The following is a 62264-nucleotide window of genomic DNA, read 5'->3' as shown; positions in this document are numbered from 1 at the left end:
AACGGGGATCCCCGTCGGGTAATCGGGGAAAACCGTGGGGAAACGGGTATCCCCGTTTAGCACAAACGATTATTTAAACGGGTATTGGGCCAGGTATTGGGTCGGGTATTGGGTCGGTATTGGGCTGGGAATCGGGTCGGGTATATATATATATATTTAAATTAAATACATATTTTTTATTTAAATTAAATTTATTAATATTATATATATATATATATATATATATATAAATAATTATTTTTAATATTTATCGGGTCGGGTATCGGGGCGGGTAATCGGGTAATCGGGGCGGGGATTACCAAACCCGTCCCCGTCCCCGTCCCCATTTAAAATAAATGGGTTTTCCTCGTCCCCGTTCCCGTTTATCATCCCCGAACCCGACCCGTTTAATTCGGTTTTAGGTTTTCCCCGTCGGTTTCGGGTTTTTTTGCCATCCCTATATAGTTATCACAAATAGATGCCTACAATATTTTTTTGAATCATCTGGGTGTTAGGGTTGTTAATCAACAGAGCATTTGGTGAACTGTTCGTGAACTGTTCTGTCGACATCGTTTTTCGTCCGGGTGGGGAAATACTGATACTGACTCGGGGGGTTTCTCTTTGAAAAGTGTTTCGAAATGTGAAGAGTCGCCACCAATCATTTAAGGTGCGATTGAGACACCATAAAAATAGGGTGTTTTAATAAAACATTTTATTTTTATCGAAATACCAAATTTTAAGGTTTGCGAAAATCTAGAAATTAGGTTCGGGAGTCAATTTCGCGTGGTGAAGTATTAGCACCCCCACAAGCGCTCAAAAATTGGTACCTAGTTGATTACCCTATATTTAAAATCGGAAATTTCGAGTTCGATCTTTATTTAATTTGAAAATCATTACGGATGCAAAGTTGAAAAGGGTATTCGTTTATCGAAACTGATAACATTCACTCACAAGCGTAAATGCGGGAGATCAGCTATTGTGTCTAATAACCGAATATTGCCTCATTTTTAGAAAATCATGATACAGTCTTTAAAAAGGATGTCGACTTATTTCATGAATCACCAGTAGTCACCCCCTGAACATGATTGCGGGAGATATACTATTAATTCCCTAATAAATGAACATTACCTTAGATTTAAAAATAAAATGCAATCAAACAAATTTTTATTCAATCTTAATTAAGCTAAGGTAAATTAAAGGCTTTTTCTAGCTTAAGGTGTCAAATAATGAAATTAAAGGAACCTAGAAGCTCAAACCTAAAAATTTAGGATCTAATATTAACCTTATTTGATTTTAAACCGAGTATTGAATCGAACAATCGAGATGGTCACTCGAGCATATATGCGAGGGCCGACTCAAACTATTCCCTAAATTAAAAGACTAGTTTGAAATCTAACTAAAAGTGGAGGCTCTATTTAACCTATTTAATGATGTCAAAATTAAAATATTAATCGAAGTTCGGGGACTAAAAGGTCAAGATCTAAAAATACCGGGCTCTAAGAGACTAAAAGTTTAAGGACCTAAATCAATAATTTCTAAAGTTGGGGGCTAATTAAAAAACCTAATTATTATCTAAATTATTAAACTTAAAGTTTTTTTAGAAAATATTAATTATTAATAAAATTTAAAAGTCGAGCAATCGATTCGAGTAATCGGACATCTTATGAGAAAGCTCAACTCGAATTGCTCCGTAATTAAACTAGAGTGTAATCCTAAATTTTAAGCTCGATTAGACTGTTAATCTAATTTAAAATTAAATCTAATAAATTAATCTATATAAAAAAAGAAACATTTAATAAGCTTAACTTTAAAAAAATAAAACAATAAATAAAAAAGAAAAAAAACAACATAAAAAATAAACATAAACATAAAATAAGAACCTAATTGCATGAATTTCTAATTGCAAGTTCAAAAAACAAATAAATGAAACATATAATAAATGACTAAATTAAAATAAAACAAACTTCGAAGGCTAAATCGAAACAAAATAAAAATTAATGAATTATGGACAAAAATACAAAACACACTAGAAATTAAAAGGACCTAAAGGAAGTTATACCACTTATTTAAGCCTAAAAAATATGTTAAAATAAAAAGGCAAAATTACAAAATCAATCCACAAAAAATTTAAAAAAATTAAAAGGTCACTATACATGACTAAACTATAAAAACACGCTAAAAGTGGGGGACTAAACTGAAATTATACCAAAAATTTCAAAGCACAAATAGAAAATGAAAAATTATAAAAACGGTCACCCTTCTAGTGACTATTTTGTAAAAACACGAGAATTGTTGGGGACCTAAAACGTGATTTCTCCCGAAATTATTTTATAAATATAAACTTTTTTTTAACATTTCTTTTTTCTATTTTTTTAATTTCTTAGAGAGAGAGGGTCTCCTCCCTCTCTAGAATTTCGGTCGCTCACCGGCCGTCGTCTTTGGTGGTCGTTAGCCGCCAAAATTTACCGAGAGACTCATCTCGACGCGGTGATCACGGATCTGGGCTCAGTTTTGTGAAAAACAGCCCCCAACGCCTTGAAATAAGTCGAGAACCCTCGGCTTCCACTGCTCGGATCTCTGACGTCCGTCATTGGATAGGGCCCAAATTTTAGTATATTACTTCCCTCAGTGAGATGCTCTTCCTCACCATTAAGATCTGCAAATCGACTCTCCGAACACCGCCGAGGCTCCGGCCGAATGGTAACGCTCTCCACTCTTCCTTTTTTGCCTCTATTACAAATAAAAGTACATCAAAAAAGTTACTGGAAAAATGGAATGAATCGTTGCAAATTTTTTCAGAGAAAAAAAGAACAAAGACCCGGGAGAGAACCCCCTTTACAATATATTTTGGGGGTATTTATAAGTCGTTCTAATTACATTTCTTTTTTTTTATTTTTTATTTATTGCGTGTGATTTGCTGATGGGGTCATTGGTTGTGTTGTTGTGGCGTTGGTAGTGGCAGCGGAACGGCTTGAGCATAGGGCTACTAGGATTTGGTGAGTTGGTTAACAACAACATGGGGCTATTGTACTGGTCAGATGGTAGGGCAAAAATGGTGCTTACAACTGCCCATCTTTGCTCGTTGCTGTGGAATAGAAATAGAGCAAAGAATTAAAGCATTATTTTTTGCTTGAACTACTTAAATTCCTTAGCTACAAGTTATTCTCATCGGGCGAGTTCTTCTCGTTATGAACTCCTCGCTGGGGATGTCAATCCACTCTCTTCTGCGATGATTAACCTGATTGAACAAGTTTCCATTGTGAACTTCTTCTCTCTCGTCAGATGAGTTCTTCTCATTATGAACTCTCCCATTGGAAATGTTGATCCACTTCCTTTTGTGATGAAATCGAACAAAGTGATGATGCTGATCTAACTCCATATGCGATGGATGAGCCAAATATTGGTGTTGTTCCAACTTCATATGTGATGGAAACTAGCTAAGGTTGAACAAGTTCTTCTCATTATGAACTTCTTCTCCCTCATTGGATGAGTTCTTCTCATTATGAACTCTCCATAAAAAATGTTGATCCCTCGAGTGAGGTGTTGATGATTCAACTCCATATGTGATGAATCGAGCTTAAGATTGAACAAGCTCTTCTCATTATGAACTTCTTCTCCCTCTGTTTGATGAGTTCTTTTCATTATGAACTCTCCATTTGAAATATTAATCCCTCAAGCGAGGCATCACTGATTCAAAATGTCGTGAATCGAGTGATAGGTCGAATAAGCTCTTCTCATTATGAAATTCTTCTCCCTCTATCGGATGAGTTCTTCTCATTATGAACTCTCAATTTAAAATGTTATTCCCTCAAGCGAGGCGTCACTGATTCGAAATACTATGAATCGAGTGATAGGTCGAACAAGCTCTTCTCATTATGAACTTCTTCTCCCTCTGTCGGATGAGTTCTTCTCATTATGAACTCTCCATTTGAAATGTTAATCCCTCAAGCGAGGTGTCACTGATTCGAAATACCATGAATCGAGTGATAGGTCGAACAAGCTCTTCTCATTATGAACTTATTCTCCATCTGTCGGATGAGTTCTTCTCATTATGATCTCTCCATTTGAAATGTTAATCCCTCAAGCGAGGCTTCACTGATTCGAAATGTTGTGAATCAAGTGATAGGTTGAACAAGCTCTTCTCATTATGAACTTCTTCTCCCTCTGTCGGATGAGTTCTTCTCATTATGCTCTCCATTTGAAATGTTGATCAGTTCATATTCTCTTTGAAAATTTAAACCTGCGAAAGATTATCTTTGTTGACTCTTTGAATTCCTTAATGTTGCAAATTGCTGAGTTTTTTTCTTTGTTGGGTCCATCCTGGAAACGACACTACTCATTCTCATTGAAGTGACATAAAAAAGTCAAGTTTGAATAAAGGCATTATTGAAAATGCTTCTAGGGAAAAATCTTAAGAAAGACTCATGCGACATCCAAGAAAAACGGTCCTAAGAAGGATTCAAACAATTCTCTAAAAAATAATCCTAAGAAGGACAAAATAGTTTTTCAAAATAGACTTTACATGCATCTTCATGAGAGGGAAATCAAAATTTATCATGTGTATGAAATGATAAAATGTATGATACAAAGATGCAAATTCTTGTATGAATGATGGTTTTCTTGATCTGTTGGAAATGGTTGCAAGAGAAATCTTCATTGCTAGAGCAGTCTTCATTCTTTACTGGTTTGATTGTTTTCTTTATCTGTCGCACCTGAGTGTATTCTTATGAATCTTGACTTGTGAATGGGCGCACATTGCCACAGTAAAAAAAATGCCCTTGATAAATTTAGCTTCTTCAAAAAGATTCATTTACAGTTATCAAGAAACCTTTAAAATTAAGCTTAGCTTCTTTCAAAATTTCATTTAAAAACATCAAGAAACCCCTGAAAATTAGGCTTAGCTCATTTCCAAATTCATTTGAAGACATCAAGAAACCCCTTAAAAACATCATATTATTTGGGTAACGTGCCCCACATCAACGTAATGATTCTTCTCGATTGGGCTCCTTGATCCTTGAGGCTTAGCCACGTTGAACAAAATCCTCTCCATTTAAGACTTGAATTATGATCTCTTCTTTTCATTAAACAATTCGTAAAAATATGCCTTGATGCATGAAATGTGGATACAATGGATATGTATCTAAATGTAATACATGAGGTTCTTGTATGTAGAAATATTGATAATCAATTCTTTTTCTGGATCAAAGTGAAGACCTCGGTCTTCCTTCACTTGATCATTCTTGAATGAATTATGCCTCAATGGCAACTTATCAGCTTAAGCTTGCATCTTCTGAGGAGTAATATGTTATCCTATGCAATCATGTCTTTTCTGTCTTCTATCTTTGGTTTCTTCGTTGCAGTCTTAGAAGAAGTGCTCTCATACAGTTAGGCATATGGTTTCGGTGCCCATTTTTTGCTCTAATTCAATGGTTTTATCAGAAATAGTGAGGTAAACTCTGCTTGTCCTCTTTTTTCCCTTGGCACTCCCAAACGACGAGGCTTATTCAACATGTCTGTTTGATTTGAATCTTGCTATCTCAGTGAGATCTAGTTTTGGTAATGCCCTGATGTGGGTACTCATGGCTCTCTTCGTGCCAAGATCTTAATCTTGAATGGTCTCACTCTGGTGTCACCAAACAATAGTGTTATCGAATAAATTGAGGGATGATGCAACAATCAGATGGACATTTAAGAAGTGGTCAATTCTTCTAACAGAAATGTCTTGAATCTTTGCTATAAATTGAGATATGTGCCCCTTTTTGATTAAGGCGATCATCCATTTCCTGACGAGTTATTGACGACATCACAAGGAAATGTTATAAATTCTTTCCTCTAATCCTTTTGATCTTTCAAACTAAATGCTTTCAAGATTTTGAAATGCTTCATTATTCTGGCATCATTTGTTCTTCTCTAACTGAGGCAGAATGAGCATCACCAGCTTCCAGGACCTTTTCCACTTTAGATTGTCTGGTTTGAAAATATTTATCTTCTTTCTTTTAGTTTACAAATGTGAAAATTTTTGTTGAATAAATTTCAAAAGTGCTGTCATTTTGTTCCGGCTCACAATTAAAATAAATTGTAAAACAAGAGTTCACTGAATATCAAATAAGTCAAATTTTCTTTTAATCCTTCAAAAATTATATACATTTGCAAAGTGTAAAGATTAATGTTGATATAAATCTTAGGCTCACTTGGGAAGTTAGTGTGTTTCAGGTTAATTTTGGGAGGTAATGTGTTTCAGGTTGGCTTCTTGTGTCATTGATTCTGGTGTTCATTGATCTGATAAAGCAACCGTCATGCTTCTATTCAGGAAATGTTCACTAGTTCTCAGCCCTCGTGAGCACCTTTGAACTGTGCAATGTTTTATCAAGAGATGTATAATATTGTCCTTCTGTGCAGTTATTAACAATCTTCGTATTTGAGCCACCTTTTCAGGTTTTCAACTCGAAATCTCCTTTGGCTTCAAGACGTCATCTAAAATTTTACGTCTTAAACCCTTATTTTATTATTTTTCCCTATCATGAATTAAATACTTTAGAAAACTAATTTTTGCAAATAAAATTAACCCTTGAGGGGCGGAATGAAACCTGAAGATAGTATCCCACTTAGAAATCCATGTATGATTAGAATGGACTTTTCAGGCACGTAATATAGGTCAGGGCTCACGATTATGAAAGAAATGGATAAATAGGCCCAAGTAAGTGTTTAGGGTTAACGAACCAATGATCAATTCATTCTACTATCTTCAATCTTGTCTTGCTCGATTTGAATTTGCTTGCGTGTCTTTTATCATCTTTTTATTTTTCTTTGGTGTTTCATGATCTTCGGGTGAATTGATTTAAGTCACTCGTTTTGAAGTGTTGGATCTGTTTTCTTTCTTTTTTCTTTCTCATTCTTTCATTTTCATTTTTTCATTTTTTCTTTTCTTTTGATTTATTTTCTTTCTCTTATTTTTTTCCTTTTTTGTGTGTTTTTCTTGCTATATTTTTTCCTTTTTTCTCTCTGTGTCGTCAACTTTATTTGATCTTTGAATGTTTCGTACTCGGTCCACCTTGCGGTATGTTGTTATTTCTCACTTTATTTTATCATGACTTGTTTTTGTAACAAAATCCGGACTGATGATCTTCACACATCCGAGCAGATGTCCTTCACCTTTACCCCCAATGTGGAGGGTGATCCTTGGTTAGGGTTGAATCAGGAGAAAAATACTATAGGCTCAAAAGGGGACAAGAAGGGATATATATTTATATTTTTTTGAAAAGATAAATAAAACAAAACCGTTTATCGTCTCATACACGAAAGTCCTTGTAAAAGAGGTATCCCCAAGGGGACGAGTATTTAGGATTAACCTTATTTACATGAAAACAATGTAATTAATGCATGATAGAATTATTTCAATGATTTTCTTTATTTCTACTTCACTTTGCTTCTAGTATACCCCAATTATTCGAATTCCCTTGCAAAAACTTGATCCGTAACACTCCATATTATCTTTCTTGCAGAAATTGTTCTCGTACACACTACCATCTTGTACTTTAAGCCTCCCGATTTTATTAAGGTTGGGAAATGAATGCTAGTTCTGTGTCTAGGAAGGGAAATGTGTGACTTTAAAGTCATGATTCTAGAAAGGTAATGTTATGGAAAGGTTATTTCTGCATGGGAAGGTAAAAGTACAGATTTTGGTGCCTCAGGGAGGATAAGGGCATGACTCTATGGTTTCAGAGGGAAGTGATGTCAAGGTTTGGTCTTTTGGTAGTAAATGTGTGTTATTTCGGGTAAGGAACCAATCAATGGTTCTTTCAGCTTTGGATAGGGTATGGAAGGTCTAATCTTGCCCCTTGTCAAAGATCTACAATAAATGAAGTAGCAAAAGAACCTTTAATTCATTCAATATTCAAAGAATTACACGATTAAATCTTGATTTATTGCTCATAACCTTCGAAAACGACATAAGTTCAATCAATAAAATATTTATTGAGAAAATAAAGAAAGAAAATAAAACACGTTCAAACATGACAAAGCCAGTGCCATAAAGTTTCACAGTGGATGAAAGAATTTTTCCTGATTTGCATTAGGATGTCTCATTATTAAAGGTTTATGCTCCTAGGTTAATGAAATTCTGGACCTTATTCCTCGGTGCCCCATATATCTTTATGACGTGCCTCGAACTTTAGACGATGCTAACATCACGTCCATAACTATCAATCAATTTTTGGTACGAATGAGGTGACTTCTTCTTACCTCAAAACTTTTATCACGAGATTCTCCGTAAGTTACTCCCAATATCAGTGATTAATGCATGTTAAGATGCAATGTTTACCGTGTAATATACAATGTATATATGCTAATGCAAATATGCATATGCAAATACAAAATGGATGTGCAAAATCAAAGATGCAAATGCAGCAATGAATTGAACCCAAAAATAATTGTTCCTTGAACAATTATTGAAAAACCGACAATGTTTCGATACACTAGGGAAATGAAAATCTGGTCCATCTTTAAGTTGTCCAGCTCTTGCGATTATTTGGGTACTGCATCGTCTTCAAAGGTTCTACTTCATCTCCTATTTTCAGAAATCTTTTTGAACTAGTTTGCGATCTTCAACTGTTGGCTTCAGTGTCAAATCTTCTTGAGTCTACCTTGTTATCTCAACAGGTAGATGTATGGCTTGTCTCCTTAGTAGGTAGACTCTCTCTTGGCACTACTCGATCTGCGTAGAGCATCTTCAAAATTCTTTCGATCCCAGTGAAAAGCATTGTTGTGGGCATTGTTTTTCAAAAACCTTCTAAAAGATCAGTTATTTAAGGGATCAATACCTCTGAAAGGGATCAATACCTCTGAATGATATGTCATGTTCATGCAAAAATGCAACAAAAAATAAGACTAGACAAAAAGGAATAAATGTTAGTAGAAAAAAGAAAAAAAGAGTCAAGTTAGTTGAAATGATTAGTCAAAGAAATGTAATCTTAGCAAAAATAATACGACTCAAAGTTCAGACTGAAAAATAAAACATACAAAGGAAATTAATAGTCCTAACTGCATGCATCTAATTCTCCTAGGCTATTCACATGGCTCTAGCAGGTAGGTTTACTATGTTCCCTACATGTGGTCGGTTCTAGAAAAGGTTCTCAAGCCATCTTTACAACCTGCTAAGGTTGACTCCGATTCTGGCCCATTACAGACTTGCGAATCAGATTCTGCTTAGGGGATCACACCACTAAAAGTGTACATCGGATCCGATATCTGGATAGATAACTTAGGATGCTTTCCAGAGATACTTTGTTAGACCCACACAAGGAAGCCCAATATTTCTCATGAGGTGTGACGTTTCTCCCTACTTAGGTAAATCGGGTTTGAACTCGGGTTCAGAGCTATGATATGCGATAATCCTAAATATTCACATAAGTGTAAGCGTTAATTAGAGAGAAAATATTTTTTTCTTTTGAAATAACATAATGAATTGTAAATTAAAATAAGATAAAACTCATAATTTCTAGAATCCTAAATATAGGGTAACCAACTCGTGGCTCGACTTTCAAGTTGTTTTAAAAAAGTCCCCAGCAGAATCCCCAAGCTGTCGACACCGTTTTTCGCCTGAGCGGGGAAAAACCGATACCGACTCGGGGTTCTCTTTGAAAAGTGTTTCGAAATGTGAGAATTCGCCACCAATCATTTAAGGCTCGATTGGAACACCATAAAAATCGGACGATTTTAATAACACATTTTATTTTTATCAAAATACCAAGTTTTAAGGTCTGCAAAAATCCAGAAATTAGGTTCAGGAGTCAGTTACGCGTGGGGAAGGATTAGCACCCCCACAAGCGCCCAAAAATTGGTACCTAGTTGATTACCCTATATTTAAAATCGAAAATTTTGAGTTCGATCTTTATTTAATTTGAAAATCATTACGGATGCAAAGTTAAAAAAGATATTTGTTTATCGAGATTGATAACATTCGTTCCCAAGCGTAAATGCAGGAGATCAGTTATTGTACCTAATAACCAAATATTACCTCGTTTTTAGAAAATCATGACATGGTCTTTAAAAAGGATGTCAACTTATTTCGGGAATTACCAGTAGTCACCCCCTAAGCATGATTGTGGGAGATATACTATTAATTCCCTAATAAATGAACATTGCCTTATATTTAAAAATAAAAATGCAATCAAACAAAGTTTTATTCAATCCTAATTAAGCTAAGGTAAATTAAAGGCTTTTTCTAGCTTAAGGTTTCAAATTATGAAATTAAAGGAACCTAGAAGCTCAAACCTAAAAATGTAGGCTCTAATATTAACCTTATTTGATTTTAAACAGATTATTGAATCGAACAACCAAGATGGTCACTCGAGCATATATGCGAGAGTCCACTCGAACTATTCCCTAAATTAAAAGACTAGTTTGAAATCTAACTAAAAATGGAGGCTATATTTAACCTATTTAATTATGTCAAAATTAAAACATTAATCGAAGTTCGGGGACTAAAAGGTCAAGATCTAAAAATATCGGGCTCTAAGAGACTAAAAGTTTAAGGACCTAAATCAATAATTTCTAAAGTAGATGGCTAATTAAAAAACCTAATTATTATCTAAATTATTAAACTTAAAGTTTTTTTAGAAAATATTAATTATTAATAAATTTTAAAAGTCGAGCAATCGATTTGAGTAATCGGGAATCTTATACGAAAACTCGACTCAAATTGCTCCCTAATTAAACTAGAGTGTCATCCTAAATTTTAAGCTCGATTCGATTGTTAATCTAATTTAAAATTAAATCTAATAAATTAAACTATAAAAAAGAAACATTTAATAAGCTTAATTTAAACAATTAAAACAATAAATAAATAAAGAAAAAAGAAAAAAAACAACATAAAAAATAAAATTAACATAAAATAAGGACCTAATTGCATGAATTTCTAATTACAAGCTCAAAAAATAAAATAAATGAAACATATAATAAAGGACTAAATTAAAATAAAATAAACTTTGAAGGCTAAATCGAAACAAAATAAAAATAAAAGAATTATAGAACAAAATACAAAACACACTAGAAATTAAAGGGACCAAAGGACGTTATACCACTTATTTAAGCCTAAAAAATTTGTTAAAATAAAAAGACAAAATTACAAAATCAGTCCACGAAAAAAATTTAAAAGGTCACTACATATGACTAAAATGTAAAAACAAGCTAAATATGAGGGACTAAACTAAAATTAGACTAAAAATTTCAAAGTACAAACAGAAAATGGAAAATTATAAAAATGATCCCTTCTAGTGACCATTTTGTAAAAACACGAGAATTGTTGGGGACCTAAAACGTGATTTCCTCCGAAATTGTTTTATAAATACAAACTTTTTCTTTTCTTTTTTAACATTCCATTTTTCTATTTTTTTTATTTTTTATAGAGAGGGTCTCCCCTCTCTCTAGAATTTCGGCCGGTCGTCAGGCCCTCGCCGGCCACCGTCTCTGGTGGTCGTTGGCCACCAAAATTTATCGGGAGACTCGTCTTGACGCGGTGGTCACTGATCCGGGCTCGATTTTGTGAAAAACAACCCCAATGCCTCGAAATAAGCCGAGATCCTTTTGGCTTCCACCACCCGGATCTCCGTCATTCGCCATTGGATCGGGCCCAAATTTTAGTATGCTGCTCCCCTCCTCGAGACGCTCCTCCTTATCGTTCGGATCTGCGAACCGACTCCCCAAATGCTGGTGAGGCTCCGTCCGAATGGTAACGCTCTCCACTCTTCCTTTTTCTGACTCTATTCTAAATAAAAGTACCAAAAAAAGTTTCTAGAAAAATGGAATGGATATACCCTTAAAGATGCTTGTTGTTGTTATATTGATATTGAAAAATGGGGAATGAATCGTTACAAAATTTTTTGCAGAGAAAAAAAGAATAAAAACCCGGGAGAAATATGTTGTTGGGGTCTTTATAAGTCGTTCTCAGTTACATTTCTTTTTTGTTTTTTATTTGTTGCGATGATTTACTGATGGGGTTGTTGGCTGTGTTACTGTGGCGTTGGTAGTGACAGCGGGATGGCTTGAGCATGGGGCTACTGGGATTTGGTGAGTTGGTGAACAACAACGTGGGGTTGTTGTGCTGGTCAGATGGCTGGGCAAAAATGGTGCTTACACATTCATATAAAGTTCATTTATGTTTGTTCATTAAGCTAAATAAACAAGTTTGAACAATTTTTTTATGTTCATTTAATAAACGAACGAACACAAACAGATGTTTGTTTGGTTCATTTATGTTCACGAACAAGCTCGTTTATTGACTTGTTCATTTATGTTCATGAACAAGCTCGTTTATCCGGATCTCTTTTTCTTTTTCTTTTTTTACATTTTAAATATTGGATAAGGTAGAGACTAAATTGAACACATTATAAAAGTTGAAATTCAAATTATGGATTTTAAAGAGTTCAAGCAATAATGGTGTAATTTTATCATTTTTTAGCTCGCAGGTAAAACTAAAAATTAAATACGTAAACGAATGATAAACGAACACGTTCGCAAACATTAAATGAACATGTTCGCGAACAATAAATAAGCGAACATGAACACAATATTAAAAATTTAAACAAACACAAACCGAATACGAACACCATAAAAATAAACAAATGAACACGAACATAACCTTGTTTGTTAAAACTCGATTTATTTACACCCTATCGGTTGTCTAATTTTACAAACGTTACCACTTTAAGTGTCCGAACCGTAAACAACGTTAATTTCTTATCTTAAATGACATGTGACATATTATGATAATTTTGATTTTTTTAAATTAAAAATATTATTATATTTATAAAAAACCTAATTTATCTTTAATTACAAAAAAAAACTTAAAATTCATAAAAGTCCTAAATCCTAACCCTAATACATCACCGTCGTCCTTTCTGATCATGACCATCGTCGTCGACTTAGTCTCTGTCATCTTCCTAGTTAAACGCCGTTGTAGTTGTCGCCGATTGATCGTCGAAATCTCGTGGGATTATAATTTTTATCCTAGGGTTTGTAGGGTATAAAACGTTGATTAGCCTTCGATCAATCGTGATTTCATAGGGATATTTATCGTTGGGGATATGTGAAGTTAGGTCGAGCTTCGTCGACGGTAAAAGACGTCGGTTAACGTGACTTTAGGGATTGAAATGAATATTTTTAATGTTTTGGAGCTATTTGAATTTTTTATGTGCTCTTTTAAATATATATTTTTATTTTTTATTTTAAATAATATTTTAAAAATGAGAAAATAACCTCAGTGACCAAAAATGCCTTATAATATACGATTTTAACCAACTTTTTTGGATTTGCCAAAATGACCAACTAAATCGCAATGCGATCGATAATTCGCAACGCGATCGATAATTCGCAACGCGATCTCCGGTATCGCAAATCAGTTTCCAGATTCGCATCGCGATTTTGACTATCGCATTGCGATTTTCCAAATTCGCGTTGCGATTTTCCTAATTCACAATGCGAATACGTAAATCGCAATGCGAATACGTAAATCGCAATGCGAATACGTAAATCGCAATGCGAATACGTAAATCGCAATGCGAATACGTAAATCGCAACGCGAATCTGACTATCACAACGAGATTCTGACTACCGCAACGCGATTCAAACTATCGCAACGCGATTCTGACTATCGCAATACTGAATTTCAAATTCGCAACTCGATTTTTGAATTCGCAACAGGTTTTAGTTTCGCAACACAAATGTTTTGGGTATATAACTACGCAGCAGCAGCAACTCATAACCTAAATCCCTAAATCGTAACTCATTCCATCTCCATCTATCACTCTTTCCGGCGACATCCGTTCCTATATCCAACGACATCCTTCCCCATCCGGCAACAGGTTTTAGTTTCGCAGCTCGTTTGTTTAGTAAATTAATTTACAATAATGAAATCATCTAATGTTGATCATGTTTGGATAGATTTGTGTTTTGGAGGGTCATGGGAGAATGTTCATGGTGTTTTACAATATATGCCTTTACCCATGAATCTTCAACTAAAACTGTCATTAAAAAAGTTAACTTATGAAACTCTAATGTTACGTGTTTCAAATAAATTGAATTTAGAGCCCCTAAGTGGATTTAGGCTATCTTATCAGAGAAATGATAAAGTTTTTTTGTTAACCGACAATGAAGATGTTGAACGATTCATTACTTACATTAGTGTTTCAAGTGATGATGTTACATTGTATGTTGTTGAACCTATAAGTAGTGAAGTTGGGTCAGTAGCGGGTAGTAATCAACTAAGTTTTTCAACCCCAGTTTATGGTGCTCAAAATTTAATGGTTCCACCACAATTTCATCACCAAGCAAATATTGTTTCACCACATTTCCAATACCAAACACAATCTCAAAACCCACAACCTTTCCCTAATCAAAATCCCAATCAACTTTCAGCACCAAATTCCGGTTTTCGCATTGACCAGTTAGACGATGATGAGCCAATAAAAAAAATTGTGAGTACTAGTCAGTATTCGAAATTTGATCTTGGTCAATACCCGGACTTTGATCTTGGTCAATACTCGGATTTTGATGATTTTTCAGAAAAAGAAACAGACCCTGCGTGTAATGATTTTGATATTGGTCAATACCCGAATTTTAATGATGAAACAGCCGTTGCCGAGGAAGATGTTGTTGATGATAATGAGGAGGAAGTTACGACTGTAAATGAACATGTTGAACATCCATTCTGTAATTCATATAACCCTGAAGAAGAAAAAGAAGAAGAATAAATCCCCAAAGAAAAGTCCCCGAAGAAAATGCCACGGGAGTATAACTGGAATATGCCAGAATTACTTCAGATACCGGAAGAAGAGTTGGTAAAGATAACAGTTGATTGTTACATAAAAATTATTCGTATCAAGAAAGATGATTGTTTTGATACAAAGGAAGACTTGAAGATAGTTTTGTATACGAAATGTGTGGAAGATGGCTATCAACTAAAAGTTAACAAATCAAGCAAATATTGTTTCGAAACAAGGTGTATGATTGACAAAAACTGTACGTGGCGTATGATTGCAAAGAGGATAAAAGATTGCGAAATGTTTCAAGTTAGGACTTTTATTGATAAACATACATGTTCAAGAACCCAAATTTTTCCTCACCATAGACAGGCAAACAAAAAGGTGTTGGGTGGTTTTCTGGCTGAGTTAATGTTTTTGAATGGCAGGGTATATCGGGGACATGAAATTATGACTGACATGAATGCTTGGTTGAAGATTAGTATCTCATATTCTCAAGCTTGGAGAGCCAAATGTTATGCCTTGGAATTGTTGAGGGGGTCGCCAGAAGCATCGTTTGCCCAACTGCCGGCTTATTGTCACAATTTAAAGCTGAAAAATCCTGGGTCGGTAACTCATATCAAAACAGATAGAGATGGACGCTTTGAGTTGCTGTTTATCGCCATTGGTGCTGCGGTTAGTAAATCAATATAATTTTGTTGACTCATTTTTGTTAGTTACATGCATTTCACATTTAAATGATTATATTTCTTGTGTATATGATTTTGTAGATTCGTTCATTTATTACTTGCATACGCCCAGTTATTATAGTTTACGGAGCACATTTAAAAGGTCGATACCTTGGAGTAAACTTATTACCAGTAGCCATGGATGCTAACAATGGGACACTTCCAATAGCTTACGGGGTTGGCAAATCTGAAACCTCTGATTCATGGACATGGTTTATGGGGCATCTTAGGGATTGCATAGGTCCTATTAGCAATCTGACAATCATATCCGATAGGGCAAACTCAATTGACAACGCTGTTAGAAGGTGTTTCCCAGATGATTTTCATGGACTTTGTGGTGTTCATTTGTATAGAAATCTAAAATCAAGGTCTGCTGGTATAAAAAATCACAAATGGACATACTGGAAGGCTGTAAAAGCTTATCCGGAAGTGGATTTTAAATAGCATATAAACTGTTTAAGATGTGTTTTGCCTCAGTGTGCTCAAACACTAGAAGATGTCGGGTTTGAAAGATGGTCAAGAGTACATCAACTTGGAGCAAGATATGGTTTCATTACGTTTAATAGTGCAGAATCAATCAACGCTCTAAGTCGTCATTCCCAGAAATTACCCATTACTATGTTAATGGAGTTTTTTCGAGCCTCTATTTCAACAGTGGTACTACAAGAAAAGAAACCATGTAGGTATTATTTCTTTAAATTCGTAACTTATCATATATTTTACTAAGTATTATTTATTTAAATTTATAGGAACATTGGAACATCGTGTTACACTATGGACTGAAAAAAAGATAACGAAACGTTTTGTGAAGTCAACGTCATGGAGAGTTGAACCATGTTCAAACACTTTGTTTAAAGTACTGGATAATAACTTAAATGGGCTTGTCGATCTAAATACAAAGACGTGTAGTTGTATGAAATGGCAAACATCTGGTTATCCGTGTGGCCATGTTATAAAAGTTGCTCTTCATCTAAACCAAGATGATTCAAGCGCATACGCTATGGATTGCTACACTACAGAAGTATATCGACAGACTTATGTCGAGATTTTCTACCCTATTCCACATCCTTCTGAGTGGGACATACCAGATGACTTACAAACAGTTTTGCCACCAGCCATGGACAGAAGGCTACCTGGCTGATCAAAAAGTTACGATTGTATACTGTCTAAGGGTGAAGAGAAGAAGAGATCGACATGTAGTCGGTGCAAGGAAAGTGGTCATACAAGGTTGACATGTGGATCACCAGTGCCATCACAATCATCTTTTTCTCTACCAAAATATGGATCCTCATCAAAATCCCAATCACAACCGGCTTCACCTTTTGGGATTGTTAACTTAGGTGATTTTTAAATGCAAACGTTGTATTATGTGTATATTATGTGTGAACTTTTACATTTTCAGTTAGGCATGTATTAGTAACTTGAGTTTGAACATTGCTATGATATGTTTAGTTGTTATCACTTATTAGACATTCATTTGACTATCGCAACGCGAATATGACTATCGCAACACGGAAATGACTATCGCAACGTGGAAATGACCATCGCAACGCGGAAATGACTATCGCAACGAGAGAATCGCAATGCGATTCTCTCGTTGCGATTTTCATTTCGCATTTCGATTCTCTCGTTGCGATAGTCATTTCCGCGTTGCGATAGTCTGTTTTGCATTCAACATAATGCAGATTGAAATCAACAAATCAACTATTACATTTCAATCAATTAAACAAGCACAAATAATAATTATGTACACATCAATTAAACAAATCAATATTTACAAATCATCTTTTACAAATCAATTAAACAATCAAAAAATAATAATAAGAATTATTTCCTCATCAATTATTGAATCAACTTTTGCACCCATACATCCATTTCACGCAGATCACTTCAGGATTAACCTGCAGAAACCAAACATTGAATCAACAACACTTTCTACACATCTAAAACCTACAAACAACAAATTATTGAATTCTAGCTACTTAACCAAACATTTTCAAACCAAAAAGAGTATATATGTTTAACAACACTTGTATTTGACTTACAAATTGTTTATGGACACTTTCATAACGCGGATGCAGGTAGGCATCGTCTCGCATATATCGCTCTAGCCATAAAATGCCGAAACCACAAGCCTACTGCACCTCTATCTCTATCGGTGGGAGGTAGAAACTGTGTACTTCATGTCGTCAAACGCTCCAAGCACATGCATACGAGAGGACCACAATCCCCTCTGGCTTCTTTCGTTTATTGTGGCGCGGTCTCGTCTCTGATAACTGTAACATTGAACTTCTTTGGCTTCTTGTTTCCAGAATTAGTCCAATAATTAATTGCATCCAAGAATTTAGCCAAATGAGAGCTCCATCCCTTAATAATATCTCTCAAATCAAACAATGATATGTAATTTATCATGCTGTCATATACTATTGTCTTTAAGGATGGGAGCTGAAGCTCGACGATAAGCCAATGAGTACGTTCCAAAACAGGGATAAATACCTGCATCGAAATGTAATAATTCAAATTGCACACTTATTTATGAACACCTTTAAAATATTTAAACAAATAAATACTAACCTTATCGACCTCCCACCATGTAGGATAAAGTTTAGCTTGTCCATTAGCCAACACATATGATTAATGTCGTTGATTCTTCAAGTAAACTACGTGAAAAGACGTCGGCATAATTAAATATCGCGTTTTTTTTTATATTTTTCTTCAATTTCCTTACAATTAGAAGACGTGTCACCCATGCATCAATATGTTGTTTTACAAACAAAGACATATATTAGTGAATTACATAAATTTTAAAAAAAAAATAATCAAATTGAAATATAAGAAGAAATATAAGACTTACCCCCTATCGAAATAGCCGTTATCATCAGCCCCTAATAATACACCCCACCAAGACCGTTCAATCAACAAATGCATATCATCGTTGAGTTTGTATATGTCAGCGTAACACCCTTGGCTCCGCTCATGTAGATAAAAATCAACTGCGGTCTTAGCCCAAAGGGTATTATCCAGAATTATTTCTGGTAGTTGTTTCCTCTCCACTTCATCTACCGGAATGGTACTGGCCGGTAACTTATACGAAAACCAATAGTCATCCATCATGTCTGGCACGTGAGGGGGCTTCTCAATAATTCGATATATTACGCCGTGTGAATCGGGCTCTAGAATGTTGGGAGGGACCTCTTCAACGATGACAGTGGCCTTTTGAACGGTGGGAGGGGACTCTTGAGGGATGATAGGGGCCTCTTGAATGATAGGGGAGGCCTCTTGAACGATGACAGGTGAGTCGGGCTTTTTCTTACGGATTCTTCACACTATTGGGGTGAACGGAGACGTAATGGCATATGCACGCCGTCTGATGCGTGAACTCCGTCTTGCAAGAAAAACCCGAAGTAGAGCATCCACCTTAGTGGGCCGCTAAAAATAAATTAATACATAAATCAGTAAATAAACAGACATGATATTAAACAGTGAGAACAAAAACAAATATATTTCAAACTTGCACGGTATTCTCCCAAGTCATTATTATATCATTGTTCACAAAATGCATCATATAACATTCCAGAAGTAAGCACTTATATAAACATTTAAAAGGATAACATATAGGTTTAGTGCAGGTTCAATGACAACATAAAGAGTAGTTTATTCTTGAAACTTAAATTTTCAACACTGTGAAGTTAGTATTTGTCTTTTGGTTGAAGTAATGCAATTCATTCAAGTTTCAATTTGCAGAAGAAGAATAGAATCTGAAACTTAAAATCGCAACGCGAAAAATGACTATCGCAACGCGAAAATGACTATCGCAACGCGAAAATGACTATCGCAATGCGAAAATGACTATCACAATGCGAATTTGACTATCACAATGCGAATTTGACTATCGCAACGCGAATTTGACTATCGCAACGAGATAATCGCAATGCGCAAAAATGACTATCGCAACGCGAAAATGACTATCGCAATGCGAAAATGACTATCGCAATGTGAATTTGACTATCGCAACGAGAGAATCGCAATGCGATTTTCATTTCGCATTTCGATTCTCTCGTTGCGATAGTCAAATTCGCATTGCGATAGTCATTTTTGTATTGCGATAGTCATTTTCGCGTTGCGATTTTGTTGTTGCGATTTTCTCGTTGCGATAGTCATTTTAGCGTTGCGATAGTCATTTTCGCATTGCGATAGTCATTTTCGCATTGCGATAGTCATTTTCGCATTGCGATAGTAAACTATTCTTCTTCTGCAAATTGAAACTTGAATGGATTGCATTACTTCAACCAAAAGACAACCAAAAACAAATACTAACTTCACAGGGTTAAAGAATAAACAGTTAAACAGTATTGGCAACAACCGAATGAATTTACTAAGCAATCTAAGTGAAATTACGAGTAAATTTATCATCAAGTTAAATATAAAAATATTAAACTTACCTCATTGCGTAAAGTATGAACCTCATTCTGTAACGATACTACAATCTCACGTAGAGTTGCTACCTCACCACGTAAAGTAGACACCTCAACACGCCATGCACCATTGTCATCGCGTAAAGTACCGACCTCCTCACGCAAGGCATTGACCTCATTACGTAACTCCCCTAACTCATCCCGTGGAGGTGGAGGTGGAGAACAGGGAGAGAAACGTCGTGGCATCTTTGCCGGTCGCCTATCATGAGGTGATGGTGGAGAATAGGCTCGATAATGTGACAGAATAGGTGATGACTCTCATTGTAGAGGTGTATATTCGGGTCGATCAGGTGATGGCTCTGGGTGAGGTGATGGCTCTCGAAGTGGTGGCTGCTCATCATATGTGCCATCAAAAAAATGCTTACTAGCTTACCACCAATCAGTGGCAAGCTCAGCTTCCGTGGGTGTCAGCCTCTATAATGGAGTGTTGGCCTCCTAACAATATAAAAGCTCAAACAAAGTTAAACGTGTACTAGTAATAACTTGTTTATAAACATATGGTAGTATTTGTGTTAACTTACATTATTTATTGTAGTATACGGTAGTAAATCTTCCCATTGCTGCAAGGACCGTTTCCTCTTCCAGGAAATAGCCCTAGGAATATCATTAGAAGTTTTTAATGCATATGTCTGCATGGCGGGAAAGGCCTCAAATATCCAAATCTACAAACAATATAATAACAAACATTAGTAATTGTTAAAGAATTAATTATAATTTTGGAAACATTATATAAAAATTATTACCTTAAAGGCCCAAATAAAGCCTGACAAAGTGTATTTGGAACATCGCCATGCAAACTTTTCCGATCATCAAAGGCAGAAGACAACTTATTCCATGTAGCTTTCCATAGATACGAACCCCACGGAAACAGGTTCCATGCATTTAGGTCCTCTACCAATTTAATTAGATTATTAGGAATAGGTTGTCGGGCCTCTCTGCCTAAAAAGCCGGCTTGCAAAAGTATTAGAAGGCATACTCGGACAACATCGACGTCATCCATCCGAGTAAAACCATCTTTCTTATTCAATAATCTCGTCAAGTCTTCCACGTGTAAATTCGACAGCTCAGGAAAAACCCGGGAAAACCATGATAGGCGGGTAATATGTCTAGTGTACCGATCTACATCATCGTGTCCGAAGCGTAGACCGGTGATTAAGCAAAACTCCTCCTGCCCAAAACACGTATACGTCGGTGGAAAATCAAACCATATCTCTTCATCACGACGTTGTATAGTCTCTGGTAGATCTCTTGTCATGGTTTGAAGAAACAGATGGGTCAACATAGCATCTCCACCCGGATGTTGTACTTTCAGCCATGGCCCGAAGCAAGTATCCTCAAATATTTTTCTTTGTGCAGGTGAAAGCTTCGACGCAATTGTTTTGGCCAGGCTTACTTTATTTCTTAAGGTCAATTGAGCCGAATAAAAGTTCTGCAAAAACAATAAACATACCAAGTTAGATATACCAAAAACTACACTGTGAAGATATAACAAGAACAATAAACATAAAGAGTAGTAGTTTATTCTTCAAACTTAAATTTGCAACACTGTGAATTTAGTATTTGTCTTTGTTTTTTGGTTGAAGTAATGCAATTCATTCAAGTTTCAATTTGCAGAAGAAGAATAGTTTCTGAAACTTAAAATCGCAACACGAAAATGAAAATCGCAACACGAAAATGACTATCGCAACACGAAAATGACTATCGTAACACGAATTTGACTATCGCAACGCAAGAATCGCAACGCGAAATGAAAATCGCAACACGAAAATGACTATCGCAACGCGAATTTGACTATCGCAACGCAAGAATCGCAATGCGAAATGAAAATCGCAACGACAGAATCGCATTGCGATAGTCATTCTCGGTTTCAAATACTAAAATTGAAAGAAACTTGAATAGATTGCATTACTTCAACCAAAAGACAAAACAAAGACAAATACTAACTTCACAGGGTTAAAGACTAAACAGTTTAGCAGGATTGACAGCAATCGAATGAATTTAATAAGCAATCTAAGTGAAATGGTTAATCTATTATTGAAAACACCAGTAAACTTATCATCAATTTCAATATGAAAAACCTAATAATAATACAAAAATTTAAAAATAAAAATAATTAAAAAAACTAACCCTCGGTGGTTGATTTGGCTGATTTTCCATTTCTGATCGTGAATGATTTCGCCGGAGATGGAGACTGATATCGTCGGAGATGGGAACTGATTTCATCGGAGATGGGGATGGATGTCGCCTTAGAGAATGAGAGATGGAGATGAGACTGAGTTGTGATTTAGGGTTTTAGGTTATGAGTTGCGATTACAAGATATACTGTGGACGGTTCAGTGTTTCGATATATTAATATATTCGTGTTTGGAATTTGAAAAAAAAATACGCGTTGGATACGAATGGCGCTATGTAAATCGCATTGCGATAGTCAGATTCGCATTGCGATTTACGTATTCGCATTGCGATTTACGTATTCGCATTGCGATTTACGTATTCGCATTGCGATTTACGTATTCGCATTGCGAATTAAGAAAATCGCAACACGAATTTGGAAAATCGCAATGCGATAGTCAGAATCGCGTTGCGAATCTGGAAACTGATTTACGATACCGAAGATCGCGTTACGAATTATCGATCGCGTTGCGAATTATCGATCGCATTGCGATTTAGTTGGTCATTTTGACAAATCCAAAAAAAATTGATTAAAATCGTATATTATAAGATATTTTTTGTCACTGAAATTATTTTCTCTTTAAAAATTATCATAATATAACAAATGTCACGTAATGAGAAAATTAATAATATATACGGCTCGGTCAGCGATAACGTGTATAACATTAAGTATCAAGATCATTCAAAATATACGGTAAACATATATTCGTGAGAAATGATATAGGTAGAACTATTTTATTCTATATTTAAGCCAAACAAAACATAACCTGGAAAATTCTGGTATAAAGAGAAAGAAGTGGCGTGCTGGAGAGGTAGAGATTGAAAGTAAAAGAGAATGTCGAAAACGCTGGTGCAACCGATAGGGCAAAAGCGGCTGACGAACGTGGCCATCGTGCGTTTGAAGAAACACGGCATGCGATTCGAAATCGCTTGCTACAAGAACAAAGTCCTCTCCTGGCGTTCTCGGGTGTAAGTTTTTTTTTTTTTACAAATTGTATTTCAGTTATTATTGTTATTGAATTTTGATTAAATTTATTTAAAAAGGAAAGAAATTATTGATACAGAGAGAAGGATTTGGACGAAGTGTTACAATCCCATACGGTTTACTCAAATGTCTCGAAAGGGGTTCTTGCTAAGACCAAAGATTTGATTGCTGCTTTTGGTACTGATGATCAGACTAAAATTTGTTTGGAGGTAATTCTAGTTTTATTTTTTAAATAGATTCGATTTTTATTTTTGTCTGTGTGTTGATTTGAGGTTTTTGTTGGGTGATAGATTCTGGAGAAAGGGGAGCTGCAAATTGCTGGGAAGGAAAGGGAATCACAATTTTCAAGTCAATTTCGGGATATTGCGACGATTGTTATGCAAAAGACTATCAATCCTGAAACTCAGCGTCCTTACACCATTAGTATGATTGAGAGGCTAATGCATGAAATTCATTTCGCTGTTGATCCCCATAGTAGCTCCAAGAAACAGGTCATTTGTCGTTGCATTAGTTGTTGTTTACGAATTTACCCATCGATTATTGAAACAAACTGATGAATTTTCTGATTTTAATGAATCTTTCATGTCATGCTGAGAAAAGCTTGTCTAAATCATTTAGCTTGGATGGTATTTTCTTCGATATTAATTGATTCCAAATACTTGAAAAATCTGTTCATATAGAGACGAGGTGTATTCTTTTTCTGCTGTCTTCATTGCCTAACTGTTTTTATTTTTCAGGCTCTTGAGGTTATTCGTCAGCTTCAGAAGAACTTCCCTATAAAACGGTCACCCATGAGATTACGACTCATTGTTCCTGGACAAAATTTTCAGTCTCTTTGTGAGAAGCTAAATGAATGGGGTGCTATCACTGTTTCGAAAGATGAATCTGGAGCTCAGTTCTCAGTTGTAAGTCCCGATTTGTAGCTTCATTTCGTAGTAGAAGTGTCTGACTCTTCATTAGTGATTTCATCGTTTTTCTCATAACTGTGGTTATAAGTTCACTTCCCTTTTAGCATCATTTACTGAAATATTTAGAAGTGTTGTCTGCTTGCACTATTTTTCAAGTATCAGCGTTTGCAAGTTATGTGGAAGTGATTGATTTAATCCATTAAAAGTGTTTTCCAGACTTGCGGCATGATTTAATATGAAATTGGAAGTGGAACTAAGGAGAATTTTTCAAAGATAGTCAAATGATTTTGGTGTGTTGTTATTTTGTTTATTTCGATTTTGTTATTGTGGTAACTACGAGTGAAGCAAAGTGATGGGAGGTGTATATAACCAAACATAAGCTTAAACTTTGGCGAGTAAACCAATATCCAGTCGGGAATTTTACCATCACAGTAGCTCCATGCTTCTTGCACCTGTAATTCACCATTAACTCTATCCAGTGGCCATAGATGCTGAACTCATCTGAAATGACTCTTCTGCTAGTGTCATAAATGTAGATTTGTGCATCCGTACAATTGTGAATGTTATGGAATCTTTATGAGCTACATATCTGTGATCTTATGATTTGTACCCTGTACATTTACCTTCAACCCCTTCTGTTGGTGTTATTGTGTTATACTTCAGGATTGAATTGACTTTTCTCTGTTACCAAGCTGTGTAATTGGTGGTTGATATCTCTTGAAAAACATGTGGTTTACCTTTTATCTTGTCATTTTCTTGTTCAAGCTCTCAAGCTTTTGTTTGCTTGTTTTTCAGATTTGTGAAATTGAACCAGGACTTTACCGAGAATGTGATGACCTTGTGAGGAATTTACAGGGTAGATTGGAAATACTTGCAGTGTCTGTACATGCCGAGGGGGATACGCAGGTGGACAATTATGATGATGAGGACATGTCATCACATCTACCGAAGGATTCAGCTGAGTCAGCCTCTTCGCAGATACCCCCGGAATCTTCTGATCTAGTCGTCCAACTAAGTGAGAAAATGCAAAAACAAACCACCATCTCTTCAGGAAATGGGAACCCTGAAGGGGAGGCAAAGCAACATAAGTGCAGCACATGCAATGTATTTGTGGGGGACTCCAAACAGTACAGGTATCACTTTAAGAGTGAATGGCACAAGCATAATTTAAAACGCAAAACCAGGCAACTTCCTCCTCTTACTGCAGAAGAGTGCTTAGCCGATATGGATTTGAACGACTCGAAATCAGATTTGCAGGATTATTCATTTTGACTTGTGGCTAAAACTTATGGGGAAGGTGCGTATACCATTTATTTTCTCTTACAATCTTTTGTTGTTTCTACAGCTGGACATGAACTCAGTTGTAAAAATTTGGATTCATATTACATGGTATTGCTCGGATTTAGGTAGGTGTGAGTATTAGATATGGATTTTCGAGTGACAGTATTAGATATGGGTATATTTAAAGGGCCTTGGAGCATCATGTCTTTGTACTCGTATTCAAATATGTATTCGACACCGAATTCGACACCGATTAAGAGTATGTAAAGCTGTCATTGCATTGTTTTCTTTCTACATTGTAATAACTATAGTCTATATCCGAAAACAAACCACTATATTAACAAAAATAGAAACCTCTTGATATGTACAAATAATCTTGATTTACATATTCGAAGTTGGCATTCTTAAGGCAATCCATCATCTTGGGTGATTGCTCATTTCTTGTTTCTCATCTCTATTTCTGGGATTTTCTAACATAATACCTCTAGTTCTGGCCAAAAATTATATTGAGAAGGAACTCAATGCCTTTAGTTCATTTACATATTTCACCAGTTGTTTATCTGTGTGGGGATCTGTCAATGAAACCAACTAATAAGAAGGTTGATAAGAAAGATTGAAGAGAGCTTACACAAGCTGATTTGCATTGTTGAATTGAGTTCAAACATGGCGATTCAGGTAAAGAAGTAATTGATATTTCATCCCTGCATTTAATGACAAGATTTCAAAGTTAGATATGAATGTCAGCAAACATCGAGTGAAACTGTAAGACTACCGAGAAACTACAAAGATCTGGTATACATCAGACGGTGGTGCGGATCCAGGACAAGATTTTGAGATGTTAGCACTTACCATGAGCCCTTTGAAGGTCTGCTGGTTTGTTGAGTCCTGTTATCTCTATCATGTGTCGACGTTTTCGATCTACTAGATTGAAAATCTGAAGCTGAATCTGCCTGCTGGTGAAAAAAGAAACACAGGAGAACTAAAGTAAATGTGATTGATGCATCAATCAAATGAAAAAGGAATTTCTGCGGACGATATATACCATAAATTTCCTTCCATATAAGCTAGTAAATGAAGCTTCATCAACCTTATTGAATTTGGTTGGTTCCACCAGAGATATTGGATAAAGGGATGCTGCAGCAGTTGCAGTGCCGTAGGGCGTGTGGTTGGATCCCTTTGCAAGCAAAGTTCTATGAAATCCTGGGCATCCTTGGAAAGGTTATTTGGGATTTCCTGATAATCCTTGCCGTTTGCTATCTTAAATATGGCTGCAACCTGGTTAAAAAACATAAACCAAAATTATATTAGGAAGAAAACATATGACACCATGTAAGATCAGTGAGTCTCGGTTATGAATGCAACGGATACTGTTATGATCGATTTCGATAAATAAATAACACCACGTACTGGCTCCAGGGAGGTTTTGATGTTGCCATCTCAAGAATAGTACACCCTAAGCTCCATATGTCAACAGTTAAGCTATATCCATTAGTATTCATGTGGAACCTGGGCGTGGGCTGATGGAGATAAGGAATGAGTGCTTAGTGGACCTGAGAAGGAAAACGAGCCCAACAACCTGAATCAACAGTAGAAGACAAATCAACTAAAGGAATCTAGTTTGTTGAAAAATAATGTACAGCTGGCAATCTGTTATGACTATTCCTATAAAAATTAGTTGTAATGAGCATCAAATCTATGAATGAAAATCTTGAGAATTCTGTTTTCTTCAGTCTATCTTCTCTAGTTTCTTAGTCCTTTCTTAATTTCCTGAGTAGACCATTACAAATCCCCATGCATATCATCATCATCAAAAGATTCATTTGAGGTAAAACTGGAACCCCTTTGATTAGTCTCCATTGATGATCTACATGAACCTGAAGGTTGTGGGTATGGATACGCTTTTCTCTCGCTCGTTTTACTTCCCGAATCCGAATCCGAATCCCAAAACACAAAATTCCCATGAAAGGAGATTGAATAAGCTTCAATGTCGTAATTGTTTCTTGGTGATCTTTTAGTGACTGATGCAGCTTCATGGAAGCCATTTGTCTTGTCCATGATATATTTATTGTTCTTTCTTGCTATGAAGCTTTCTTCTTGCTGCTCTATTCCATATAATAGCCACTATGTGAGAATTATGCTTACATAATATATATTTATATATATATATATATATCAGAACTTTAGGGTGAAGTGTTTTGTGAATATTATGGTTTAATTAGATTGTGGTTAACATTAATGTGAAACTGCGTACTTGGCTGTATATACACGGGTGTTTATCTGCCGGGCCTTCCAGTGACTAATTGTTAATTTGCTCATGAACACACACATAATTTTATGTTATTAAGACGAGTTTATAAAGTTTTAAGCAAGAATGAACTTATAAAATTTTAGAGAGATAAAAACATATTATTAATAAAAAAACCACGAAGAATATATTTAAAATATATAAAAATTTGAAAATTTTAAAAGAGAGTACTCTAACCATTCCATTTGATCCATCCATGATGGGTTGGAATGGTTAATGTACGTCCAATCTATTCATTAACGATTTGTAATGTCGAAATATGACCTAAATCCTATACTTGCAACTTTCCCAATATAGGAAAACTCATTGCATTGCATTAAGATGAAATAATATATATATATAATGTATGATTTGGAGGAAATGATCACGTGCGGTAGTCTTAATATACGGTTAAAAAAAGACGCTATCAGTTTTGTTATTATTTAAATAATAAAACCGGCAAAAAATTACCGGAAACATTATTATTTCTACCGGTTTTGTTATTATTGAGCGTTTTTCCGGTTTTGTTAACAAAACCAGTAAAGCTCTACCGATTTTATTATTTTTTCTACTGATTTAATTATTGTTGAGCACTTTACCGGAAATATTAAAAAATATTGATGTTTTAGGTAGAAATAATAATTTTTTAAATAACTTTTTATCAATTTTATTATTTAAATAATAACAAAATCGATAATTTTTTTTAATTATATATTAAAAATGTCATATTGTAGAACTTCCTATTATTTGGACATAGAGATATCCTCGTCAAATTGGTTTCGACTACAGGCCAACCGGATGAATATGGTCTCACCTATATTTTAGATATTATTTGAGTTTCGTCCCATCATAATAAAACCAGAAGAAAGTGGACCTCCTGCTTTGATAAAATTGTCTTTATCAACTAAATCAATTTGTAAAACTAGCCACAAAAATTCGGTGATAGAATTTAGAATGGTCAGCTTAGAACTTTAAAAAATCCAAATATTTAAATTAAAAATTTTAAAAATTTTGAAGGGTTTAATTTACAATTCCTCCCCAAAGCACCCTCTTAAAAGCACTGCCTCTCCTTTTCTGTTAAACGTCCTTCACTCAATTATTTGGTTATGGGTTATGAATTTTATTTATATTTTCATAAATATCGAATTTATTTACTTATTAAAAGAAAAAAAAATTATTTCATTTTTATTATTCTTTTCTCGTTCCCTTCACAAAACTCAACTTATTTATATTAATGTAAGATTTTGGTTAATATTAATCAAAACGAAATTATTTCTTCATAATAAATCGATTTATCTTTTACATTTTACTTAATTGTTTTTCCTAATCATTAACTAATATTTTATTTTACAACACTACTTTTTATTAACAAGATAGATCCGCATGAAAAAAAATATAAACTTTTGGCATTATAAATCAAATTTTGATTGATTAAACATTCTTATGAAAATTAAAGTGGTTAATATATTAACACATTTAGGAGAAATTATTTCATGACGATTCTTATCATATTATTTATAGTCTCCAACAAGTATATCATGTCACGTAAAATTATTGTTATATCATTTGTATTAATAAATTATCTAGAAAATTAATCCAAAAATCTTGCTTTTAATAAGATTTTTATTAAGCGTAAAACTACCTTTCGATAATCATTCCCTTATCTTTAAAATTTTATAAGTTCGTCACCTAATATAAAATCATGCGTCTATCCCTGATTGATGTAATGCAAGATGGACTACCTCACTCAATCATCATCCAAATCTATGTGTGTGAGCCATGGGATATGCATTCTTACAAATTCTTACAAGAATGATTTTCAGTAGAAGATAATATCTGTTTGAAATCTTTCTTAGTCATTGATAGAGTACACACCCTGCAAACACCGTTACTCGAACCCGAAAACTCTAAAGAGAACAATACTTCATTTAACCACTAAAATTGCTTGATGGGTTCATCAAAAATAAATTCTTAACTTAAAGATGAAACAAGATAAAACACTAAACATAAACATAAATAATAATATAATTTAAAAAATATAGTAACATTCATTGTTAAAATAACTTTAAATAAATATACATCTGGTCTATGAAAATAGAACATTCTCTTAGTGTCTTAAAATTTATTTGTAGATAAATTGATGTCACACTGTAACGAATTAATATCAAAATATTTATTGATTTCAATTTTTCGAGTTTTGTGTTAAATTATTACAATAAATTAAAGAATTGATACGTGTACACATATTTAACTACTTAACTAGATTTAATGTTTTAACATTTTTTTTGAATGAAATATTAAGATAATTTTTTATGGAAAACCCACATATATTTATATGTTAATTATTAATGTACAAAATAAAAATGCAACCTATTAAATAAAGTAGTAAGAGATTGGAAATACCTAAAAATGTAAAAAGAAATATTGATAGAAAAATGCAACCTACTTGTCGATTCGTGAGAAAATGAAAAAAAAAATAGAAAACGAATATCAGTAATTATAAAAGAATATAATATAAAGATTTTTTAATTATTACATCATTAATTTAAAAAATAAAAATTAACGAAAGTCTAAGCATGACCTAAACCCTAATCCAAATTTAATATTGTTAAACTTTGTATTATAATATTTTGATATAATAAATAATTGTAAAAACATTTTTAAATTTAATTATACGTCTCAAAAATAATTCAAAGTCCAAACAAAGTTGTTTTAAAATATTTTCAATTTAGCTGAACCATTACAAAATCAACTAAGATCATTTTGCTCTTAAAAGTTAAATTTTCTAGTGTTTAAGGCAAACAAGATCGATCACTTCAATTATAGCATAGTTAAAGGATAGACCTCTTATGAAAATGATCGATTCTTTTCTTGGGTCATAAAAAATCAATATCTTCCCTCGAATGATCGAACCATTGACTGGCAACAATCAAAATTTTAAAAAGAGGTCGAACCCTTTGACAAAAGACTAGATCTCTAGTGCCATAAATATTTTACTTCTTCATAGTTAACATCTTTTTTTTATCTTCCAATGGCTTTTAACGACTAGTAATTATAGAGATGATACAAAAATAAGCTCCAAACATCTCAACAATCAAGAAAAATATTTTTGAGTATGTATATCAATATCAAAGAGTTATTTAGTGTTTAATTATCGCATTCTTGTTGTAAGAACACTTGTAAGCTATTATTGTTTAATTTACTTTAGTGTTCATTTCGGTATGAATTTATTTTTGCAAACATTTAATCATTGTAAGTTTTTTTTTTTTAAGTTTGCTTTACATGTATTTTCTCTTTGAGGGTGTTCTTAAGGTTATTGGGTATAAAATTTAATGGGTTGTTTGTTTCATGGAATGTAAGATAACTATTGGGAATAAGATTATCGAAATGTTGCATTACTTAACATATTACTAGGAATGTTGTATTATCTTGTTCGGGTTGTTTGGAAGGAATATAAGATTATAATATTTGGTTGAAAGAATATAAGAAAAGGAAAATGTATGTTCTACTCAATTGTCCTTGAGTGTTTGGTTGGAAGAATATAAAATAAGAAAATGTATGTTTTACTCAATTATCCTTGAGATATATTTTATTTTTTTAACAAGTTGAATTCTTAATATTAAACTTCAAATATTTACATGAAAATTCATAGAAAATATAATTTCTAATTTATATATTTTTTTAATAAACTTGTACACAAAAACCATACTTACATCGACATAATTATGTGTTTATTATTAGTTACCAAGATTGAGAGATGTATATACTTACACCGGTATAAGTATGTGTTAATGGCTACACTTATTTTATTATTCATGTTATATGCATGAGTTGTACAATGAATTATCATATCAAATTATTTGAAAAAATTAATAGAAAATATAAAAAAAATATAATAATACTCAACATAAAATAGAAATTTTGCATTTTTTTACTTTTTATTATATGCATCTTATTATTTTATAACAAATATAAAAATTTAGGTAAAAACTAAAAGAAATAAAATAAATTTATACCAAAATAATAATATTTTTACTTTATAATATCCAACTTAAACCAACTGCTAAAGGAGAAAATAAATTATAAAATTAAGGATTTATTATACTGTTTAAAGGAATAAATAAGATGATAGTTTTGAAACAATTCATTTAGTTCAAGGGTAATATTTCCCATCCGATGGGAACTGTTAAACACCTAAGATATTGGAGAGAATGACGTTCCCAAAGATCCCAGCCAAAAAAAGTTACTGCAGATAATGTTTCATTGCCCCATGAAAGGAATGTTCTTGAACCAAATATGTGTATGTGATTTCGAAAAAGAATATTCCTCCTAATAATAATTTTTTTTCTTGATCCAAATGCAAGTAAAGGAATTGAGAAAATACTTAGTGTGTATAGCTAAGGTAGTGAATGTATACTTGATTTAGAAATTAAACCACTTTTCGATATATGCAAATTATTTATATATTTCTATTGCTTTCACAAAATTTTTAAAGTGTCAAATTACCCTATCTTGATATTATTTGATTGCTCGATCAAACTAACAGTTTGTATCAAAGAGAATCTCTATTGATGATTTAATAATCTTGAGAAGATCTTAGGAGAGCTCTAACAATTTTTACATCAACCTAAAAAATGATTTCTTCCTTTGACTCGTACTACCTTAAAGATTTCCAACTGATTAACAAACATTCATATTTTAATGGGGTTAATTATGTAAAAGAACAGGATGAAGATCTTTATTCAAGCAAAGAATTCAAGAGTTTGGAACATCATGTTAAAAGGTTATTTTACCCTAACAGAAGATTCCAATGTTATGCACATTCTATTTTATGTATTTGGTCTAAATGAATATGGAAGAATCTCCTCATGTGGCAATGCTAAAGAGAGATGAGATAAGTTTCGAGTCACTTATAAGAGAACTAACGGTATAAGAGAAACAAAATTTGGTCTCCTTAATCTTCATTATGAAAACTTTCAAATGAAATTCGAAATCAAATTTATAAATATCCATACTCAAAATAATTCAAATTCAAAATGATTTGATCTAAATCAGTCTTAGCTCGTCCAATAATCACCCTTACATGGTGTTTATTCCATAAAAGTTGGTGTGACCAACGCCTCTCACATCTACGAGCTCGCCCTACTAACACTGATTTCGCCACTGCCAACAATCACGACTTTGCTCTTGGGCGTGCCGCTTAGCCTTCCTTCGGCCTCGATTTTGTTAACCACATCCATCCCGGAGAGCACTTTTCCAAACACAACGTGTTTTCCATCCAACCTGCAGAAAATGCAGAGTTAAAAGGATGAAGTATATATCATCTAGACCGGCTGCAACTTCCTATTTACCAGTTGGTTGTCACGGTTGTAATGAAGAATTGCGAGCCGTTGGTGTTGGGACGGGGATTCGCCATGGACAAAACCCTATACCAAACAAACAATTTTTGCTTTGTCACTGTCATTCCTTGAAAATGAAAGTCATATATTTTGCCCCTTTCACAATGTAAACATGGCTGGTGTAGACACTAATTTCTCACCCATCTCCCTGTTTTTCCGCCAATGACTCCTCACAACCCTTGCACCAGATTTCTCGGCACACTCAACCACCAAGCGACAACCCCTCGTCAACAACTGAATCCCGGTGATCTCGGGATTGAGTGGAAACAACCCCCCAACTCACCTATAAGTAAACAAAGGCAGGGGGGTAGCTTGGAATCGGGGGTAGCTTGGAATCGGGGGGATTTTTTTTTCGATCTCCCAAATAAAACCCACGTTCATCTTCTCGGATACTCTCTCTCTCTAACCATACGGTCGGTTGTACTCTCCAAACTTCAAGCCTCAACGCCGGCCGTCGACCCCAAAAAGCTAAGCCTCGCCAGTGCCTCATCGCTCTTCCTATAACGAAAAATGAAACCAAACATGGCGAGTGAAGAGCTCCTCAAGCCCTTCTACCAGAGAGCTATCGAGGCTGAGAACGATTACCCGGACTAGATGTCGTTCTAGTGGCCAACAAGATACGGCAAACTGGAACCTTCCTAATTAATAAGTGAATTACAGGCGAAGTTAGAAGTTGCAAATGCTGAGGCAGCTTTCTCCTAAAGACCGCATTCAGACGATGTTGGTCGCCGAAGTCCATCTCGGTACCCATAACCGTGATTTCCAATGGAGCGTCACGTTTTCAAGCGTCACAATAATGGAATCTACATCATCAACCTTGGCAAGACCTGGGAGAGCTTCAGTTTACTGCTCGTGTATTGTCGCTGTCGAGAACCCTCTGGACATCATTGTCCAATCCGCAGGCCGCATTGTCGGAGAGATATGTTGAAATTTGCGTAGTACACTAGTTCCATGCATGACCTATTCGGATGCTCAAATGTTAAGGGAAATCTGTGCCACTCCAATCCTTAAGCAGGAGACAACAACACTACCAGACCCATTCTTCACTTTGGTCATCAACAATCTCGCATGTGCCCAGGATTTTGTTTCCATAGACTCGTCAAGCTTCGAACCGATTAAATCCAGACGGAATCGAGGAAGCACTGAAATTGTTGAAAGCAAGTTTGAGCTGTCGGAGTTCTTGAAGGCAGAAAGGGCGGTGTCTGGAAGTATATTAGAACATCATGGAATCACAAGAAGTTCTAGATGTAGAACTTTCAGCTCGTGTTTTGCAGCTAATAAATGTCACTGATAGTGGATTACCCAGTCAGGTTTCTTTTTTTTATGTCGTTTATGTTATTACTTTTAAAATTTTAATTTTTAATTTTAATTTTTTTTCCATTTGATTTATTTATGTTTATTATTATTTCTTATCTAACATTTTTGACTTTTTAAGATTTTTTTCGATTGATCAAAGGTAAGTAATTAGGATCGGATTTTTAAATTTCAAATTAAATTTTTCAATTTTCGCAACCAGAGACAACCGACAAATTAATTGGTACCGAAAGGGCGGTTCAAGGGTGCTAATCCTTCCTTGACCGTACGACTCCCGAACCCAACACTTTCTGGGACAATGCAGATCAGGTAAGATGGTGTTCGACCCACCTAAATTCATTTTAAAGTGGTCGGTGGCGACTCCAATTCGTTTAATCCAAGTCGAAGCCCAATTCCGGGGCCCAACCGAAAGATGGTTACGACAGCTTGGCGACTCCGCTGGGGATAGGTAAGTAAGTCAGGCCGAAATTCAATTTTCGCAACCAAGACAACCGACAAATTAATTGGTACCGAAAGGGCGGTTCAAGGGTGCTAATCCTTCCTTGACCGTACCCGACTCCCGAACCCACACGTTTCTGGTACAATGCAGATCAGGTAAGATGGTGTTCGACCCACCTAAATTCATTTTAAAGTGGTGGCGACTCCAATTCGTTTAATCCAAGTCGAAGCCCAATTCCGGGCCCAACCGAAAGATGGTTACGACAGCTTGGCGACTCCGCTGGGGATAGGTAAGTAAGTCAGCCGAAATTAATTTTCGGTTGTCTTTTATGCGAAAACGGTAAATTTAAATTTTAATTTATTTATTCGATTCCAATTTTATCTTTGATTATTTTTCAAATAATAGTTGTACTGACGTGTTAATTATTTCAGATTTTTCAAAATTGTCATCTCTAAGCTCTAAACCCGAGCTCCGAACCCGTTTTAAGTGGGGGTGAAAAGCGACACATTCGTGAATTTATTCACCGCATATGCCTAGCAATTAGCCTTCGGGATCATATAACTTATGTCTTCGTGTGAATTTATTCACCGTGGGCATAAGGGAATGTGTCCTCTCGAGTTTAACTTAGTCCACACAAGCTTGTAATAGGCTTAGGACTAAGGGTCTGGCAAGCCAAGGGGGCACCGGCAAGGAGAACTCGAGTACCTTTTTAGAACCTAAACCGGAGAGTGCAGGGAATTAGAGCTCACCCCAAGACCTCATTCAACCCTAGGATGCTTTGTTTCCTGCTTTATTTTCTGTTCAAAGCATGCGAACTAGACAAATATGCGGCTAGGATTTGTTTGAAATTAGCATGCGGGATAGAAATCATGTATGTAGGAATATTAAGCATGTTCGGGTAGATTATCATGGGGGTAAGATTTTTTATTTTTTTATTTTGATTTACCTCACTAACCCCTTTTATTTTTTGTTCTATTTCATTTTGTTTTCATCATTCGCATAATTTAAAACGAGGTGTTGATCCACCAAAATGTGTTTAAACATGAATATCTGCATTAATGGACAAAGGGATTATAATACAAGAGATAAAAAGCTCAGAAGCCCAGCCGTGGTCAAAGATACTCGGAGGCAAAGGGTGCAGGGGCAAGACGAGGAAAATGTTACTGACCCGGAGAGTCCTTTCAAAAACTGCGAGATCAAGATGGCGAAACCCTAGCTAAGCTGGAGATCATTATTGATAATTCTAGAAACAAGTCGATAAACTTTGGGTGGAGGGATCCGATGGCACTTTCGTTTGGAACAAGCTCGACATAGAGTGAAGCCGCGATGCAGTCCTTCGAGACCTTTTGGGGGCAAGCAGCTCGTTATTTGCACATTTTAGCCAAAGGAGCCGGAACGGTTTGACAGGGTATTCAACCGGTGACAGACGAAGGCAAAAGACTAGTCAACCTATCAAAGCTGTTCGGGGTCTATGCCTTCAAAATATTTTTGTCTCTTAAGACGTAACACTTTTGCCCCAATAAGGATTATTATAATAACAGATACATTTTTGGATCAATGCCTCGAACATTTCATGCATCATGCATTCAGACATATTGTGCATTTTGTTATTTTCTTTACATTCACATTAGTTTTCCTTTTTTTACATTCACATGTCTCATCAAAAATGAGAACATTTTGATCCTATGACATATAAGGAGCTTTACCAATAGTTGTTTGACGCACACGTGGTGTCACCATATCCAGAGAAATCCATGAAGCCCCGTACCCCAGGTAGTATGATGAAAACGCTCATTGCGAAAATCATAGCAGAGTCCCAGGGCGCACTATCGAGAATTACTCCAATCAAGAGAATCATACATAAAATACGTAACAAGAATCGAATCGACTTCACAACTTGGGGGCATCCAAGTGAGGAATACCATTTCATCATTTGAGACATTTTGTTTGAATATATTTTTTCATTTTTTTCTCAAGTTTTTGTAAGGACTTTTAAATAAATTTATGTTACTTTAAAGATGTTAAACAATGAATCACTTTTGCAAACTTGCAATTCTTTGAATATCATCTGAATTAAGAAACTCTGAAATGGTTCAAAGTTACATATCTTTGACGAAGTAACATGATTTAAACAAGGAATTTGACTTTACCCAGAATATACACTCAAACACCGTACCCTGCTCTTGTAATTAACCAATATAACATTTTCCTTTCATAAGGTGCGGACAACATGGGGCATCCTTTTGCATATGACATTATTATACTTTTTATTTAAGACGTTCAGTGATGATAATGATCTTCACAGATGGAATAGTCGAGTAAGTGAATCTAGTTTAGGTCAGTTGCTTGAAAATTGAACTCTAAAGATGAAATTTTTACTTTCAACAAACACCTAGACTATAACAGGTTCTTCTTGACAATCTTAAGAAATTAAATCCGTAAAACTGAGCTATTCCACTAAGGCAATTGGTTACAGAGGAAACTCGAAATCCCTGGCTTTATGAATAGATTACATTCAAACAATGACATTGTTCGGACACTTGGCAATTCGGTGTTTGCTCCACTGCTTTTGTCAGGCTGAAGACTTTGTGATGAGATGAACCCTTCAGTTAACTTGATAAAAGTGATTATAATATTAAGTTGTCCCTCTAAAGCAATTGGTTAAACGCCCTGGCTTTATGGATTCAGCTAGCCAGATAATGGCAAATTAAATCAAATTTATCTAAGCAATAAATTTTCAGTAATGATGGACTAAGGGAGTCAAGGAACACCTGTTATAGTCAATTTCACACGAGCACTCAAGAATTTCATTTTTAGACTGATATCTTTCGCACTGCCTTTGTTGGAGGAGCCTACAAAGCTTGAACAAATGGAAGATTTCAGAGGACCGAAATAAAATGTCTAGTAAGTGGTCATTCTAGTTGCGTCATTATGTCCGCACCCAAATGAAATGCCAAAGCATATGTCGATATTTTGACATTTTGGGTTACCAAAACCTTAGAAAGGAGACCAACCTAAAGCCAACTCATCCATTTGAACACTTGTCAAAGAGCTGTAACTCTGAAAGCATTAAAAGAGCTATTGATTCCTTTGATATACTCTGAACTCATGTTTATAAGATTCAATTGCAAACAATATTTTACAGAATTTTTTATCATTTCCCTCCTAAAACAAGAAAAAGGAGAAAAACATTTTTAAACATGACAGTCTCAAATATGAAAGGTCTGTAAAGCCAAAGCTCGAGAAGCAAATGGGGCACGGTCAATTCCATGAACCAGATTGGCAGGCAAAACACAGGACTCCAGTCCAAGAGATAAAGCATCACGACGAAGGGACCGCTGGTTGTCAATAAATAACTTCCAATTTCATAGCCAATTTCACTTCACAACGAAGGATATTGGACTCCAGACAACGCAAGTTCAACTTCACGACGAAGGGACCGCGTGGTTGTCAAAAACATTTCTCATTTCAGAGCCAATTTCAACTTCACAACGAAGGATATTGGACTCCAGAAACGCAAGTTCAACTTCACGACGAAGGGACCGCTGGTTGTCAATAAACATTTCCCAATTTCAGAGCCAATTTCGACTTCACAACGAAGGATATTGGACTCCAGACAACGCAAGTTCAACTTCACGACGAAGGGACCGCTGGTTGTCAATAAACAATTTCTCAAACCCAGAGCCAATTTCAACTTCACGACGGAGGATATTGGACTTGGAATAATACAACTTACTTGGATTTCAACTTCACGAGGAAGGATATCCAATTCCAAGTCAACTCATGATGAGGGGCGGCTGATTGTCAACAAACAACTTCTCAATCTCAGAGTCAATTTCAACTTCACAACTAAGGATATTGGACTCTAGACGCAAGTTCAACTTCACGACGAAGGGACCGCTGGTAACGAACATTTCTCGATTTCAGAGTCATTTCAACTTCACAACGAAGGATATTGGACTCTAGACAACGCAAGTTCAACTTCACGACGAAGGGACCGCTGGTTGTCAACAACATTTCTCAATCTCAGAGTCAATTTCAACTTCACAACGAAGGATATTTGACTCTAGACAACGCAGTTCAACTTCACGACGAAGGGACCGCTGGTTGTCAACGGACATTTCTCGATTTCAGAGTCAATTTCAACTTCACAACGAATGATATTGGACTCTAGACAACGTAAGTTCAACTTCACGACGAAGGGACCGCGTGGTTGTCAACAAACATTTCTCGATTTCAGAGTCAATTTCAACTTCACAACGAAGGATATTGGACTCCAGACAAGTAAGTTCAACTTCACGACGAAGGGACCGCTGGTTGTCAACAAACAACTTCTCAATTTCAGAGCCAATTTCAACTTCACAACGAAGGATTGGACTCGAGACAACGCAAGTTCAACTTCACGACGAAGGGACCGCTGGTTGTCAACAAACAATTTCCCAATTTCGGAGCCAATTTCAACTTCACAGCGAAGGATATTGGACTCCAGACAACGTAAGTTCAACTTCACGATGAAGGGACCGCCGGTGTCAACAAACAACTTCTCAATTTCAGAGCCAATTTCAACTTCACAACGAAGGATATTGGACTCGAGACAACGCAAGTTCAACTTCACGACGAAGAGACCGTTGGTTGTCAACAAACAATTTCCCAATTTCGGAGCCAATTTCAACTTCACAGCGAAGGATATTGGACTCCAGACAACGTAAGTTCAACTTCACGACGAAGGGACCGCTGGTTGTCAACAAACAACTTCTCAATTTCAGAGCCATTTAACTTCACAACGAGATATTGGACTCGAGACAACGCAAGTTCAACTTCACGACGAAGGGACCGCTGGTTGTCAACAAACAATTTCTCAATTTCAGAGCCAATTTCAACTTCACAACGAAGGATATTGGACTCGAGACAACGCAAGTTCAACTTCACGACGAAGGGACCGCTGGTTGTCAACAAACAATTTCTCAATTTCAGAGCCAATTTCAACTTCACAACGAGGATATTGGACTCGAGACAATGCAAGTTCAACTTCACGACGAAGGGACCGCTGGTTGTCAACAAACAACTTCCCAATTTCAGAGCCATTTCAACTTCACAGCGAAGGATATTGGACTCCAGACAACGCAAGTCAACTTCACAACGAAGGGACGACTGGTTGTCAACAAACAATTTCCCAGTTCCAAAGCCAATTTCAACTTCACGACGGAGGATATTGGACTTGGAACAATACAACTTACTTGGATTTCAACTTCACGACGAAGGATATCCAATTCTTTGCTCAGCTTAACGACGAAGGGTCACCCGCGGTTTCAACTTCATGACGAAGGGAATCGTGCACACAAGCAACATCATCTCTAGATTGGATTTCAACTTCACGACGAGGGATATCCAACTCAAAGAAGGAGTATCTGCCAACCAAAGACTTTGAGTTTGACTAGGCTCAGCTCCAAAGCATCATTTGCAGCATAGCTTAAGTCGAGAAGGGCTATCTGCTAAAGACATTCGAGTTCGATTATATTCAACTTAGAGGCAAATCAGCTTACATAATAGCTCCAGGCAAGAAGGGTTATCTGTCAATAAAATTGTCGAGTTCGGCTCCATTCAGCCAGCGAAGACCTTTCGGGTTCGGTTTCATTCAGCTCGAGGGCCTGTCAACTACATGAGGGAGCATTCTCAACTCTACCGAACGAAAATTAGTGTCTTTATCTTTGTCCTATTTTTCGTTCCACGAAAAGGACAAAGAGGGGCAGCTGTAGACACTAATTTCTCACCCATCTCCCTGTTTTTCCGCCATGACTCCTCACAACCCTTGCACCAGATTTCTCGGCACACTCAACCACCAAGCGACAACCCTCGTCAACAACTGAATCCCGGTGATCTCGGGATTGAGTGGAAACAACCCCCCAACTCACCTATAAGTACTGCAACAGGGTAAAACAAGGGGGGGTTCTGATCCCAGGAGAAGGGAGAAGCATAAACAAAGGCAGCGGGGGGTAGCTTGGAATCGGGGGTAGCTTGGAATCGGGGGATTTTTTTCGATCTCCAAATAAAACCCACGTTCATCTTCTCGGATACTCTCTCTCTCTAACCATACGGTCGGTTGTACTCTCCAAACTTCAAGCCTCAACGCCGGCCGTCGACCCCAAAAAGCTAAGCCTCGCCAGTGCCTAATCGCTCTTCTATACGAAAAATGAAACCAAACATGGCGAGTGAAGAGCTCCTCAAGCCCTTCTACCAGAGAGCTATCGAGGCTGAGGAACGATTACCCGGACTAGATGTCGTTCTAGTGGACAACAAAGATACGGCAAAACTGGAACCTTCCTAATTAATAAGTGAATTACAGGCGAAGTTAGAAGTTGCAAATGCTGAGGCAGCTTTCTCCTAAAGAAGCCGACATTCAGACGATGTTGGTCGCCGAAGTCCATCTCGGTACCCAGAACCGTGATTTCCAAATGGAGCGTCACGTTTTCAAGCGTCACAATAATGGAATCTACATCATCAACCTTGGCAAGACCTGGGAGAAGCTTCAGTTTACTGCTCGTGTAATTGTCGCTGTCGAGAACCCTCTGGACATCATTGTCCAATCCGCAAGGCCGCATTGTCGGAGAGATATGTTGAAATTTGCGCGTACACTAGTTCCATGCATGACCTATTCGGATGCTCAAATGTTAAGGGAAATCTGTGCCACTCCAATCCTTAAGCAGGAGACACAACACTACCAGACCCATTCTCACTTTGGTCATCAACAATCTCGCATGTGCCCAGGATTTTGTTTCCATAGACGCGTCAAGCTTACGAACGATTAAATCCAGACGGAATCGAGGAAGCACTGAAATTGTTGAAAGCAAGTTTGAGCTGTCGGAGTTCTTGAAGGCAGAAAAGGGCGGTGTCTGGAAGTATATTAGAACATCATGGAATCACAAGAAGTTCTAGATGTAGAACTTTTAGCTCGTGTTTTGCAGCTAATAAATGTCACTGATAGTGGATTACCCAGTCAGGTTTCTTTTTTATGTCGTTTATGTTATTACTTTTAAAATTTTAATTTTTAATTTTAATTTTTTTCCATTTGATTTATTTAATGTTTATTATTATTTCTTATCTAACATTTTTGACTTTTTAAGATTTTTTTCGATTGATCAAAGGTAAGTAATTAGGATCGGATTTTTAAATTTCAAATTAAATTTTTCAATTTTCGCAACCAGAGACAACCGACAAATTAATTGGTACCGAAAGGGCGGTTCAAGGGTGCTAATCCTTCCTTGACCGTAACCGACTCCCGAACCCAACACGTTTCTGGTACAATGCAGATCAGGTAAGATGGTGTTCGACCCACCTAAATTCATTTTAAAGTGGTCGGTGACGACTCCAATTCGTTTAATCCAAGTCGAAGCCCAATTCCGGGGCCCAACCGAAAGATGGTTACGACAGCTGGCTTACCAGGCCCTGTGTGCTTCAGCTCGAAATTCTCATCGGCAAATTTCCCACCGTAGATTGACTCTCCCCCCGTTCCATCACCGAGTGTAAAATCACCTCCTTGTATCATAAAATGCGGAATAATCCGATGAAATGTACTGCCTTTGTAGTGGAGAGGTTTCCCCCATTTTCCGACACCTTTTTCCCCTGTAATCGAAAACCATATTAGACATTTCATCGAACACATATAGAACACCGATGAGATCAATCACTTAACCTGTGCACAGTGCTCGGAAGTTTTCTGCATATAAAGAGAAGCTCAAGCTAATCAGCAAACAATTGGTAGGAAAAACCCAGAAGATACAAACATTAAGACATCGATATGAATGATACGAAACATGCCTGTTGTTTTAGGAACCATGTTTCCAAAGAGTCCCATGACGATTCGACCTGATCGAGCAATAAACTCAGTAAATATTTTAGCTAATCTAAGCTGAGAGCAATTATAACACATTACAGATCCTATGGCATTATCCTAAAGAAGAAAAACCGAGAGCATACCGGCAGGTTTTCCTGCAATTTCGACATCGAAGTAAACTTGGTGAGTAACTTCATTCAAATCTTCCTTCGACTGTTCTGCCAGAACATTAAATAAAAAAGAAAACCCAACAATCAAAATCAACTGATTGATTCATAGATCAAGCACCCATTAATAGACAGAACATGGGACTGAAGGCAAAAGTAAAATAAAAGAGAAACCTGGGTGAGTGTAAGAGATCCAAAAAGGACCAGAGTGAGAAAAAGCAAGCTTGATCTCTCCATCCCTTTGCTCTTTTTGACTTTAAGCTGAAGCTGAGAAGCTCTTTCTTCGATTTATCAACAGCAAAAGAAAGCCGTCGATGACTATAACCAATGGCTGTTTGCCACGTGGTCTTAATGAATAATGATTACTTAATTAATTTTAGGATAAGCTATATAAATCCTTAGTATGATTGTGTAACTTTTCGTTTTTCTCAAGTTTTAAAAATTGATAAATTAGTATTAATGTTATTGATTTGTAATAAATTATTTATTTGATATTAACAATCGTTAACGTAGATGATAGAAATTTTTTTTAGCTCGTTAATTGCTTACATGGATATTGACCGTCACGTTGGAGAGCTCATTGAACAACGTTTCAATTAATTTTGAATTTAATTTTGGGTAAATTATACAAATGATCATTAATATTTAGCTAAATTTTGTTTTTTCCAAAGAAGTTTCAAAAGTAATAAATTGATCACTAACGTTATCGATTTGTAATAAATCGATCACTCGACGTTAGCAACCGTTCATAAATGAAGAAAAGCTTACCTAGCTCGTTAATCACTTACATGGATATTGACCACCACGTTGAAGAACCCATGTACATGCACTTCAACTAATTTCGAATTTAATTTTGGGTAAACTACACAAATGATCATTAATATTTAAGTAATTTTTTGTTTTTCTCAAAGAAGTTTCAAAAGTAATAAATTAATCACTAACATTATCAATTTGTAATAAACCGATCACTCAATGTTAACAGTCATTAACGTGAGTGATGTAAAGCTTACCTAGTCCATTAACTGCTTACATGGACGTTGATCGCAACGTTGGAGAGCCCATTCACCTGCACTTCAACTAATTGCAGTCACCTTTCTATGTCTCCCTTAATTTTTTAAATTTAATTTTTTTCCATTATTTCTTTATATAGAATAATTGCATAAGCCCACTCCAATACAAACCCCTTCTTTCTATCTTCACTATTAGGGATGAGCATGAGTTGGTTTTTTTTTCCACTCGACCCGATCCGAGAGCAAGGGGTCCTCCACTCGAGACTCGACCTGATCCGACCAAAATAAAATTTTATTTTTTTATTTAATAAAATCCCGACCTGATATATAACTTAAAAATCTGATCCGACTTGACATGATTTAATTTTTTATTTAATAAAAACCCTACCCGACTTCAAATTGAATGTCGAACTAAGCTGGCATTCCTATGCCCTTGTCACTTTGGGTTCATGCATTTCGTTTTCCAAGTCCAATAGATGCATATGTCAATGGAGATCTTATCATTTCCTCGTTAACCAAAGGCAAGGCATTTCCACTCAATTTCAAAAATACGTCTTCTACAATCAGAAACAAAAAAGAATCCAACCGCAGCAATCACTACAACTGGGATGACAATTTCAATGGCATGAAATATTCATCTTCCTCAATTTGCCATGATAATAATATGAAGAACTAAAGACCACCCAAGAAATAAGGAAAAAATATGAAGCTCTATCGATTTTCCTCCAAAACCCACACTCCCAATACAGATCAAACTCAACACCTAACAACTCAACAAGGAAACAATTTTATATAATTTCCACCTCAAGATCAAGATCAGATGATTTAGTTAGCATCCAAATGAAACAATATTAAAAGGAGATCGCGAAGAAGGAATCCTTCCTCAGGAGCCATCTCAGTAGAAGGAGGAAGCACACAACACACACATACAGAAAGAGAGAGATACCGAGATATCTGAAGTAGAGAAATGGGAAAGCGAGTCGCTGCGTCATTGGCTCAGTGGATCGAAGCCTCAAACCCTCGGTGAAGAATTTACAAAGGGAATTACAAAGGGAATTAGGGCTCTGAGTTCGATTTCTTTGCATAATTTGAAAGAGAGCGAGAGGTAAAACTCGTCGCCGACTCAGTGCTTATGTGTTTCAAGCCTTGAAGGAGATGGCATGCTGAGCCCGAAGCAATAAAGCATCGAATTAGGGAAAGTAAAAAATTAAAAAAATAATAGTAATACATTAACTATTCAGGTCCGGTAGTATTATTTTAACTCTAAATTCGACTTTGACTCGAATTCAAATATTTTAATATAAAATCCGACAAGAATCCGATTTTTTTTATAAAAAAACCCGACCTGATCAGGTCGGATCGAGTCAGAACTCGTCGGGTTCGGATTATCCCTTTTCACAACCATCTAAAGTCAACGATTTTGTTGTGTCTTTATTTTCTTCTCTATCTTGCTATTGGAGCATGCTGAAAAAGGTACAAGTTGCCCATGGAGGTTGATTAAGATTTATACGCGGTGGAGAGAGGTTGCGCCACTGTTACGACAACCAGCAGAAGCGACGGCGTTGCAACTAGCTCTTTCATGGCGGGTTCATATCCTATACGTGGCAGATGCAGGCTTTGCCCTAAAATTCGAATTTATTGATGTTAATAGTTCATTTTACTAAAAAGTCTACACATTCAAATTTTATTAGTGTCTACCTCATGTAAAAAATTTATATTATTAATATATATGTAGGTCTAAAAAAATATTTCTGATCCACCGGCTTTCCATCATTTGTTAGTAAGAGCCTTTTCGGGTTTAGTTCTTATCTTTTCTAAATCAGTTTGAAGCTGAAAATATTGCGGAGGAATTGCATGAGCTTTACAAGCCTTTCTTTCCTAAATCTCAACAACTTCCTTCACAGAGAAAACAACAACAAGAACATCAACTCAAGCCTAAGCAGTCTCACGCTGGCTCTCTAGCACAAAAAGTAATAACTAGAACCACAACCATTCAACGTGATTGGAAATGCCAAGGATTGAAGACCTCTGGGACATGTAAGTGAATGGTTGTCCCTTGTTCCCATATGTAATGGGATAAGGGGAGGTAAGATAGTAGGCTGCTCCCAACATTAGGATGAGAGCAATTTCCATAGGAGACTTCTAAATTATGAAATGCCCTCCAAGTGACTCGATCCCACGACCTCAAGGTTAAGATCCTTGTGCTCTACCAACTGAGCTAGATGGTCATTTCAGGAACATGTAAGTGAACAATACTTTAATTAAGGTTGTTCATGTCCCTTTTGATGACCAAGTAACAATGGCAACAATGTATCTTTCTGGGGATGCGAAGCTGTGGTCGCGGCCACGCATGAGAATGTTGTATGGCTCGCACGGGTGCCCTTGATGCAGACCGACACTGTTCGAGAAAATTAAAGCAGACCATGGGGACTGACCTGAGCTATTAACGACAACACATATTAGCCAATAGACATATTGGAAAGATCTTGAAATTATGAGCAGCGGGATGGAACCTTACCAGAGTCGAAGCCATGGTAGAGATTCGAGCGATGATGATGAAGAAAAACAAGTCATATTAGCGGGATGCTGGGATAGATCGAAGGGTGCACTTGCACCTTTAGAAATTTTAAATTCTCTTATAGTTTAGGTTTTTTTTCTTTATATTTTTTATTGATTATTTAATTTTATATCCCTAAAATTTTATAATTTCGCATTCTTAAAATTTTTAACATCATTTCTTAAATTCACAACCATTTGCAACCAAACATTAAAGTCGGTAAGGAATTTTTAAACGAGAAAATAACCTCAGTGACCAAAAATCCCATATAATATACGATTTTAACCAACTTTTTCCGGATTTGCCAAAATGACCAACAAAATCGCAATGCGATCGCTAATTCGCAACGCGATCTCCATTATCGCAAATTCGCGTTGCATTTTCGCAATGCGATAGTTGAAAATCGCGTTGCGATGGTCTACAGTATCGTTGCGATTTTCCCAATTCGCAATGCGAATAAGTAAATCGCAACGCGAATTGGGAAAATCGCAATGCGAATAAGTAAATCGCAACGCGAATTGGGAAAATCGCAATGCGAATAAGTAAATCGCAACGCGAATTGGGAAAATCGCAATGCGAATAAGTAATTCACAGTCGTAACTTCCTCCTCATTATCATCAACAACATCTTCCTCGGCAACGGGTGTTTCATCATCAAAATTCGGGTATTGACCAATATCAAAATCATTACACGCAGGGTCTGTTTCTTCTGAAACATCATCAAATCCGTATTGACCAATATCAAAGTCCGGGTATTGACCAAGATCAAATTCGAATACTGACTAGTACTCACATTTTTTCTCTTGGCTCATCATCGTCTAATTGGTCAATACGAAAACCGGAATTTGGTGCTGAAAGTTGATTTGGATTTGGATTAGAGAAAGGCTGTGGGTTTTTGACCCACTTAGTTGATTACTACCCGCTACTGACCAACAATACTACTTCTAGGTTCAACAACATACAATGTATCATCATCGTCTAATTGGTCAATACGAAACCGGAATTTGGTGCTGAAGTTGATTTGGATTTGGATTAGAGAGGCTGGGGTTTTTGACCCACTTAGTTGATTACTACCCGCTACTGACCCAACAATACTACTTCTAGGTTCAACAACATACAATGTAACATCATCACTTGAAACATTAATGTAAGCAATGAATCGTTCAACATCTTCATTGTCGGTTAACAAATAAACTTTACCATTTCTCTGATAAGATAGCCTAAATCCACTTAGGGGCTCTAAATTCAATTTCTTTGAAACACGTAACATTAGGGTTTCATAAGTTAACTTCTTTAATGACAGTTTTAGTTGAAGATTCATGGTAAAGGCAATATTGTAAAACACCATGAACATTCTCCCATGACCCTCCAAAACACAAATCTATCCAAACATGATCAACATTAGATGATTTCATGGTTGTAACTAAACAAACGAGATGCGAAACTAAGACCTGTTGCCGGATGGGGAAGGATGTCGTTGGATATTGGAACGAATGTCGCCGGAGAGAGTGATAGATGGAGATGGAATGAGTTGCGATTTAGGTTATGAGTTGTTGCTGCTGCGTATATATATACACTCAAAATTTGGCTTGCGAAACTAAAACCTGTTGCAAACTTTGAAACTCGCATTGCGATTCTGTATTATCTCGTTGCGAAAGTCAGAATCGCGTTGCGAAAGGCATCATTTGACCATCGCAATGCGAAATGCAAATCGCAACGATAGAATCGCAATGCGAAATGAAAAAGGCAACGAGGATTAACATGCATAAACTTTTAACAATTATTAATTCTAGGTACTTAACCAAACATTTCAAACCAAAGGAGTATATATGTTAACAAAACTTGCATTATGTGTATTTTATGTGTGCACTTTTAACATTTCAGTTAGGCATGTATTAGTAACTTGAGTTTGAACATTGCTATGATCTGTTCAGTTGTCATCACTTATTAGACATTCATTTGACTATCGCAACGCGAAAATGGCTATCGCAACGCGAAAATGGTTATCGCAACGAGAAAATCGCAATGCGAAATGAAAATCGCATTGCGATTTTCTCGTTGCGATTTTCATTTCGCATTGCGATTTTCATTTCGCATTGCGATTTTCATTTCGCATTGCGATTTTCATTTCGCATTGCGATTTTCTCGTTGCGATAGCCATTTCGCGTTGCGATAGTCTGTTTTGCCTTCAACATAAAGCAGATTGAAAATCAACAAATCAACTATTACATTTCAACACAAATTATGTACACATCAATTAAACAAATCAAGATTTACAAATCATCTTACAAATCAATTAAACAATCAAAAAATAATAATATTCTTATTCTTCATCAATTATTGAATCAATGAATCAACAACTTTGTGACCCCGTACATCCATTTCACGCAGCTCACTTAAGGATTAACCTGCAGAAACCAAACATTTGCTCAAACAAGACTTCCTACACATCTAAAACCTACAAACAGCAAATTATTGAATTCTAGGTACTTAACCAAACATTTTCAAACCAAAAGGAGTATATATGTTAACAAAACTTGCATTTGACTTACCAATTAACAATGGACACTTTCATAACGCGGATGCAGGTAGGCATCGTCTCGAATATATTGCTCTAGCCATATAATGCCGAAACCACAAGCCTACTGCAGCTCTATCTCTATCGGTGGGAGGTAAAAACTCTATGCTTCCCGTCGTCAAACGCGCCAAGCAAAGGCATACGAGAGGACCACAATCCCCTCTGGCTCCCGGCGATTGCTGTGGCGCGGTCTCGTCTCTGACAACTGTGACATTGAACTTCTTTGGCTTCTTGTGTCCAGAATGACTCCAATACTTAATCTCATCCAAGAATTTAGCCAAATGAGAGCTCCATCCCTTGAAAATATCTCTCAAATCAGACAGTGATATGTAATTGATCATGCTGTCATACACTATTATCTTCAGGGATGGGAGCTGAAGTTGGACGAAGCCAGTGACGACGTTCCAAACAGGGATAAACACCTGCTATCATAAGTATAATTCATTTATTTGCGCACTTATTTATGAACACCTTTAAAAAATTTAAAAAATAAACACTAACCGTATCGACCTCCCACCATGCAGGATAAAGTTTAGCTTGTCCATTGCCCAACAAAAATGATTCATCTCGTTGATTCTTCAAGTGAACTGCGTGAAAAGCCGTTGGCATTATTGTATATAGCGAATTTTTTTTATTTTTCCTAAGCTTCCTTATTATTAGTAGACGTGACACCCAACTATCGCATTGCGAAAATGCAACGCGAATTTGCGATAATGGAGATCGCGTTGCGAATTAGCGATCGCATTGCGATTTTGTTGGTCATTTTGGCAAATCCGGAAAAAGTTGGTTAAAATCGTATATTATATGGGATTTTTGGTCACTGAGGTTATTTTCTCATTTTTAAACGGGTAGGTTTTACAACCATTTGCAGACTGAAATTATTCATTAAAAAATTGAAAAAAATTAAATTTGAAAAGAAGTGAAGTTAAGAGGGAGAGAAAGGTAGGGGGTGTTCAATTGTTTGGTTCCGTAAACCGAAGTATTTAAATTTTATTAACTAATTTTTTTCTCTTTTAACAGTTAATCAAACTGAAATTTTTTCAAAAAAATTTAATCGAATCGAATAAAATTCAGTTAATTCGGTTGGTTAACTGATTAACCGAAATTTATTATAAAATGAATTTTATTTATCTTTTAGGGTTTAAGTTAATTGGATATTTAATATTTAATGGGTTTGGGTTAAACAAATTAGGTTTGTAATGGGTCTAGATTTGGGCAGATTAGGCTAAAAATATATAAATAATATATATAATATTTAATATTTAATAATTTTAGTTAATTCAATTAATTAACCGATTTCAAACCGAATCAAAAGATAACCGAATTTTGAAAAAATCATTAACCGTTAACCGACCGAACCTAAAATTAACTGATCGATTAACTGAATAAATTTCGATTCGGTCAGTTTAATCAGTTAACTAAAATTTTAAATACCCCTAAAGAAAGGTGGCTGCAATTAGTTGAAGTATCAGTTAATGGGCTCTCCAGTGTGACGACCAATGTCCAGGTAAGTGGTTAATAGGCTAAGTAAACTTTATGTCACCCACATTAGCCATTAACTCAACACACCTTGTAGATGATCTGTTTAAATCCATGATCTCTAAGGAGAACAATATTATCTTTAACCACTGAGATCATCTAATAGTTCAAGTATCTTAAATCATTATTTTGATATGGTTACGATTTATAAATATTAGAGCTATATTTTGTAACTAGTCCTTACCCTATTATTTTAATATTTAAACTTGACTTGTATTATAACTTAATACTGGGAAAAAATATTTTATGGACCCTTTTCTTCAAATCAATGATCCTAACCAATTAAAAGAGTTCATATCAATCTTTTCATGTCATTTATACACTAAGGGATTGTTTGTTTACTTCAGAATGATTAAGCGCTGAATGATTCAAATGCTGAATAATTCAGAGGCTCTGCATGAATTAGCTCTGAATGTGACATGTTGTTTGATAATGACGCTGAATCATTCAGAATGTATTTTGATGCTGAATCATTCAGCATTGTTTTGTTGAATCAGTCAGCACTGAATCATTTAGAGGTAAGAAACAAACACGCTGAATGCTGAACGGTTCAGCATTCAGCGCTGAATGGTTCCATTCAGAGCCAAACAAACATCCCCTAAGATTTTATTATTCAAATCAATATCTTCATTTAATGCATATGACAATTAAAATTAAATTAAATTTCTTCAAATCAAAAACCGAGTACAAACATTGGTTATGTCATGGATCCGGTGAAGATTAAATAAATTGGTTCAGACAAAATAAACTTTATATGTATTGTTGTGTTGGAGAAGAGAAGAGAAGAGAAATGAAAATAATCTCTAAATTTAATTTTAATTGTGACATTAAGAAATTGATTTAGAAAATAAAGTCTTAGTTCATAAATGACATGGATTCTTTTAATTGATTGGAACCACTGAGGATGTGGTGGAAATGATTCATAAAATCATCATAAATTGCAATATGGCTCTCCATTACTTTCCAAAAATAAAGATAATATACACCACTAGAAAATAAAATTAAAATATAACTATATAGGAAATAATTTATATATAAAAAAATAGTTTGTTATGTTTAAAATTCTCATCTTGACCCTTAATCTTTAAAATTTAAAAATTATTAACTAAATAATATAATTTTTCAATTATTCATGTTTACAATTTTTAAGGGCCAAATAGTAAAAATTATAAACATAAAAATTTAAAAGTTATTTTATCTTTTTACAATTACTAGATTAATAAATAACGACAAAAATTTAACAAAAATTAAAGAAGTGATCAATATTTTTAAATAAAAATAATATAGAGATTCAATGTCGAAAAATTAAAATGCAGTAATTTTCAAAATAATACAAGTACCATGGTTATATTTAAACTAAATATAAACTAAGACAAATTATGCGTTTAATACCTAAACTATCAGTTTTGGTCAATTTTAGTACCTAAACTTTCAATTTTTTTCAAAATCATACATGGCGTTTAATTTTTGTTTCATTTTATTACCCGTCGTTAAAAACGCATTTGATACCCAAACTATCAGTTTTGGTCTGTTTTAGTACCTAAACTTTTCATTTTCTTTTCCAAAACTTAAGTATGATTTGGGTACTAAACGTGTTTTGATACTTAAACTTCAACACTTAATTTTTGGTACTAAAAATGAAATAAAAACTAAACTTTAAGTATGATTTTGAAAAAATTGATAGTTTATGTACTGTATGCGTAGTTTACCCTATAAACTATTTGACCCAATGTGACAAAATGATTAAACCTATGGTTTTCCTTGTCAATATAAAAGCCACTAAAATTATCAAATGTTATCCATATGCAATTTGACTCTTTTTCGAGCACCTCATATTTTATGTTTAACAAAAGCTATACGACAGAAATTTCGAAATAGAATCCAACAAACCAAAAATCCAGTCTTGAAAGACCATATTTTTATTACCAGTTATCTTCCTGTCCAAATAGATTATCAAAGGATGGCTCTAAAAAGCTGTTTCCAGTTGAGCTCAATTTGCAGCACCAGAGCCAGTGTGCTTCAAAGCTTCCATCATCATTCTTCTTCATCTGTTGAGAAGATCCATTTGCAGGCATTCGGTGGGTTGAAATTCAATAAACCCAGTTTATCATTCACTGGTAGTGGTAGATCCCAAAGTTCCAGGCTTGTATGCAAAGCTAGTGATGTTGTTGCTCAAAGTAAGGATTTTTTTTTTCTTACATGTTTACTCTTTTTGAGTTCATCTGGAGGAAACTCCAGAGTTATTATCTGTGATTTGCAGTTGAGGAGGTGAAAGAAGATAACTGGGACAAGCTTGTCGTCGGCAGTGACAAACCGGTTTTAGTCGATTTTTGGGCGCCATGGTGCGGACCCTGTCGGGTGATCGAACCAGTCATAGCTGAATTAGCCAAGGAGTATGCTGGAAAGATTGTTTGTTACAAGCTTAACACCGATGAATGCCCGAACATTCCGACGAAATTCGGGATCAGAAGCATCCCGACGGTGCTGTTTTTCAAGAATGGAGAGAAGAAAGAGAGTATCATTGGTGCAGTGCCCAAGGGTACCATTGTAGCTACAATTGAGAAATATATTTGATGCCTGAACTCTACATGGTTTTACTCATGCCATGTTTTGTCAGTTTCTTTATGTATAATCCATTTCAAATGACGTAAGTTATGTAATTTATCATCATTCCACTTTGTCATGTCCCCAATGCTTGTGCAGTAAAAGTAGAATATAATCACGGAAAACAAATTAATAGGAAATTGGAGCAACTTCAAATTTGCTTTTAACATTTCATTGTTAGAACACTATGCTATATGTTTCACTTTGTCTGAAATTAGTACACAGTGGGAGGGAAGACCTTGATCTATCATATAGTGAAATCAAAGAAACCCAACAGGTTTGTTTTTGCACATCCTTTTCTCATGGGGAAGGTTTCCAATCAAATTGACAGTTATTAAAACCATTAACTGCTCCAAGTCCATTGAATAGCTGGTTCCCCATGTCCTGTTGTTGGTGGTTCATGAGTTGATCCCGAGCCATCAGCGCCATACCGATCCTACCGTTCATGAAGGGGTTATTTCCCATTGTTGCTCTGATTCCATTCATTATAGCAGACTGGCTGAGTCCACCACTCATCGAACCAAACCCAACGCCACTAACTGGATTATTGTTGTTGATGACCCCGTTGCCGATCAAAGTGTTGCCGCCATTGAGAACTGTACTGTTGCTTGGTGGTAGCATTCCGTTTAAGCTCTTCGTATAATTGCTTAGAGTGCCGGCGCCAACCATGCCACCAGCATTATTAAGTTGGCTAGACATTATTTCATGAATGATTTTCTGAACGGAGCTTTGCGATTCGTTGGGGTCAGCCACACCAGAAAGAGCTGGCTGCTGCGTGGGCATGTTCATTGCTGGAGAATTTGTGGAACTCATATGACTTGAAGCTACTAAGGAACCATTTGGAGCTTGAGGAGGATTATTAGATGAGGAGGGTGTTGGCGACTGAAACGGAGAAGGATTCGATTGTGCTTGTGTTTGAGGTATTGTGGTAGAGGAACCTGGTGATGGAATCTGAAGAGAGTTTCCACCATAGGGACTGCTTGCATTATTCATAGAATTCTGCTGCCTGGAGCTCATGGAATTCTGGTGTAGAGGCCCAGCAATGGTGCCGGTAGATGTCGATGCAGATGCTACATTAAGCGAGTTATTCATATTAGCAACACCATTGTTAGCAGCAAACTGCATCCCAGAACCCTGGGCATTACTTTGATCACCATTAGAGCTCTGGGCCATCATTTGCTGTTGTGGTGTCTGCTGATGCTGTTGTAGCTGTTCCTCGGACTGTTGAGCATGAGCATGAAAACCAGATGAAGTGCTTGTTCTTCGAGGGAACTTAGCCAAACTCTCTGCAGAAAAACAAAATAAATGCGATAACCGTCCAGCTAAGAAATCATACAACCAACACAAGAACAAATGAATCTGAAGCTAAGCTTGTAAAGTTCTTATGTCTCTCACTATTTGCAAAATGCACACACACTATTTTCAATGGTATAGCTAAACGAACACATCGAGTTGTTGATTAGCCAGACACCAAGAACCCTTTCACAGTGCAAAATCTAAAACGTAAGAAAATATCAGGCGACCACAAGCTGATAGTCAGCGAGCTTACTGAACTCCCATTGAAATTAGGTTAAAGGTAAACTGATACAAAAATAGAGGTTACTAGAAACTCTGTAGAGCAATCATAGGATGCCCGGACCGGTACTTTCAAGTGTTTAGAAGTATATTTAAAATGAAAAAGCCGATGAGAAAATAAAATAAATTTAGCAAAGTAGATATTGTCAAAACTTACCCATGGGTCCCGTCCTCGTTTCTCTACTGTAATCAATTAAGTCTTTCATGCTATTAACCACTTCAGATATCTGTTGAAACCCCATCAAAATAAGGAAACAATTCACGAGACCATACGCATTTCAAGAGTAAAATTCTTCATAGAAATACAACTATAAAGCTTGAGTTCACATTTTAGTTTTTCCCATTGTCACTCGTAACATATAACATTTTGATGAGGCAAATACATTCAATATGGAGCCAAAAGAACTAGATAAAATTGTAGAAATCAGTAATTTGTAGAAATCACCTGAAGGCACCGCACGTATCTCTTTGTATAACCCAAATCATTTACCAATGGCACTTCCAAGGCTTTAGCCAATTGCCGAGCTGATGCTACAAACCTAATGTTCATTCATGGCTAATTAGAAACCCAATCATGTAACATAGATCACACTATTTGACAAATAGAAAAGTAGACAATATACTGCAAGTTGGTTTCATATTCCCATCACCCAAGTATGTGGATGTGAGTGAGAGACCAAGACCCTAACTAGGATCTATGAGACTTTTCATTTATGACCTTTATCAAACCGAATACTAAAGGACATACAAGTTACAGTTATTCTGCAAATCTGGAGCAGATAAATTTGTTGATGCGTTTTGAGTAGCAGCTTGATACTTTTGAGCTGCGGCCCCATGCTGACTAACCTGTACCAACCAGAATAACCATCAAATACAACGAAATAGTGTATAAACAGAGATCATACAAAATAATAATTTGCTTCATAATATAGGGAAATAACAAGAAAAATAAGATGATTCAGTATCATCATTGGTATGTTATTTTCTAGACCACAAGAAAAGTGCTAAAGGAAGATTTCATGCAGCCGATCATAAAATAGAAAACATCCTAACTTCTTGATTGATAATCTTTATAAAAGCAGAACATAAAGAAACGATGATGGATCTCCCGTTCTTAAACTCAATCAACAAGTCACCATAGATTTCATGCGGTCCAAACATACAATGCACAAAGGTCAATAGCATATATCAGGCATTCTCAAGCTAGAGATACTAATAACCTGAGGTATCAATAATCTTCTAGGGATGAGTTCTTCATGACGCCGGGCACAAAATTCCCAAGAACATATCTGGTGAAAAAGAATAAAAGACCCAAAACTTTGTCAATGATACCCCAAAATGTTCAAAACCAATGAGAACTCATTACTTCAATATGCAACCTTCAGATCTGGTGAGAAAACTATCCGAAGCTGACCATCACGAACAACACGAAGTTGCTCAAAAACACTTTCTTGTATTGCTTTTGCATAGTCCAAGACAATTTGGCCAGATGAATTCTGATACTCACGGGGCATATCAACATAAAGAAGTTCTTCTATAGTACCACTTTCATATTTAATCTTGAAAAGCCTAGGGAGAACCTCAGCAGTTGCCTCTGAAAGCACAATAGGAAGATATTAATATACAGAATGGATAAATTAGCCTCAAGAAACCAAAATATACCAATTTATGCAAGAATAAGATGACATTTAAGTTTGTTGACACCCCATAAGCACTAATACATAGTAACAACAGTAATATACAATGGAAAACTTATACACTAACTATATCCTGAAAGAAAGATGAACAACAATAAAAAGGGAGAAAAGAAAGAAAAATGCATACCAAAACCACGTCCAGGCTTCCGATTGCATATTTCACAGTGCCATACACCCTGTAACATTTCTACAGCAGTGTAAACCTCCTTTACATTAATAGTTAGTTATTAAAAACAGAAAAATATAAAAATATAAAGATTACTCAAACCAGTAGGAAATTTTCATCTATTAGGTGAGCAACAAACAAAGATATGAAGTTCTAAAGATGATGGCTTCATTCAATTACATAAGAATGGAAATTGAATAAGGTTCAGAATCAGAAGACTTGGCAAGTTTTAACCAGAAGCAGACCTGAGGGAAAACGCCAGTTGTTTGGCGGCCACTTCCATACAAAGAAACACACCACTTCTTTTTGGCATTTGGCGCAAAGTACTCCGCAACAAATTTTCTCCAAAATTCAACATTGTTGTCCTACACAGAGAACAGGAATGTTACATCCACAAAGCCACTCAATGCACGAGGAAAAGATCTTCAGACCATGGAGATCTTACTTCAGGTCTATGTTGTTGCTGATACATGTAATGTGTGAGACGTCGGGCACACATCCCGGGCTCATATGCTGATTTCACAGGTAATTGTGACCTTTGTTGAGGCATCGCTTTCAAAAGTTTCTGTTGGTGTTGTTGCTGTTGAAGCTGCAAGAGTCTTTGTTGATGCAAAAGATTAATTTGGCCGGTAGCAGTTTGCGGAGACTGCCGTGACATTTGGAGTAAATGCTGCTGTTGCAAAAGCAATGACTGATCTGAATGTTGAGGTTCCATTTTCACCTGTGCCAAAGTTCTTGTAGGCTGGATTTGTTGTGGTTCCAGTTTAACAGGAACAAGATTTCTAAGTGATTGCAACTGCTGTTGCTGTTGCTGCTGACCATGCTGATCATTAGCCAGTTGTTGTGGCTCCAATTTGACAGCTCCAACACCAGCCAAGCCTCCTCTAATAGATTGAAACTGTTGTTGTTGCTGCTGCAGCTGTCCTTGTTGGGTGTTGTGAGGCGCAGAGACTTGTTGCATTCCTGGTTGACCATGTTGGAAATGTTGTGACTCAAGTTGTTGGGACTGCTGTTGATCCGGTAAAATAAGGTTCCCGGAAAGGTTTGAAAATTGCTGGCCTTGAACTTGACCAGATGATCCAGGGTTTGCCATGTTCGATGGCACAAACGGCGATGATGGGGCATTAAATCCCATCCCAGTACCTACATTTGAAAGTGGATCGGATTCAGCCCCTGGGTCAATTCCTCCACGCTGAGTGCTCCCAGGACCAGAAACCTGAGGCTTCGAACCCCCATTCCCGAATGACTGATTAAGAAGGGAAGACACATTAGGCACATTCCCAAACATATTCATATTGCTAAACTGAGTTCGAGGGGACACTAAAGAAGGGAACCCGGACTGAGAAGGAAGACGGAACAGACTGCGCACCACCTATAGGAGTAGAAGGCCCCAAAGGCACCATGTCTCAAGAATCACTACCTAAAACTCACTCACAAAACTGTAACAACTATCTAAAGAAACTACTGTTACAGAACAAATCACAAAAATACAGCCGTAGAGCTCGAAGAAACAGCATTTCATCCCCAACTTGGCTGCTTTCAGCTTCCCACTCCTCATTGTGCACAAAAATCAAGGAGTCGGTTCTGTGCCTGACCATATAGCTTTCTGTTCCACAATACAAGCTGCCCCAAGAAGGAGCTCTGATTCTGAGCATTCTAACATTACAGACAAGCACCAGTCGAAAGGCCTTCGCATGAATTCCTATAGAGAAAAAGAACACACGAGAATCTTCAGATCCACTATAACATAAATCATCTGGAAAAAATAGTAACAATTAGCGCAAAAGCAATTAATGTTTTCAACCAAAAAAGAATGTTAACTTTAGATTCCAATAAGCATAGAATCAAACTCCACTCAAATCTTTAAAGAAAAACCCAAATCTCAAAAACTAACAAATTTCATCAAAATCCAACAAAATTTGACTTTAATTTAAAATAAAGCCACAAAAATCCTCTTACCAAGCTCAATTTTTTAACCTCCAAAACTCCCCACCCAAAAATTTATTAGAAGGAAAAAACTAATGCTCAACCAAATACATTAAGAACAACCAACTAAACTCGATCCAGCCACTAACAGCACAACTCAATGATCCAGACATAAACCCAGAAAAGATAAAAGAAAAATAACAAAAGGGTCAAAGCTAAAAAGACTTTCAGAATACTTACCAGAGTTTAAGAAAAACCCATTGTTACTGTGAAAAGATAAACAAAGAAGGGACAAGAAAAAAAAAAGAGAAGAGGAAGTTTCCCAAATCTCCCAAACTTTGATTTCAACCAAAACAAACCCAAAACAAAAATACCCAAATTGTCTTTTGAACTCTCTTTCTCTTCAATTCTTTTACGTTTTGCTTCAATGAACTGAAACAATTAATATGGTTTTACTCACTTAACCAGAAAAGAAAAGAAAAGAAATAAAAAAAGAACTTCTCTTTGCTCGTCTCTTAAATCAATTTTCCTTTTCTTGTCTCAGTACGTGCCCTGTTCTTCTTCGGCTTCGCTGTGTCTAGAGAGAGTGTATTTTTATTGTCATTTGCGGACGTCAAAATTGCATTCCATTAGATTGAAATTTCCTTCTTCTTGTTTTCTCCTTTTCATTCCCTTCTTAATTTACACGGGGGTTGTGGTGGTGGTTGCAGGCGCATGTATTCATCAAATCCATCCATCAATCATCATGGGGATGATGGGATATATGAACGTTGCACTTGTTTCGTTGCATGTATATTGTAATATTTGATTTTAATTTTAATTATATAAATATGATTAAATATGTTATTGTAAGGATTTTTTTCTCTCTCTCTCGTTGATAAGACGTTTATTCTTAGTTGTTTTTTAATAGTTTGATTTTGTTTTAGTTTATTTATCGATGTAATCAGATATGTTTGTATTTATCTTTGTTTGAATTTTCTTGATTATGTTTTAATCTTTCCTTGTATGATCATTATGTGATCTTAAATTATTAGTTTTGTTTTAATGATTATAGAAAATTGTACTAATTATATCCTTAATTTACGATTATGATCGTAAATCTTTACAATAATTTATGATATTTTATATTTAAAATAAAATTAGTGATTTCTATAAAAAAAAATAATTATATAATATATTAAATTATATTTATATTTTTGAATTTATTTTGTATTAACTAATTTTGATTTTAATAGTACAAGATTATAACTAATATTTTTTTTAAAAATGGTATCGGATCCAATGGTGTGACTTTCTATTCAATGGATTATTATATAGTAAGTTTCCTCCTTAATATATGGTATTCAAAATTACCATATTTAATGAGATTAGGGGAAAAGGAATGAATATACATAGAGATATTAATTAATTAAAATATTTAAAATTGTCTATATATTCACAATTATATTTAAAAACAAAATATAATCATTAAATGAAATTATTATGATTAAAAATATATAATTTTCGATCAATCCAGGTGTCTAAGGTTACAAACGTTATCATTTTAAATGTCTCAGCCATAACGACCGTTAAAAAAATTCGTTAAATAATCACATTTATATAATTTTGAAAATTTCATTCAAAATAAAAGAAAACTTAAAATTATATTTGTTAAAAAAACCAAAATTTTCTCAAATATAAAAAACTTAAAATGTAACACCCTCAGTCCAATGCGGGTGACCCGGACCGATCTGAGGTGTCACATTAGGGCCACTGTAACAATCCACAGTAAAAATCCAGGAAAAAAATTAATTTTTTTGTCAAAACGTGGAAATCATAAAACAATTTATAATTAAAATACAAGTATAGAAAACCAATCATAGATTAAAAACGAAATTAAAATCATACAAGTTTCAGACTCAATATATATATATATAAATCAAATGTGACCTACATGCCCTCTAATTACACATTGTACCGTACTCTGCAAGCAAAACCGAAGGAACACCTAATACTGATGTCAGTAAAAGCACATGATAAAACTCTTTAACATGAAATGGTAAGTAACAGATTGAGCTTTGGAAAGCTTAGTAATACAGAACTACCATATTAATGCAATAGGTCATCGGGTATACTGTAAAGCATAAATTCCTTAGCGGGACCGTTATCATCATTTCTAGCTGTGAATTCAGATTCCATTAGATAAGTCTTCAATTACAAATAGGAATTTATGGTCTGAAGGAAGTATTCAGAGAGACACAGATTCAGAAGATTGAATTGAGGAGTCTAGTGTGTTCAACAAAATAGAGAAATATGTACATATCCTTAAAAACATTAGTAGTTTAAAACATATTTTAAAATCACAGTAATACCCTTCAATCGAACATCGATATGCAATTTTTCCATAACTGCATCCATAAGGACTTACCCTAAGCACACAACAAAAGAGCTACCCTAAGGGAGTACCTTAGGGCATATGGGCCTACCCAAGGGTCTCCTTAGGTCTGTAAGGATTTGCAAGCTTGATCAGAGCTGAACCTCCGTACTCTAGACTCCTACCCATACAATATTTAGTAGAAATCATATTGAGTAGTAACTTTAATATCAAAATCTTGATCCATTAGAATATTGTAAAAATAATAATGTAGCTATTTAAATCACATGAATGCCCTCCATCCGTACTCTAAAATACAATCCCTATACTAAGGGAGTACCTTGGGGCCTTAGAGCCTACCCAAGGAATACTTTAGGTCCGTAAAGAATTACCAGCTTGATCAGAGCTGAACCTTCATACTCCTGAATCATACTCAAGCAGTATCCCATAAATCGGTTCATATAGTAAATAGTAGATTCTATGATTCATGAATCATGAACGATTATATTTTCCAGTGAAAACATGTAACTAGAGAGCACATTCATGTAGCCATAGTTCATAAAATGTAAATCAATACATCAGTAAATCAATACATCAATAAATCAGAATATCGAACATTTAAAAGATTCAATAAAATAATAACTTCGATAAATCACATTTCAGGATAGACAAAATAATCATATAGCACATAAGGAACAAACTAGACGATCCAATTATTTTCCGGGGTACTTGGTATTTATCAGGTAGGGAGCCACAAAATTTCTTTAAACTGATTGAATTTTAGTACGAGATCCCTATAAAAAAGGGGTTTGATAGGTAACAAATTCATCAGTTATTCAGGAAGTGATTTATCAAGATTATATAGTATTCAAATATTTTTCAGAGGCGCTAAGTAATCAAGAAGGTATTTATAATCTTTTACGTCAGAGTTACTTAGGTAATTTAGTATTCAAGTCATCCATTTAATTCTAGGTCATTGAGGGTACTTAGGTAATTTAGTATTCAAGTTTATCCGGTCACTTTAGAGTTTTCATTGTAATTCGATCGTTTTAACAATTCGGATACGTATAATACTTCCATTCAGTTCAACTTTGACATATAATATAATCATTTGAATATCGGAGGTTATTTTAGTTATTTTGCAGCTCGAGGACATTTCGATAATTCTTTTCAATCCAAACATATGCACTTTTCTGGTAATTTGGTCAAGTATATCCTTTTTGGATTGTTTTTTATATTCAGGGGCAATCTTGATCTTTTTTACAGTACAAAGGTATTTTTAAAATTTTACTCCATAGAGCTATTTTTGTAATTCTTAACCAAGTATTCTCGACATCTAACCTTTAAAGAAATTAATCAGAATTTTGGATCCCGAGGTCAATTTATTTACTAACTAATCACTGAACTTAAAATTATTTTCAATCGGTCTACCAAATTCTTTTACGAGCCGTCTGAGTCTTATACAATGTTATGTATTTATTCCATATTCAGTTTGAGTCTAATCATTTCCATTAATGCATTTACCAATTATCAATGAGTTCC

At 35.6% G+C, this 62264-nt stretch overlaps 4 protein-coding genes, 1 long non-coding RNA gene and 1 pseudogene across 7 annotated transcripts; 3 read left to right on the top strand and 3 right to left on the bottom strand.

The window, feature by feature from the left end:
* Positions 1 to 7290: 7290 nt before the first annotated feature.
* Positions 7291 to 25483, top strand: LOC120207034 (ribosome maturation protein SBDS-like). Its single transcript, XM_039206558.1, has 7 exons — positions 7291 to 7295; positions 22901 to 22906; positions 22945 to 23079; positions 23175 to 23304; positions 23386 to 23586; positions 23833 to 24000; positions 24799 to 25483. The coding sequence occupies exons 3-7, from the start codon at positions 22946 to 22948 to the stop codon at positions 25273 to 25275; spliced, it is 1110 nt and encodes a 369-aa protein (XP_039062489.1). The 5' UTR covers positions 7291 to 7295; positions 22901 to 22906; position 22945; the 3' UTR covers positions 25276 to 25483.
* A 268-nt stretch (positions 25484 to 25751) lies between these two features.
* LOC120207043 (serine/threonine-protein kinase 10-like) lies at positions 25752 to 26778 on the bottom strand. 2 transcript variants are annotated; one of them, XM_039206567.1, is made up of 4 exons: positions 26682 to 26778; positions 26327 to 26559; positions 26134 to 26237; positions 25752 to 25985 (listed from the first exon to the last, which is right to left on the bottom strand). In XM_039206567.1, exons 1-4 carry the CDS (start codon positions 26718 to 26720, stop codon positions 25942 to 25944), a joined length of 420 nt encoding a protein of 139 aa, XP_039062498.1. In that variant the 5' UTR covers positions 26721 to 26778; the 3' UTR covers positions 25752 to 25941. The 2 variants fall into 2 exon arrangements, with proteins under 2 accessions (XP_039062498.1, XP_039062501.1); XM_039206570.1 differs by having other exon boundaries at positions 26134 to 26234; positions 26327 to 26561; positions 26684 to 26778.
* Positions 26779 to 32673: 5895 nt separating this feature from the next.
* LOC120207012 (peptidyl-prolyl cis-trans isomerase CYP19-4-like) lies at positions 32674 to 43004 on the bottom strand. 2 transcript variants are annotated; one of them, XM_039206544.1, is made up of 7 exons: positions 42893 to 43003; positions 42695 to 42764; positions 42536 to 42583; positions 42411 to 42434; positions 42158 to 42340; positions 32920 to 32994; positions 32674 to 32851 (listed from the first exon to the last, which is right to left on the bottom strand). In XM_039206544.1, exons 1-6 carry the CDS (start codon positions 42953 to 42955, stop codon positions 32930 to 32932), a joined length of 453 nt encoding a protein of 150 aa, XP_039062475.1. In that variant the 5' UTR covers positions 42956 to 43003; the 3' UTR covers positions 32674 to 32851; positions 32920 to 32929. The 2 variants fall into 2 exon arrangements, with proteins under 2 accessions (XP_039062475.1, XP_039062473.1); XM_039206542.1 differs by having other exon boundaries at positions 32675 to 32851; positions 42695 to 42773; positions 42893 to 43004.
* LOC120207027 lies at positions 40276 to 58862 on the top strand. The gene is made up of 3 exons (XR_005524168.1): positions 40276 to 40285; positions 49799 to 49811; positions 58666 to 58862. It is a non-coding gene; the product is annotated as an uncharacterized LOC120207027 (long non-coding RNA).
* On the top strand, positions 52194 to 53068 carry LOC120206998 (thioredoxin M-type, chloroplastic-like). The gene is made up of 2 exons (XM_039206538.1): positions 52194 to 52578; positions 52662 to 53068. Exons 1-2 carry the CDS (start codon positions 52194 to 52196, stop codon positions 52973 to 52975), a joined length of 699 nt encoding a protein of 232 aa, XP_039062469.1. The 3' UTR covers positions 52976 to 53068.
* Positions 53279 to 57861, bottom strand: LOC120206988 (annotated as a pseudogene).
* Positions 58863 to 62264: the final 3402 nt, after the last annotated feature.

The sequence above is a fragment of the Hibiscus syriacus genome, unplaced genomic scaffold (genome assembly GCF_006381635.1).
Source record: "Hibiscus syriacus cultivar Baekdansim isolate YM2019G1 unplaced genomic scaffold, ASM638163v2 tig00000477_pilon, whole genome shotgun sequence".
In the NCBI taxonomy this organism is placed as follows: domain Eukaryota; kingdom Viridiplantae; phylum Streptophyta; class Magnoliopsida; order Malvales; family Malvaceae; genus Hibiscus; species Hibiscus syriacus.
This window is presented reverse-complemented; position numbering and strand designations above follow the sequence as displayed.

What these genes read in the sequence shown, in the direction of transcription:
- LOC120207012 (XM_039206542.1), bottom strand. Translation starts at nt 42,955, where the DNA reads ATGGAGAGATCAAGCTTGCTTTTTCTCACTCTGGTCCTTTTTGGATCT. An exon ending in GATCTCTTACACTCACCCAG is followed by an intron (nt 42,774 to 42,892) that starts GTTTCTCTTTTA and finishes TTTAATGTTCTG; the next exon opens with GCAGAACAGTCGAAGGAAGA. An exon ending in GCTGAAGCACACAGGGCCTG is followed by an intron (nt 32,995 to 42,157) that starts GTAAGCCAGCTG and finishes TGTTTGGTATAG; the next exon opens with GGTTTTGTCCATGGCGAATC.
- LOC120206998 (XM_039206538.1), top strand. Translation starts at nt 52,194, where the DNA reads ATGTTATCCATATGCAATTTGACTCTTTTTCGAGCACCTCATATTTTA. An exon ending in TAGTGATGTTGTTGCTCAAA is followed by an intron (nt 52,579 to 52,661) that starts GTAAGGATTTTT and finishes TGTGATTTGCAG; the next exon opens with TTGAGGAGGTGAAAGAAGAT.
- LOC120207034 (XM_039206558.1), top strand. Translation starts at nt 22,946, where the DNA reads ATGTCGAAAACGCTGGTGCAACCGATAGGGCAAAAGCGGCTGACGAAC. An exon ending in ATAGTAGCTCCAAGAAACAG is followed by an intron (nt 23,587 to 23,832) that starts GTCATTTGTCGT and finishes TTTATTTTTCAG; the next exon opens with GCTCTTGAGGTTATTCGTCA. An exon ending in CTGGAGCTCAGTTCTCAGTT is followed by an intron (nt 24,001 to 24,798) that starts GTAAGTCCCGAT and finishes CTTGTTTTTCAG; the next exon opens with ATTTGTGAAATTGAACCAGG.
- LOC120207043 (XM_039206567.1), bottom strand. Translation starts at nt 26,720, where the DNA reads ATGGCAACATCAAAACCTCCCTGGAGCCAGTACGTGGTG. An exon ending in CCTGGAGCCAGTACGTGGTG is followed by an intron (nt 26,560 to 26,681) that starts TTATTTATTTAT and finishes TTTTTTAACCAG; the next exon opens with GTTGCAGCCATATTTAAGAT. An exon ending in TATATGGAAGGAAATTTATG is followed by an intron (nt 26,238 to 26,326) that starts GTATATATCGTC and finishes TTTTTTCACCAG; the next exon opens with CAGGCAGATTCAGCTTCAGA.